The sequence below is a fragment of the Triticum aestivum genome, chromosome 6D, assembly GCF_018294505.1.
Source record: "Triticum aestivum cultivar Chinese Spring chromosome 6D, IWGSC CS RefSeq v2.1, whole genome shotgun sequence".
Classification (NCBI taxonomy): domain Eukaryota; kingdom Viridiplantae; phylum Streptophyta; class Magnoliopsida; order Poales; family Poaceae; genus Triticum; species Triticum aestivum.
This window is the reverse complement of record NC_057811.1, coordinates 13374019-13446107: the sequence shown is the minus strand read 5'-3', so window position 1 is coordinate 13446107 and position 72089 is coordinate 13374019. Positions and strand designations below refer to the sequence as shown.

The 72089-nt window shown below is 44.4% G+C and overlaps 1 protein-coding gene and 1 pseudogene across 3 annotated transcripts; one reads left to right on the top strand and one right to left on the bottom strand.

Annotated features, from left to right (window-relative positions):
• Nucleotides 1-42580: 42580 nt before the first annotated feature.
• Nucleotides 42581-50185, bottom strand: LOC123140764 (uncharacterized). 3 transcript variants are annotated; one of them, XR_006470061.1, is made up of 5 exons: nt 48956-50185; nt 46569-46640; nt 44425-44470; nt 43980-44130; nt 42581-43900 (listed from the first exon to the last, which is right to left on the bottom strand). XR_006470061.1 is itself a non-coding variant. In XM_044560050.1 (4 exons), the coding sequence occupies exons 1-4, from the start codon at nt 50154-50156 to the stop codon at nt 44085-44087; spliced, it is 1365 nt and encodes a 454-aa protein (XP_044415985.1). In that variant the 5' UTR covers nt 50157-50185; the 3' UTR covers nt 42581-44084. The 3 variants fall into 3 exon arrangements, 1 of the variants encoding a protein (XP_044415985.1); XR_006470062.1 differs by having other exon boundaries at nt 42581-43863; XM_044560050.1 differs by having other exon boundaries at nt 42581-44130.
• A 17296-nt stretch (nt 50186-67481) lies between these two features.
• Nucleotides 67482-71004, top strand: LOC123141671 (disease resistance protein RGA2-like; annotated as a pseudogene).
• The last annotated feature ends 1085 nt before the right edge of the window (nt 71005-72089 follow it).

The window sequence follows — 72089 nt, the reverse complement described above, 5'->3', positions numbered from 1 at the left end:
TACCGTCGCGGAGCTTAGGCGAAGCCCTGCGTCGGTGGAACATCATCATCGTCACCACACCGTCATGCTGACGAAACTCTCCCTCAACACTCGGCTGGATCGGAGTTCGAGGGACGTCATCGAGCTGAACGTGTGTAGAACTCGGATGTGCCGTACGTTCGGTACTTGATCGGTCGGATCGTGAAGATGTACGACTACATCAACCGCGTTGTGATAACGCTTCCGCTGTCGGTCTACGAGGGTACGTGGACAACACTCTCCCCTCTCGTTGCTATGCATCACCATGATCTTGCGTGTGCGTAGGAATTTTTTTGAAATTACTACGTTCCCCAACAGCAGGTTCATGCAAAGGTTCTTCGTCACGTGCATCACGTCGATTGAAGAGCGGACCTCTAGCTCTTTCCAGTAGGGTAGGTCCCAAAATATAGATTTCTTCTTCCACATGGGTGCGTGTCCCTCAGCGTCATTCGGAACAGCTAGTCCGCCGGGACCCTTTCCAAAGATTACGTGTAAATCATTGACCATAGCAAGTACGTGATCACCGGTACGCTTGGCGGGCTTCTTCCGGTGATCTGCCTCGCCTTTGAAATGCTTGCCTTTCTTTCGACATTGATGGTTGGTCGGAAGAAATTGACGATGGCCCAGGTACACATTCTTCCTGCATTTCTCCAGGTATATACTTTCAGTGTCATCTAAACAGTGCGTGCATGCGTGGTATCCCTTGTTTGTCTGTCCTGAAAGGTTACTGAGAGCGGGCCAATCGTTGATGGTTACAAACAGCAACGCGTGCAGGTTAAATTCCTCCTGTTTGTGCTCATCCCACGTACGTACACCGTTTCCATTCCACAGTTGTAAAAGTTCTTCAACTAATGGCCTTAGGTACACATCAATGTCGTTGCCAGGTTGCTTAGGGCCTTGGATGAGAACTGGCATCATAATGAACTTCCGCTTCATGCACATCCAAGGAGGAAGGTTATACATACATAGAGTCACGGGCCAGGTGCTGTGATTGCTGCTCTGCTCCCCGAAAGGATTAATGCCATCCGCGCTTAAACCAAACCATACGTTCCTTGGGTCAGCTGCAAACTCAGCCCAGTACTTTCTCTGGATTTTTCTCCACTGCGACCCGTCAGCGGGTGCTCTCAACTTCCCGTCTTTCTTACGGTCCTCACTGTGCCATCGCATCAACTTGGCATGCTCTTCGTTTCTGAACAGACGTTTCAACCGTGGTATTATAGGAGCATACCACATCACCTTCGCAGGAACCCTCTTCCTGGGGGGCTCGCCGTCAACATCACCAGGGTCATCTCGTCTGATCTTATACCGCAATGCACCGCATACCGGGCATGCGTTCAGATCCTTGTACGCACCGCGGTAGAGGATGCAGTCATTAGGGCATGCATGTATCTTCTGCACCTCCAATCCTAGAGGGCATACGACCTTCTTTGTTGCGTATGTACTGTCGGGCAATTCGTTATCCTTTGGAAGCTTCTTCTTCAATATTTTCAATTGCTTTTCAAATCCTTTGTCAGGCACAGCATTCTCTGCCTTCCACTGCAGCAATTCCAGTACGGTACCGAGCTTTGTGTTGCCATCTTCGCAATTGGGGTACAACCCTTTTTTGTGATCCTCTAACATGCGATCGAACTTCAGCTTCTCCTTTTGACTTTCGCATTGCGTCCTTGCATCGACAATGACCCGGCGGAGATCATCATCATCGGGCACTGGTTCCTCTTGATCTTCAGCAGCTTCCCCCCTTGCAGCATCATTGGGCACATCGTCTGGTTCCTCTTGATCTTCAGCAACTTCCCCCGTTGCAGCATCACCGTATTCAGGGGGCACATAGTTGTCATCGTCATCTTCTTCTTCGCCGTCTTCCATCATAACCCCTATTTCTCCGTGCCTCGTCCAAACATTATAGTGTGGCCTGAAACCCTTGTAAAGCAGGTGGGTGTGAAGGATTTTCCGGTCAGAGTAAGACTTCGTATTCCCACATATAGGGCATGGACAACACATAAAACCATTCTGCTTGTTTGCCTCAGCCACTTCAAGAAAATCATGCACGCCCTTAATGTACTCGGAGGTGTGTCTGTCACTGTACATCCATTGCCGGTTCATCTGCGTGCATTATATATAATTAAGTGTGTAAAAAACCATTACAGAACATCATGAATAGATAATTAAGTGACCAAATTAATAGAAGTTCATCATCACATTAAAACCAAAGTACATACATAGTTCTTATCTAACAACATATATATAGCTCTCCAGAGCATCTAATTAACTAAACCATACATTGAAACTATGTAAAACATTTCAATGCGCAAACAAATGCGATCATAATCGCAACCAAGGTAACAATTGATCCAACGGCATAACGATACCAACCCTCGGTATGAATGGCATATTTTCTAATCTTTCTAATCTTCAAGCGCATTGCATCCATCTTGATTTTGTGATCATCGACGACATCCGCAACATGCAACTCCAATATCATCTTCTCCTCCTCAATTTTTTTTATTTTTTCCTTCAAGTAATTGTTTTCTTCTTCAACTAAATTTAACCTCTCGACAATAGGGTCGGTTAGAATTTCCGGTTCAACCACCTCCTAGATAAATAAAATCTATGTCACGTTGGTCGGTATATTTGTCATAAACAATAAATGAACCAAATAGTTATAAAAAGATAATATATACCTGGTGTGAGCACTATGGAGTGCTCTGCTGTGGCGATGGGGTATATATAGGCAACTCATTGGTCCCGATTCGTGGCACCAACCGGGACTAAAGGCCTTTGGTCCCGGTTGGTGCCACGAACCGGGACCAATGCCCCCTTTAGTCCCGGTTGGTGGCACCAACCGGGACCAAAGGCCTTGTGATGCCCCGCGTCAAAAGTTTAGTCCCACCTCGCTAGTTGAGAGGGCTCGAGAGTGGTTTATAAGCTCTGCTGCGCACACCCTCTCGAGCTCCTCTCTACTACAGGCTTTCGGGCCTAACCGTTCTCTTTGCCTGTGGGGCCTACTGGGCCTTCTGCGGGCCTAAATCCTGGCCAATGGATGGGTTTCAAGTCGTATTCAGGCCGTGCTGGCCCAGTAGGTGGCATAATTTTTTTCTCTGTTTTTTGTTTTCTCTTTTGCTTTGTTTGTTTTGTTTTGTTTCTACTTACAACAAAAAACATATTTATGTTATTTCTAATTACTTATGTATTTTACTTTAATTATTTTACTTTATTTATTTTACTACTGCTATTTTTATTTAATTTATTAAGGTTTATTTATTTTAGTTACTATAGTTTATTTTATTTTATTTTATTAAGGTTTATTTATTTTTATTTATTTTATTAAGGTTTATTTATTTATTTACTATAAAAAATGAACATAGATGCGCCTATAGAGAAAATTCAACCTAAATTCATAATAAATTTCCATGAAATTCAAAGAAATTTACTGTGAATTTAGGTCAAATTCCTTGTATAAGGGCATCTATTTTCACTTTAAGAGGAGCTCAACAAGGCAGAGAGGGACGGGCTTATAAACTGGTGTGAGCGCCCTTCGGTTGGCGAGGTGGGACTAAACACTGGCCGCAACTAGGACCAGCCCTTTAGTCCCGGTTTGTGGTATGAACCGGGACTAAAGGGTGGTGGGCCAGGAGCGTGGCCCATTGGTCCCGGTTTGTCCCACCAACCGGGACCAAAGGGTCCGGACGAACCGGGACCAATGCCCCCACGAGGCCCGGCAGGCCCCTGGCCGCACGAACCGGGACCAATGCTCACATTAGTCCCGGTTCGTGACTGAACCGGGACTAATGTGAATATTGCCCTGTGACCAAAGCCCAGTTTTCTACTAGTGGCGTCTTCACCTTATTCCCCTTGAGCTAAGAACACACAGTCCTCGCCCAATCACTCTGGTAAGTCTTCAAGGTAGACTTCCAAACCTTCACCGACTTCGTTCACCGGCAATCCACAATGAGTCTTGGATGCTCAGAACACGACGCCTAACCGGCTGGAGGATTCACAGTCCTCAAGTGTAACAAGTCTTCAGATCACGCGGACAGAAAGACTTCAGTGATGCCTCACACTCTTTGGCTCTGGGTGTTTTGGGCTTTGTCCTCGCAAGGATCTCTCTCTCAAATCCTTCGAGGTGGGTTGCTCTCAAACGACAAAAGCCGTGCACTAACTCTGAGCACCCACCAATTTATGGTGTAGGGGGTGAGCTATTTATAGCCAGGAGGCAACCCGACCTGATTTGTCCGAAATGAGCCTGGGTCACTAAGGAACTGACACGTGACCAACGGTCAGATTTCAAACACACGCGCTAGCTTGACTTGGGCTACAAGTAAAGCTGACTCATCTAGCTCTGGATAAGATTTGCTCTCATTGTCTTCGCTCGAAGACATAGGATTTGGTTGAGCATCACATCAGTCACTCTGACTTTGTTCACTTGGGCCCCACTTAACAGTACGGTGGTTCCTCTGACTCAACAAACAAGAAAAGGAAACTAGGAAACAACTATGTCTTCGCACTCCATAGTCTTCACGTGAATGTCTTCTCATGTCATAATCTTCAATATGAATATCTTCACATACCACCATTGTCTTCAATGTCTTCACACATTTTTAGGGGTCATCTCTGGTAGGTAAACCGAATCAATATGGGACTACTACCTATGTTATCCTGCAATTCTCACAAACACATTAGTCCCTCAACTAAGTTTGTCGTCAATACTCCAAAACCAACTAAGGGTGGCACTAGATGCACTTACAATCTCCCCCTTTTTGGTGATTGATGACAAACTAGTTGAAGTTTTCAACGGGGATAAAAGTATGTGAAAGTTTAAGGATTAAGGCATTGTCTTCATAAGCAGCGAAAGGCTCCCCCTAAAGATGTTCATATAAGTAGTTTGCTTTTGAATGCAAATGCACATGGCAGGTTTTACTTTGTGGGGATCCTCTTCAACTCATGAAGACAATTCATCATGCATATACAAATATAATGAAGATAATGACATGCATAATGAAAAATGGGTGTCTGCGGAATGGCTTCATGCGGAATTTATCATCGCATCACAAAGTAGCAGAATAAGTAGCAGACGACCATCAAGGTTAAGTGTTCCAACTCAAAGAACCAAATGTATCAAAAGACGAGAGTTGTAAATACTTGGCAAAAATAATGCAACCACCCATAGGGACCCGCTTGAAGACTATCAACTCATATGCTTCTCCCCCTTTTGTCAGTAGTGACCAAAAAGGTTTGAAGACATAGAGCATCTACTCGTTCCCAGAAGGAGCAGATGATGGAGCAGGGTCGACGTTGGAGTTTGGCGGTGCAGAAGGGCCTGACGCAGTGTCGAGATGCAGTGCAGCCATGGTCAGTGAAGTGGCGTCGTCTTCTTCATCGACGACTCTAGCAACAACAGTTGCAGGCAAAGATGAACGCTCAGAATCTTCTACTGAGGGAGTGCGGCGCCAGCTTGCATTTTTTGGTGGCCTGGAATCAAACTTGAAGTCCTTAGTGAAGCCATCTTCACGAAGATCAGCTTCAGGACAGAGCAGTGTGAGACTCTTCCAGGACCGCCGACAGGCTTCATGGGCAACAAACGAGTTCTTGGTGGCCAAGTTTCTTATGTGATTGACGTCCACCAAGATACTCTGCATCTGATGCTTGAGCCAGTCATGATGCTTGTCCTGCTTCTGATGTAAGGCCACAAGAAGCTCTCGGTCATTCAGAACACGAGAACGCTTCCTAGGCCTTTAGGCAATAGTACTGTCAGTGGCTTCTGTGTTTGCACGATGGGGCACACGCATATTGCCAGCCAGAGGATAAGCGGGAGTAGCAGCATTGGGGACATGAATTCCTTCTATTGGTTGCGTGAAGCTTTGACGATCAACATTATGAAGATATAATGGCTCCTTGGCAGGCTCTGGGTAGATGGCTTCAACTGACAAATCAACCTCAGGCAGAAAGACAATATGGTTGCGCGCTGAGGGCTGATAGTCAATGGAAGAATGGAGTTTAATCAGGCGCATCACCCATGGAGCATAAAACTTCAAGCCAAACAGATCAACCCCAGATGCAGCAAGTTGTCTGATGAAGAAATCCTGGGTATTGAATCTGATGCCATTGACGATGTAAAAGACCAATGTCTTCATGGCTCCTTCAAGTTTGGCTTCAGAAGAGTGTCCCTTGATTGGCCATAGAGTACGTCTCAGAATATGATAAACTGTGCGGGGCAAGTACTCGAGGTCTTTCACAAAGAACTCTTTAGGATATTCAGCATCTTGGGGCAGTGGCTTCATCATACTAAGCATCTGACTCATATTAGGTTCAGGCCTCAGGAAATACTCTGCAGTTCATTTTTGTGATGCTGACAACCAGGCTCATACAACTCACCTGGAGTGGGCAGGGAAGTAAGCTCGATGATGTCTTGAGCTTTGGCTTCATGATGCACATCACCTGTCATTCACTCAAGGATCCATGTCTTCGGATCCCTGTTGTAGCCACGAATGTGAAGTGTGGCATAGAAATGCAGCAGAAGCTCCGCATTCCAATGCTCTTTGTCCGTAACAAATTGCAGAAGACCAACATCCCGAAAGCAGTCCAGCGCTTCTTCTAGATGGGGCAGTCCAGCAATAGCTTCATAATCCAGACGCATATGGGGAAAGTTCGCTCTTGATTGTACATAATGCAGGAGTAGTAGCTGCGTTGTTGATGGCTCGAGAATCGATCAGAAGAGATCTTTGGCTTCGAATAGGGATTCTTGGTGCTATCGGAGAAGGTGTTGTGGGCTCTGAAGCTGTGCACACTGAATGATCCTGGTGTAGTTGCAGCACCTGGAAGCCTTGGCAGCCGTGGCTTGGGCTTCGGAACTTGTGGCCTTTGCTCCACATGATAGTCATATTGTGGTCCAGGAGCTGTGGGAGGAACCATAATGGGCCACTTCACTGTGACAAGCTGGCCATGATCGTGTGCCTGTTCAATTGTGTAAGGCCTTGGAGGTGGAACAGTGGCTTCAGCATTCATAGTGGCTTCAGGTTGTACATGAGCTTCAGGCACCACATTAGCTTCGGGCTCCACATTGTCTTTAGCCATGACAACATCATTGGTGTCAGTAGCATTGTTTGTGGCAGCCTCAGTGTTTTCAACCTCCGTTTCTTCAATAGCAGGAGGGTCGGGCACGATCACATTCTCCTCGAGAATGACGGGATCAGCAGCAGGGGTGTGGCAACTATTTCTTCTTCTCTTTCTCCTTGATCTTCATCGGCTGATGTAGCAGGAATGTCTTCAGCAGCTTTAGCTTCAGACTCAGAGACATTCGTAGTAGGGGTGGCTTCAGGAAACACTTGACGTGCTACTGAGCTTTGGTGCACTTCCCCTTCCGGAATGCTCGACATGGTGACCTACGGCCTGGGGCCTTTGCGAAGCCGGCGAAATGCGGGCGACGCCTTTGGTGAGGGAGTGGTCTGCACCATGTAGTTGTCATCATCAAGTACCGGAGTGGTGACTTGAGGTGGTGGAGTTCTGGGTGTCTCATCATGAATGGGAGTGTCTTGCTATGAGCGCTCGGCCCATGAGTCATCTTGAGCGTGGCGTCAATGGACGACCAACGCTTATTAGTTCACTGCTCGTTGGAGTAGGCGATGATACCGATTGGGGCTTGAGCAGAGGAAGGACTACATCATCTTCAACATTTTCTTCATGACCAATGTCTTCAGCTGTGATGGGGTCAACAGCTGGAACTTCTTCATCTTCATGAGCCTCTGTGGAAGCAGGCTTGTGGATCACAATACGGCGCTCTTGGTTGTTTGAAGCTGGAAGTGCAACAGAAATGGGTTCCACAATGAGGGGCTCTGTGGCAGCAGCACGCTCTTTCTTTGAAGACTTTGTCTTCAGCTTCTTCTTTGATGGGGCATTACCAGAAGCATCCTTGTGCTTGCGTTTCCTAGCTTCAGCTTCAGCTGCCCTTGTGTTCTTCAGCTCTGAAGCTGCTGAGGTGACCTAGGCTTCGAGCCTGTCATACTGGCAGGGAAGACAATGCGAGGTTCTTCCTGCCTTGATGCTTCAGTTTGGGTCACAGCAGACTTCTTCTTCTGCTTGGCAGCCATTCTGGGGTCGATGCCAGGACGCCCAAGAGCTTTGCACTTTTTAGCTTCATTGTGAGCTTGGATGCATTTCTGTGCAAAGTACTTCATGCGCTCTCTTGAACCTTTAGTTTCATTGCGCTTCTTGTGGAACACTTCCTTGAGGTCATGCAACATCTTCTTGAAAATCTGAACATCTGCCACGCTGAGCTTGGCCATGTTCTTCTTGAAGTGAGCCTTCTCATAATCAATTTTGTTCTTGAGCTCGACTATTTTCTGAGCCAAGGCCAACTCATTAGCAATGGCTCCATGAAAGGTGACGCTGATGTCCACAGGCAGTTGAAGATCATCAATGCTGATGCTCTTGTCATCAAACCACTCGTCAATGAAATTGTTCAAGATGTCTACGTCAAATAGGGGTAGATCGCTGAAGATCCCCACCTCTTGTTTGCTCTTGATCAGCATCTCAAGGGCATCATCACCAAGATCTTCATAACTGGACAGATCAATGGTGTCCATCCTCATTTCGCAGAACGGCAGCAGGGGTCAGTTCATGCCCAGAGATCATCTTGGGCTTCTTGGTTTTCTTGGTCTTCTTGGTCTTTTTCGAGACACGAGATAGATCTTCAGACTGCACACTGGGTTCAGGAGGTGCAGTGGCCAATGGCTTCACAGTCGAAGCTTTTGGTGCAGCAGAGCGCTTCGAAGCTTTTGATTTCTTCTGAGCAGGAGGAGGAGGAGGAGCTGGCGCATCCTCAGAATCTGCGTCATCAGCTGATTGCTCCACAGTGGCCCTCTGAGCAGTTATGTGAGAGAGGAGGCCGTCGAAGTTGTTGAAGGGTCCGATGACATTTGGATTAGCATCGCGTGTGCCATCAGCCCTTGGAGCAGAAGGACCAGGGTTGAAGTTGAGTCCAAGATCTTTCTTGTTCTTTACAGCTGAATCTTTTGCAAACTGATAGTTGCGCTTGAAGAGATTGTCTTCGCGACACCATAACATAGATGATGCGTCGGCATTCTCTGGCTTCGGTCCTCTGACCATGCATGGGTAGAAGCCTTGAGCAATGGCTTCAGACTTGGACTTGGGCTGCAGATTTCTGTACAGAATATACCCCCATGGGCGCTTGATAGCATTCTTCTCTGCATATTCAGGGGTTACGAATCTGTACTTGAACCATTCCTCTGCCCAATATCTTCGAATCCATTGGATTCGGGTCTTGCGCTGGCCGTAGCTCTCCTCAGGATCTGATTTGTACATCTCAAACAGATCAGGAGGTAAATCCTTAGCAGTATCTCCACGGTGTTGCCTGCCACCTTTTCTAGCAGATTTCTCAGTTGCCATTATATTCAGGCTGAATAGATTCAGAACAGTGAATGGCTTCCTTTTGCTGGTCAGACACGAGTTGGCTTCAGGGGAGTGTATATGACGTTGTAAGAACTCTGCAAATGAATGCAGACTATGAGAACCAAGGGATTCTCCCACGGACATATACGTGTGACAGCATTAGAGATGCAAGGAAAGGGGAAGAGGTCATATTGAAGATTTTGAAGATAAATCAGTTTGAAGACATTAACCTCATAGTGCGAAGACATTCACTTATTTGAAGAGAGTTGGTTCCAGATTTTTACGAATCCATGAATAAGTACAAGTGAGGAATCTAACTAGTTATGAAGCATAAGTGAATATACTTAGCATAATATGAGATGCAGATAAAGATGGATCCAGATTCGGAAGTGAAGAAACCACTTTTGGTTGAAGTGGATGGATTTGACAGATCAAAAAGGCAGTAAAAGTTAATATTTAATTACCGCTTGACAAACTGCTAGACGAGGTAGAGAGAGAGGCTGAGCAATTCAATCTCCTGCGCCCTAACTCGGCGGCGGAAGACACCTACGGCGGCGGCGGAGAGGACGAGGTCCCCGGCCGGCGTGAGGATGGCGTTGAAGAAGTTGCAGCAACTAAGTGCTTCGTCTCCGGCGTCGTCGCGAGCTAGCGGAGGCGCTAGGGTTTGAGCGATGTGGTCGAGGTGGAAGAAGAGATAATGACTGCGGTGAGTGTGTATTTATAAGGAAAGGGACAGCACAGCGTAATTACGCACGTGCCCCTGGCGGTTCACATCTGAAGGACACATGGCATGCATGCAACTTATTGGAAGTTGTTCCATGTTCCCACACACGCCTGGATTGTCGGGTGGTCTTTCCGGCTTCTCCGGTATTCAGGCAATAACGATATAGCATTTAAAAACAGATTTAAACTTTTGTCTCTTTGTCTTCTGCTGACAAGGATTCAGAGAAGACAATCGACAGGTTTCAATAGAATGCATATGATTTGGATACATAGAATTTGAGGTAGAAGCATAGAAGGGGTTAGGGTCCAATCACATTCACTTAGTTCAAAAATCAGGCATGAAGACATAGCTATAAGTGAATGATGTAGAGGACAGAACACGAATATTTCTATATATCAGCATAAGACCAACTCAACATTGTGAAGATAAACATGAAGTCAAATCAATGTTAAAGACAAACCAAGGGCGAAGACTATGCAATTATGACGCCAAATGAAACACTTCAAAAAGATGTTGGTGGTGGCGTTACCCACCGTATAGGAAGTATTAGACCCAGACACGGCACACAATTATCGTGGCACTCCGAAGTCAAATTCCGCATTAATGTATTCACACTTAGAGTGTATGTTTTCATTGATTGAAGATAGATGTTACTTCATGTGTTGCACATCTAAGTCATCAACATGCATTAGGATGTGTGTCCAATTACAGGACATTTGAGGATTCTAAGATATTTAGCTCACACCGCAACTTGCAAAACCTTTTCTCATCCAAGGGATTTGTGAAGGTATCTGCCAATTGCTCTTCAGTGTTGATGTGAATGATATCAATATCTTCCTTCATGACATGATCTCTGAGAAAGTGATGACGGACCTGAATGTGCTTTGTCTTCGAGTGCTGAACTGGGTTGTTGCCAATCTTGATGGCGCTTTCATTGTCGCGGTAGAGTGGCACATGCTTCTGGTGGATGCCATAGTCCTTGAGAGTTTGCTTCATCCATAGAAGTTGAGCGCGGCAAGATCCAGCAGCAATGTATTCAGATTCAATAGTGGAGGGGGATACACAGTTCTGCTTCTTTGAAGACCAACACACAAGAGATCGTCCAAGAAAGTGACATGTGCCTGATGTGGACTTGCGATCACCTTGTCACCAGCATAATAAGAATCTGAGAATCCACCTAGATCAAACTCTGAGCCCTTTGGATACCATAATCCTAGTGTTGGGGTGTAAGCCAAATATCGAAGAATTCGCTTCACTGCTAAGTGATGCGATTCCTTTGGTGCCGCTTGGAATCGGGCACACATGCAAACGCTAAGCATTATATCTGGCCTAGATGCACATAAATCGAGTAAAGAACCAATCATGGAGCGGTATACCTTTTGATCGAACTATTTACCATTGTCATCGGGACCAAATTGAGCTTTGGTTGGCATTGGCGTCGTGAACCCTGTGCAGTCTTGCATTCCAAACTTCTTCAGGCAATCTTTGAGGTATTTCTCTTGTGATATGAAGATGTCGTTGCTCTGCTGGCGGATTTGAAGACCGAGGAAGAATTTCAGCTCACCCATCATGGACATCTGATATTGCTCTTGCATCATGTGTCCAAACTCATCACTGTATCTCTTGTCAGTGCAGCCGAAGATAATGTCATCCACATAGATCTGGCATACAAACAGTTCACCGTTGTATGTCTTCGTGAAGAGAGTGGGATCCAGGGAACCAGGTTTGAAGCCTTTGCTCTTCAGGAAGTCTTTGAGTGTGTCATGCCAAGCGCGAGGGGCTTGTTTGAGGCTATACAGTGCCTTGTTGAGCTTGTATACCATTTCAGGATGTTTTGGGTCTTCAAAGTCAGGTGGTTGTGCAACATACACTTCTTCAATTTTGCCATTGAGAAAGGCACTCTTCACATCCATTTGGTACAGAAGAATGTTGTGATGGTTGGCATAGGCTAGCAGTATGCGAATGGCTTAAAGCCTAGCGACGGGAGCAAATGTTTCATCGAAGTCAATCCCTTCTACTTGAGCAACTAGACGAGCCTTGTTTCTAACGACTTGACCATGCTCATCTTGTTTGTTGCGATATATCCATTTTGTGCCAATGATATTATGCTTGCGAGGATCAGGACGCTTAACCAATTCCCACACATTGTTCAGGTCGAACTGTTGAAGCTCTTCTTGCATAGCTTGAATCCATTCAGGTTCCATGAAGGCTTCAGCAACTTTCTTGAGTTCAGATATAGAGACAAATGCAAAGTGCCCACAGAAATTTGCTAGCTGTGTTGCTCTTGAACGAGTGAGTGGACCAGGTGCATTGATGCTATCAATTATCTTCACAATCTGTACTTCATTTGCAACACGAGGATGAACTGGACGAAGATTTTGCCCTTGCTGATCATTATCTTCAGCTTCATCATTGACTTCAGGCTGAGCATTGTCTTCGGGTTGGTTAGGTGCAGAAATGATGATTTCTTCTTCAGCCTGAGCCTCTGTTGGTATGATGTCTCCAGTTCCCATAAGCTTGATAGATTCACTCGGTGAGACTTCATCTAGCACATTTGGCAGCTGCTCTCATTGCGAGCCGTTAGTCTCATCGAACCGCACATCCACAGTTTCAACCACTTTATAGTGAAAGAGGTTGAAGACTCTGTAGGAGTGCGAATCCTTTCCGTAGCCAAGCATAAAACCTTCATGTGCTTTCGGTGCAAATTTTGAAGTGTGATGTGGATCCTAGATCCAGCACCTAGCACCAAATACTTTGAAGTAACTGACGTTTGGCTTCTTACCAGTTAGTAGCTCATATGATGTCTTCTTTAGAAGCTTGTGAAGATAAACACGGTTGATGACGTGACATGCATAGTCCGTGCCATATCAATGAGGGTTATGTTCTTGCGCTCCACGATGCCATTCTGCTGAGGGGTGTATGGAGCAGAGAACTCATGAGTGATGCCCAATGTATCAAGATAAGTGTTGAGGTCGGTGTTCTTGAATTTTGTGCCATTGTCGCTCCTTATGTGCTTGATCTTGATGCCATATATAGTTCGTCATGGCACGATTGGCGAATCTTATGAAGACATCCTTCACTTCATTCTTGTAGAGGATTATGTGCACCCATGTATATCTCGAGTAATCATCAACAATAACGAAGCCATGGAGGCAGGCTGTGGTAGTAAGAGTAGAGTAATGAGTAGGGACAAATAAGTCCATGTGTAGCAGCTCGAAGGGATGTGAAGTCGTCATGATTGTCTTCGAGGGATGCTTTGCCCTAGTCATCTTTCCAGCTTCGCAGGCACCACACAGATGATCCTTCTTGAACTTGATGCCCTCGATGCCTACGACATGCTTCTTCCTCGCGAGAATGTACAAGTTCCTCATGCCAGAATGCCCTAGCCTCCGATGCCAGAGCCAACACTCTGAAGATTTTGCTAGAAGACATACGGCCAACTGTGGTCCTGCTGAGAAATCTACCATGTACAGATCGTCTTTTCTGTACCCTTCAAATACTAGAGACTTGTCAGATTCCATAAGAACAAGGTATCACTTATGTTCAAGTCATAATCATTGAGACAGACATTAAGTTGAAACCAAGGGATTCAACAAGCATCACTTTATCCATGTGCTGGTCCTTTGAGATTGCAACTCTACCTAAACCCAATACCTTGCTTTTACCAGTGTCAGCAAATGTGATGTGACTTTTGTCAGATGGACGTAGGGTTGAATCCATCAGAAGACTTCGATCACCAGTCATGTGGTTAGTGCATCCACTGTCCATAATCCACTCAGAAGCCTTTGGTATCGTACCCTACAGTGCAGTTAGGGGGATAGGCTTCACCAAGGGAAATGTGAAGCATAAACATTTGACGAACAAGCATATTATCAAAGTTAAGATCCTGGTTAGGGCAGATAGGATGATTCTCAAGAAATCCAGGAACAAAATACATAGTAAGACCATTTGGGCATTTTATCTTGCGCCCCACAAGATGTTTTAGGTCCCCAGCATATGCATCAGACGCCTTTGATTTCCGGCTGGAGACCTTTCCTTGCAAAAGAGAGTTAATTTTTCTTAACCACCCACATCTTCAGGGGTGGCTTAGAAGCAATGAGTCTAAGTGCAGCATCTGAGAACTTCAGCTTTGGAGCCCTCGCAAATAGCCTTGCAGGAGGTGAATAATACTCATAAGAATAAGCAGAAAAGTTCTTGGTTTCATGAACATAGCGGTTTGACGAAACACTCTCATATTCATACACTAGTAGAAAAAGGGCCATTTGTCCCGGTTCATAAGGCCCATTTGTCCCGGTTCGGGAACCGAGACTAAAGGGTCGGTACTAAAGCCCAAAACCTTTAGTCCCAGTTCTTATACCAACCGGGACAGATGGGGCTCCACGTGGCCGCTGCGGCTTGCCCTGGCAGGGGGGCCTTTTGTCCCGGTTGGTAGCACCAATCGGGACCAATAAGCTACCACGCGTCAGCAGTTCAGGGGCTAGGGTTTTTGTTTTTTCTGAAAGGGGGGGTTTGGCGGTTTTGTAGGGTTAATTTAGGTGTTTCATATATTGTGTTAGCTAGCTAATTAATAGAGAGAAGTATCCTCTCTTATCTCCCTGCTTGGTCGACACTACGTACTATACGTATAGAGATGACTCGACATGCTAGCTAGTAAGCAAATTAAGGAAACCATTAAGTACAGAAGATCGTCATGAATATGCATACAGAGAGAAGTGATATCGACCTCTCCTTCTCCGAGAGATTGGTTGAACAACAAGTTTTCGTATATCTATCCGACGCTACTGGCTACATATATACAATATAAGATCTCTTACAATATAATCCCCTAATTATATATGAACTCAGGTTCCACGTGGCATTCTCCGTCTTTATTGATCACGTGGTCAAGAAAGAATCCTGCCAATTCCTCTTGAATTTCTCGCATGCGATCTTGTGCTAGGAGTTCATCCTGCATGTGAAACATCTAATTTGAAGAAGGGGGTCAATACATATATATGAATGAATGAAACTCAACACAAATGATGGTAATAAAATAAAATTGTGAATATTATTGCTTACGCACTTCATATTGTTTGTTAGAGTAGCCCCGCTCACAGGTCGTGTGGCGGATGGACTCGCAAACGTAGTATCCACAGTAATTATTCCCGGCTTCCTGCCACAACCACTTTACAAGAAATAGAGGTCAATCAAACTGATAAGCAAGCATGCTAAATGGTATTGATGAAACTAGCGCTTGAATCACTAGGAGATGCGCGGAACTAGCTAGTAGTACTTACTTTCGGGTGTGTAAATCGTAGCATCCCCGGCAGTCCCGGAGCTTTTGCGGTGAATTTTTTCCAAACCCTGCCAGACAAAGAAAACAATTACTTGATATCAGGAATTGAACAAAGTTGCCGATATGCATGGTGCAATAATGATCGATTTAACTTACTTCTTGAGCATTTCAGTCATGTCCGCATACTCCTAGGGATCTTTTCGTCTTGAGTCTAAGACGGTTACTAGTCCCTGCTCAAGCTTAATATCTAGGAGAATATAGTGGAAGCTGTGCACGCATGCATAACTCATCGATTACATTACTATAACCTTGACTAATAAGGGAAACCGAATATGCACAAGACAGTAACACTCACTTGAAGTTGTAAGGAAAGAGTATTATATCTTTGTTTTGATTTATTACCAACGATCGTAGCAAGTTGGCATCGGTATCTTTGGCATGAAATTTAACCGTATATTCATCTATGAGATTTGTGTTAATGAACCCAATATCACCGATTTGACTTTTCTTCAATTCGGCGATCTTCAATCTGCATAATATAGTGAGGATAATTATATATACATGCAATGAAAGAGCTGAGCTATATATAGAGACTTAATGACAGAAGTAGTACTTACAGACAGTAGCAAGTGACCGTTAATTTATCGAGGGCCTTTTGATTCAAAAACTAGAAGAACTCCTCAAATGGAAGAGTCAACAGTTCAATTCCAACGAGGTCATGCTCCTCTAACTCTCAGCGTCAAAGTATCCTTCCCCCCAGACTCTTTGCAGGTTTTCATGTACCAATCATGGAATCTTCGCATCATCGTTGTTAGAGATCTTTCATCTTTGACGAGAGGCTTCCCGTAATGGTATTTGTGTTCATCCACCTCCATTGTATCATAATGTACATCGTCGGGCAGGTAATCTCCAAGATTGGTACCGGGCAAAATCTCCGGATGATTAGCGACGATATCGCTAGACACCTTGAGCGGGGGGCACGATTGGTTCGCTTGTTCGCCGAGCTGGGCAATTTTTTTCCCAGCTCGTCGTTCTGCTAACCTTCAATCACTTATAGTACTTCCCGACCGCTCCGCTTCGATAAGTGGCCTTTCAATAATGTGATCATAGTGTGATTGCAGCAGAGAAGGTGGTGGTCGCTTCAAGGCATCGATAGTGCGCTTCGCTTTCACGGGATGTATCTTCTCCTCCGGAGGTGGATGTTTCCTTGCTTTCACCGCTTCAGAGAAGTCCCTCACCTCGGCTTTACAGATCTTCGCGTTTTCCTCGTCGGTCCTCTCGTATGGTAACTTCTCTAGAGGCTTGAGAGATGGACTGGATCTGTATTGCCTCCCGCCTCTGGCTGTACTGCTAGACGCCGGAGCAGATAGAGTGGTTGCGACTGTCTTCTTTCCTTGCTTACGAGGTGGAGGAGAAGGACTACAACGCTCCGGAGCAGCCGGAGCGGCGGCGGGTCTCTTCCGCCCTTGCTGACGAGGCGGAGAAGGAGGAGGCTGGCTGCTCGGGCGTGCCGGCGCAGGCGGAGAAGGAAGCAGAGTGCCGCCACGCGCCGGAGAAGGTGGCAGAGTGCCCTGATCACTCGTCGGAGGAGGAGGCGGAGTGCCCTGACTCGCCAGAGGAGGAGGAGGCGGAGGCGTCCAGTTCGGAAGGTTGATGAGCTCTTTCCGCCATAGGCATGGAGTCTTCAGAGCAGAACCCAGCCAAGTCTCCCCTTCATCGGTAGGGTGGTCAAGCTCGAGGTCCTCAAATCCCTCCATTATTTCGTCCACCGTCACCCTAGCATATCCTTCTGGAATCGGACGGCAGTGAAAAGTTGCGCCGGGTTCATGAGGTCGAACAGAGCCGACAGCCGCCTTGACTTTGAATTGCTGACATTGCGTCATAAGGTGGCAATGTTGAGACTCCGTGATAGCATCCACGGGGTAGCTAGCAGGAGCCGTCAAGATAGGCTCCTGAAGCAGCTCGGTGGAAGCCACGCTGCTTCTCCGCTGAGATGGCGGAGTAGCTTCGGGGGTAGCTTCGGCAGGTCGCTTGCTGCGAACTGCTTCTCGTTCCTCTAGCGCTTGTACACTTGCGTGCAGCTTCTGCTGTTGGGTCAGCTCCACTTTCTTCCTCCTCTCCTAGCATTTGTAACCGCCTGCGTCTGGAAACCCAGCCTTCCACGGAACGGAGCCTGGCGTGCCTCGTGTCCGTCCAGGGTGCTCAGGATTCCCGAGGACCATTGTGAACTCGTCGTTCTCTCTGTCGGGAACGGACGTCCCTTCCTGCGCTGCGGCGATATAGTCCTGAAGCCTCGTGACGGGTATTCGCAGTAGCTCGTTCGTCCAAACGCACTTCCCTGTTACAGGGTCCAAGGTTCCGCCAACCCTGAAGAACAAAGTCCTTGAACGGTCTGGCCAGTTCAATGTCTCTGGTTCGACCCCTTTATCAAGCAGGTCATTCTCAGCCTTGGCCCACAACGGCCGGGCTTTGAGGTAGCCACCTGACCCCGTGCGATGGTGATTCTCCTTCTTCACAGCATTTATCTTCTTTCTCGCTGACATCTTCTTACTCTTGTCCGATGTCTTGTGGGCCACAAATGCATCCCATTGATCTCTGATCTTCTCATACCGGCCGGTGAATTCTGGTGTCTTTTCTTTGTCGACAAATGTTGTTTTCAGCTCAGTCTTCCACCTCCTGAATAGATCTGCCATCTTCTTAAGAGCATGAGCCTTGACCAATGGCTCTATAACTGGTTTCTCTGGATCCTCCTCGGGCGGTAGGGTGAAATTTGCCTTCAGCTCGGTCCAAAGATCCTCTTTCTGCCTATCATTGACATAAGACACCTCAGGGTCTTCCTTCTTAGGCTTATACCATTAGTGGATGCTGATCGGGATGATATCCCTAACAAGAACCCCGCACTGAGCAGAAAATGCTTCCTTGGTCCGGATGGGTGCAATCGGTTGGCCATCGCGCGCGATTTCTGTGATAGTGAACTTCTCATCCGAGCGCAACTTTTTCTTCGGGCCTCGTCTCTTTACCGAAGTTGTGCTTGATCTGGAGGGCTAGAAAAAAGAAGAAATACGAGAGTTAATATGTGTACATACCAAAACAATGAATGCATCAATTAGCTAGTCAACACAAGCTTAATTAATATATATACCTGGCCGGACTCTGTTCGGTCACCAGAGATGTCATCACGGTGTCCTTCTTCCACCGGCATTCGGTCACCAGAGCCATCATAATCATGTCCCTCCTCCTCCATTGTTCGATCACCGTAGCCTGCTTCTTCACCCTATCCTTCCAGACCATTGCTGTCGTTGAGATACGACAAGACATCAGCTCCGGCTGCGATTATGTCCCCCAACACCTGTTCTGATTCCTCGTCTCGTCCATGCTCCATTGTTTCTGCAAATATTAGAACATGCCAATTATTATAGAAACATGACAGCATGTGGATATATTGGTGTTGGGGAACGTAGTAATTTCAAAAAAATTCCTACGCACACGCAAGATCATGGTGATGCATAGCAACGAGAGGGGGGAGTGTTGTCCACGTACCCTCGTAGACCGACAGCGGAAGCGTTATCACAACGCGGTTGATGTAGTCGTACGTCTTCACGATCCGACCGATCAAGTACCGAACGCACGGCACCTCCGAGTTCCACACACGTTCAGCTCGATGACATCCCTCGAACTCCGATCCAGCCGAGTGTTGAGGGAGAGTTTCGTCAGCACGACGGCGTGGTGACGATGATGATGTTCTACCGACGCAGGGCTTCGCCTAAGCTCCGCAATGATATTATCGAGGTGTAATTTGGTGGAGGGGGGCACCGCACACGGCTAAAAGATCATAAGGATCAATTGTTGTGTCTCTGGGGTGCCCCCCTGCCCCGTATATAAAGGAGCAAGGGAGGAGGAGGCCGGCCCTAGGAGGGGGCGCACCAAGTGTGGAGTCCTACTAGGACTCCCGAGTCCTACTAGGGTACCACCTCCCATATGGAATAGGAAAAGAGGAAGGGAAAAAGAGAAGGAAGGAAGGGGGCGCCCCCCTTCCCTAGTCCAATTCGGACCAGACCAAGGGGAGGGGTGCGGCCACCCTTGAGGCCCTTTTTCTTCTTTCCCGTATGGCCCAATAAGGCCCAATACGTATTCCCGTAACTCTCCGGTACTCCGAAAAATACCCGAATCACTCGGAACCTTTCCGAAGTCCGAATATAGTCGTCCAATATATCGATCTTAACGTCTCGACCATTTCGAGACTCCTCGTCATGTCCCCGATCTCATCCGGGACTCAGAACTCCTTCGGTACATCAACATACATAAACTCATAATAAAACTGTCATCGTAACTTTAAGCGTGCGGACCCTACGGGTCGAGAACTATGTAGACATGACCGAGACACGTCTCCGGTCAATAACCAATAGCGGGACCAGGATGCCCATATTGGCTCCCACATATTCTACGAAGATCTTTATCGGTCAGACCGCATAACAACATACGTTGTTCCCTTTGTCATCAGTATGTTACTTGCCCGAGATTCGATCGTCGGTATCTCGATACCTAGTTCAATCTCGTTACCGGCAAGTCTCTTTACTCGTTCCGTAACACATCATCCCGCAACTAACTTATTAGTCACAATGCTTGCAAGGCTTATAGTGATGTGCATTACCGAGTGGGCCCAGAGATACCTCTCCGACAATCGGAGTGACAAATCCTAATCTCGAAATACGCCAACCCAACAAGTACCTTTGGAGACACCTATAGAGCACCTTTATAATCACCCATTTACGTTGTGACGTTTGGTAGCACACAAAGTGTTCCTCCGGTAAACGGGAGTTGCATAATCTCATAGTCAGAGGAACATGTATAAGTCATGAAGAAAGCAATAGCAACATACTAAACGATCGGGTGCTAAGCTAACGGAATGGGTCAAGTCAATCACGTCATTCTCCTAATGAGGTGATCTCGTTAATCAAATGACAACTTATGTCTATGGCTAGGAAACATAACCATCTTTGATTAACGAGCTAGTCAAGTAGAGGCATACTAGTGACACTCTGTTTGTCTATGTATTCACACATGTATTATGTTTCCGGTTAATACAATTCTAGCATGAATAATAAACATTTATCATGATATAAGGAAATAAATAATAACTTTATTATTGCCTCTAGGGCATATTTCCTTCAGTCTCCCACTTGCACTAGAGTCAATAATCTAGTTCACATCGCCATGTGATTTAACATGAATAGTTCACATCACCATGTGATTAACACCCATGGTTCACATCGTCATGTGACCATCACCCAAAGGGTTTACTAGAGTCAGTAATCTAGTTCACATCGCTATGTGATTAACACCCAAAGAGTACTAAGGTGTGATCATGTTTTGCTTGTGAGATAATTTTAGTCAACGGGTCTGTCACATTCAGATCCGTAAGTATTTTGCAAATTTCTATGTCTACAATGCTCTGCATGGAGCTACTCTAGCTAATTGCTCCCACTTTCAATATGTATCTAGACCGAGACTTAGAGTCATCTAGATTAGTGTCAAAACTTGCATCGACGTAACCTTTTACGACGAACCTTTTGTCACTTCCATAATCGAGAAACATATCCTTATTCCAGTAAGGATAATTTTGACCGCTGTCCAGTGATCTACTCCTAGATCACTATTGTACTCCCTTGCCAAAATCAGTGTAGGGTATACAATAGATCTGGTACACAGCATGGCATACTTTATAGAACCTATGGCCAAGGCATAGGGAATGACTTTCATTCTCTTTCTATCTTTTGCCGTGGTCGGGCTTTGAGTCTTTACTCAATTTCACACCTTGTAACACAGGCAAGAACTCTTTCTTTGACTGTTCTATTTTGAACTACTTCAAAATCTTGTTAAGGTATGTACTCATTGAAAAACTTATCAAGCGTCTTCATCTATCTCTATAGATCTTGATGCTCAATATGTAAGCAGCTTCACCGAGGTCTATCTTTGAAAAACTCCTTTCAAACACTCCTTTATGCTTTGCAGAATAATTCTACATTATTTCCGATCAACAATATGTCATTCACATATACTTATCAGAAATGTTGTAGTGCTCCCACTCACTTTCTTGTAAATACAGGCTTCACCGCAAGTCTGTATACAACTATATGCTTTGATCAACTTATCAAAGCGTATATTCCAACTCCGAGATGCTTGCACCAGTCCATTGATGGATCGCTGGAGCTTGCATATTTTGTTAGCACCTTTAGGATTGACAAAACCTTCTGGTTGTATCATATACAACTCTTCTTTAATAAATCCATCAAGGAATGCAGTTTTGTTTATCCCTTTGCCAGATTTCATAAAATGCGGCAATTGCTAACATGATTCGGACAGACTTAAGCATAGATACGAGTGAGAAACTCTCATCGTAGTCAACATCTTGAACTTGTCGAAAACCTTTTTGCGACAATTCTAGCTTTGTAGATAGTGATACTACTATCAGCGTCCGTCTTCCTCTTGACAATCCATTTATTCTCAATTGCTTGCCGATCATCGGGCAAGTCAACCAAAGTCCACACTTTGTTCTCATACATGGATCTCATCTCAGATTTCATGGCCTCAAGCCATTTTGCGGAATCTGGGCTCACCATCGCTTCTTCATAGTTCGTAGGTTCGTCATGGTCTAGTAACATAACCTCCAGAACAGGATTACCGTACCACTCTGGTGCGGATCTTACTCTGGTTTACCTACGAGGTTTGGTAGTAACTTGATCTGAAGTTACATGATCATCATCATTAACTTCCTCACTAATTGGTGTAGAAGTCACAGGAACAGATTTCTGTGATTCCAATAAGGGAGCAGGTACAGTTACCTCATCAAGTTCTACTTTCCTCCCACTCACATCTTTCGAGAGAAACTCCTTCTCTAGAAAGGATCCATACTTAGCTACGAATGTCTTGCCTTCGGATCTGTGATAGAAGGTGTACCCAACTGCCTCCTTTGGGTATCCTATGAAGACACATTTCTCCGATTTGGGTTTGAGCTTATCAGGATGAAACTTTTTCACATAAGCATCGCAACCCCAAAATTTTAAGAAATGACAACTTTGGTTTCTTGCCAAACCACAGTTCATAAGGCGTCGTCTCAATGGATTTTGATGGTGCCCTATTTAACGTGAATGTAGCTGTCTCTAATGCATAACCCCAAAACGATAGTGGTAAATTGGTAAGAGACATCATAGATTGCACTATATCCAATAAAGTACGGTTATGACGTTCGGACACACCATTACACTGTGGTGTTCCAGGTGGCGTGAGTAGTGAAACTATTTCACATTGTTTTAACTGAAGGCCAAACTCGTAACTCAAATATTTTACCTCTGCGATCATATCGTAGAAACTTTTATTTTCTTGTTACGATGATTCTCCACTTCACTCTGAAATTCTTTGAACTTTTCAAATGTTTCAGACTTTGTGTTTCATCAAGTAGATATACCCATATCTGCTCAAATCATCTGTGAAGGTCAGAAAATAATGATACCTGCTACGAGCCTCAATATTCATCGGACCACATACATCTGTATGTATGATTTCCAACAAATCTGTTGCTCTCTCCATAGTTCCGGAGAACGGCGTTTTAGTCATCTTGCCCATGAGGCACGGTTCGCAAGCATCAAGTGATTCATAATCAAGTGATTCCAAAATCCCATCAGTATGGAGTTTCTTCATGCGCTTTACACCAATATGACCTAAACGGCAGTGCCACAAATAAGTTGCACTATCATTATTAACTTTGCATCTTTTGGCTTCAATATTATGAATATGTGTATCACTACGATCGAGATCCAACAAACCATTTTCGTTGGTGTGTATGACCATAGAAGGTTTTTATTCATGTAAACAGAACAACAATTGTTCTCTAACTTAAATGAATAACCGTATTGCAATAAACATGATCAAATCATATTCATGCTCAACGCAAACACCAAATAACACTTATTTAGTTTCAACACTAATCCCGAAAGTACAGGGAGTGTGCGATGATGATCATATCAATCTTGGAACTACTTCCAACACACATCGTCACCTCGCCTTTTACTAGTCTCTGTTTATTCTGCAACTCCCGTTTTCGAGTTACTACTCTTTAGCAACTGAACCAGTATCAATTACCGAGGGGTTGCTATAAACACTAGTAAAGTACACATCAATAATTTGTATATCCAATATACCTTTGTTCACTTTGCCATCCTTCTTATCCACCAAATAGTTGGGGTAGTTCCGCTTCCAGTGACCAGTCCCTTTGCAGTAGAAGCACTTAGTCTCAGGCTTAGGACCATACTTAGGTTTCTTCACTTGAGCAGCAACTTGCTTGCTGTTCTTTTTGAAGTTCCCCTTCTATCCCTTTGCCCTTTTCTTGAAACTAGTGGTCTAGTTAACCATCAACACTTGATGCTCTTTCTTGATTTCTACCTTCGTCGATTTCAGCATCGCGAAGAGCTCGGGAATTATTTTCGTCATCCCTTACATACTATAGTTCATCACGAAGTTCTACTAACTTGGTGATGGTGACTAGAGAATTCTGTCAATCACTATTTTATCTGGAAGATTAACTCCCACTTGATTCAAGTGATTGTAGTACCCAGACAATCTGAGCACATGCTCACTAGTTGAGCGATTCTCCTCCATCTTTTAGCTATAGAACTTGTTGGAGACTTCATATCTCTCAACTCGGGTATTTCCTTGAAATATTAACTTCAACTCCTGGAACATCTCATATGGTCCATGACGTTCAAAACGTCTTTGAAGTCCCGATTCTAAGCCGTTAAGCATGGTGCACTAAACTATCAAGTAGTCATCATATTGAGCTAGCCAAACGTTCATAACGTCTGCATCTGCTCCTGCAATAGGTCTGTCACCTAGCGGTGCATCAAGGACATAATTTTTCTGTGCAGCAATGAGGATAATCCTCAGATCACGGATCCAATCCGCATCTTTGCTACTAACATCTTTCAACATAATTTTTCTCTAGGAACATATCAAAATAAACACAGGGAAGCAACAACGCGAGCTATTGATCTACAACATAATTTGCAAAATACTATCAGGACTAAGTTCATGATAAATTTAAGTTCAATTAATCATATTACTTAAGAACTCCCACTTAGATAGACATCCCTCTAATCATCTAAGTGATTACGTGATCCAAAGCAACTAAACCATGTCCGATTAACACGTGAGATGGAGTAGTTTCAATGGTGAACATCACTATGTTGATCATATCTACTATATGATTCACGCTCGACCTTTCGGTCTCTGTGTTCCGAGGCCATATCTGTATATGCTAGGCTCGTCAAGTTTAACCTGAGTATTCCGCGTGTGCAACTGTTTTGCACCCGTTGTATTTGAACGTAGAGCCTATCACACCCGATTAACACGTGGTGTCTCAGCACGAAGAACTTTTGCAACGGTGCATACTCAGGGAGAACACTTTTATCTTGAAATTTTAGTGAGAGATCATCTTATAATGCTACCGTCAATCAAAGCAAGATAAGATGCATAAAGGATTAACATCACATGCAATCAATATAAGTGATATGATATGGCCATCATCATCTTGTGCTTGTGATCTCCATCTCCGAAGCACCGTGCTTGTGATCTCCATCTCCGAAGCACCGTCATGATCACCATCGTCACCGGCGCGACACCTTGATCTCCATCGTAGCATCGTTGTCGTCTCGCCAACTTATTGCTTTTACGACTATCGCTACCGCTTAGTGATAAAGTAAAACTATTACATGGCGATTGCATCTCATACAATAAAGCGACAACCATATGGCTCCTGCCAGTTGCCGATAACTCGGTTACAAAACATGATCATCTCATACAACACATTATATCACATCATGTCTTGACCATATCACATCACAACATGCCCTGCAAAAACAAGTTAGACGTCCTCTACTTTGTTGTTGCAAGTTTTACGTGGCTGCTACGGGCTTAGCAAGAACCGTTCTTACCTACGCATCAAAACCACAACGATAGTTTGTCAAGTTGGTGCTGTTTTAACCTTCGCAAGGACCGGGCGTAGCCACACTCGGTTCAACTAAAGTGAGAGAGACAGACACCCGCCAGTCACCTTTAAGCAACGAGTGCTCCGAACGGTGAAACCAGTCTCGCGTAAGCGTACGCGTAATGTCGGTCCGGGCCGCTTCATCTCACAATACCGCTGAACCAAAGTATGACATGCTGGTAAGCAGTATGACTTATATCGCCCACAACTCACTTGTGTTCTACTCGTGCATAGCATCAACGCATAAAACCAGGCTCGGATGCCACTGTTGGGGAACGTAGTAATTTCAAAAAATTTCCTACGCACACGCAAGATCATGGTGATGCATAGCAACGAGAGGGGAGAGTGTTGTCCACGTACCCTCGTAGACCGACAGCGGAAGCGTTATCACAACGCGGTTGATGTAGTCGTACATCTTCACGATCCGACCGATCAAGTACCGAACGTACGGCACCTCCGAGTTCTACACACGTTCAGCTCGATGACGTCCCTCGAACTCCGATCCAGCCGAGTGTTGAGGGAGAGTTTCGTCAGCACGACGGCATGGTGACGATGATGATGTTCCACCGACGCAGGGCTTCGCCTAAGCTCCGCGACGGTATTATCGAGGTGTAATATGGTGGAGGGGGCACCGCACACGGCTAAGAGATCTCAAGGATCAATTGTTGTGTCTCTGGGGTGCCCCCCTGCCCCCGTATATAAAGGAGCAAGGGGGAGGCAGCCGGCCAAGGGGAGAGGCGCGCCAAAGGGGGGAGTCCTACTCCCACCGGGAGTAGGACTACTCCTTTCCTTGTGGGAGTAGGAGAAGGGAAGGGGGAAGGAGAGAGAAGGAAGGGGGCGCCCCCCTTCCCTAGTCCAATTCGGACCAGATCATGGGGAGGGGCGCGGCCACCTTTTGAGGCCTTTCTCTCCTTTCCCGTATGGCCCATTAAGGCCCAATACGAATTCCCGTAACTCTCCTGTACTCCGAAAAATACCCGAATCACTCGGAACCTTTCCGAAGTCCGAATATAGTCGTCCAATATATCGATCTTTACGTCTCGACCATTTCGAGACTCCTCGTCATATCCCAGATCTCATCCGGGACTCCTAACTCCTTCGGTACATCAAAACTCAATAAAACTGTCATCGTAACGTTAAGCGTGCGGACCCTACGGGTTCGAGAACTATGTAGACATGACCGAGACACGTCACGTCTCCGGTCAATAACCAATAGCGGGACCTGGATGCCCATATTGGCTTCCACATATTCTACGAAGATCTTTATCGGTCAGACCGCATAACAACATACGTTGTTCCCTTTGTCACCGGTATCTTACTTGCCCGAGATTTGATCGTCGGTATCTCGATACCTAGTTCAATCTCGTTACCGGCAAGTCTCTTTACTCGTTCCGTAACACATCATCCCGCAACTAACTCATTAGTCACAATGCTTGCAAGGCTTATAGTGATGTGCATTACCGAGTGGGCCCAGAGATACCTCTCCGACAATTGGAGTGACAAATCCTAATCTCGAAATACGCCAACCCAACAAGTACCTTTGGAGACACCTGTAGAGCACCTTTATAATCACCCATTTACGTTGTGACGTTTGGTAGCACACAAAGTGTTCCTCCGGTAAACGGGAGTTGCATAATCTCATAGTCATAGGAACATGTATAAGTCATGAAGAAAGCAATAGCAACATACTAAACGATCGAGTGCTAAGCTAACGGAATGGGTCAAGTCAATCACGTCATTCTCCTAATGAGGTGATCTCGTTAATCAAATGACAACTTATGTCTATGGCTAGGAAACATAACCATCTTTGATTAACGAGCTAGTCAAGTAGAGGCATACTAGTGACACTCTGTTTGTCTATGTATTCACACATGTATTATGTTTCCGGTTAATACAATTCTAGCATGAATAATAAACATTTATCATGATATAAGGAAATAAATAATAACTTTATTATTGCCTCTAGGGCATATTTCCTTCAGTCTCCCACTTGCACTAGAGTCAATAATCTAGTTCACATCGCCATGTGATTTAACATGAATAGTTCACATCACCATGTGATTAACACCCATGGTTCACATCGTCATGTGACCATCACCCAAAGGGTTTACTAGAGTCAGTAATCTAGTTCACATCGCTATGTGATTAACACCCAAAGAGTACTAAGGTGTGATCATGTTTTGCTTGTGAGATAATTTTAGTCAACGGGTCTGTCACATTCAGATCCGTAAGTATTTTGCAAATTTCTATGTCTACAATGCTCTGCATGGAGCTACTCTAGCTAATTGCTCCCACTTTCAATATGTATCTAGACCGAGACTTAGAGTCATCTAGATTAGTGTCAAAACTTGCATCGACGTAACCTTTTACGACGAGCCTTTTGTCACTTCCATAATCGAGAAACATATCATTATTCCAGTAAGGATAATTTTGACCGTTGTCCAGTGATCTACTCCTAGATCACTATTGTACTCCCTTGCCAAAATCAGTGTAGGGTATACAATAGATCTGGTACACAGCATGGCATACTTTATAGAACCTATGGCCAAGGCATAGGGAATGACTTTCATTCTCTTTCTATCTTTTGCCGTGGTCGGGCTTTGAGTCTTTACTCAATTTCACACCTTGTAACACAGGCAAGAACTCTTTCTTTGACTGTTCTATTTTGAACTACTTCAAAATCTTGTTAAGGTATGTACTCATTGAAAAACTTATCAAGCGTCTTCATCTATCTCTATAGATCTTGATGCTCAATATGTAAGCAGCTTCACCGAGGTCTATCTTTGAAAAACTCCTTTCAAACACTCCTTTATGCTTTGCAGAATAATTCTACATTATTTCCGATCAACAATATGTCATTCACATATACTTATCAGAAATGTTGTAGTGCTCCCACTCACTTTCTTGTAAATACAGGCTTCACCGCAAGTCTGTATACAACTATATGCTTTGATCAACTTATCAAAGCGTATATTCCAACTCCGAGATGCTTGCACCAGTCCATTGATGGATCGCTGGAGCTTGCATATTTTGTTAGCACCTTTAGGATTGACAAAACCTTCTGGTTGTATCATATACAACTCTTCTTTAATAAATCCATCAAGGAATGCAGTTTTGTTTATCCCTTTGCCAGATTTCATAAAATGCGGCAATTGCTAACATGATTCGGACAGACTTAAGCATAGATACGAGTGAGAAACTCTCATCGTAGTCAACATCTTGAACTTGTCGAAAACCTTTTTGCGACAATTCTAGCTTTGTAGATAGTGATACTACTATCAGCGTCCGTCTTCCTCTTGACAATCCATTTATTCTCAATTGCTTGCCGATCATCGGGCAAGTCAACCAAAGTCCACACTTTGTTCTCATACATGGATCTCATCTCAGATTTCATGGCCTCAAGCCATTTTGCGGAATCTGGGCTCACCATCGCTTCTTCATAGTTCGTAGGTTCGCCATGGTCTAGTAACATAACCTCCAGAACAGGATTACCGTACCACTCTGGTGCGGATCTTACTCTGGTTTACCTACGAGGTTTGGTAGTAACTTGATCTGAAGTTACATGATCATCATCATTAACTTCCTCACTAATTGGTGTAGAAGTCACAGGAACAGATTTCTGTGATCCAATAAGGGAGCAGGTACAGTTACCTCATCAAGTTCTACTTTCCTCCCACTCACATCTTTCGAGAGAAACTCCTTCTCTAGAAAGGATCCATACTTAGCAACGAATGTCTTGCCTTCGGATCTGTGATAGAAGGTGTACCCAACTGTCTCCTTTGGGTATCCTATGAAGACACATTTCTCTGATTTGGGTTTGAGCTTATCAGGATGAAATTTTTTCACATAAGCATCGCAACCCCAAAATTTTAAGAAACGACAACTTTGGTTTCTTGCCAAACCACAGTTCATAAGGCGTCGTCTCAATGGATTTTGATGGTGCCCTATTTAACGTGAATGTAGCTGTCTCTAATGCATAACCCAAAACGATAGTGGTAAATTGGTAAGAGACATCATAGATTGCACTATATCCAATAAAGTACGGTTATGACGTTCGGACACACCATTACACTATGGTGTTCCAGGTGGCGTGAGTAGTGAAACTATTTCACATTGTTTTAACTGAAGGCCAAACTCGTAACTCAAATATTTTACCTCTGCGATCATATCGTAGAAACTTTTATTTTCTTGTTACGATGATTCTCCACTTCACTCTGAAATTCTTTGAACTTTTCAAATGTTTCAGACTTTGTGTTTCATCAAGTAGATATACCCATATCTGCTCAAATCATCTGTGAAGGTCAGAAAATAATGATACCTGCTACGAGCCTCAATATTCATCGGACCACATACATCTGTATGTATGATTTCCAACAAATCTGTTGCTCTCTCCATAGTTCCGGAGACGGCGTTTTAGTCATCTTGCCCATGAGGCACGGTTCGCAAGCATCAAGTGATTCCAAAATCCCATCAGTATGGAGTTTCTTCATGCGCTTTGCACCAATATGACCTAAACGGCAGTACCACAAATAAGTTGCACTATCATTGTTAACTTTGCATCTTTTGGCTTCAATATTATGAATATGTGTATCACTACGATCGAGATCCAACAAACCATTTTCGTTGGTGTGTATGACCATAAAGGTTTTATTCATGTAAACAGAACAACAATTGTTCTCTAACTTAAATGAATAACCGTATTGCAATAAACATGATCAGATCATATTCATGCTCAACGCAAACACCAAATAACACTTATTTAGTTTCAACACTAATCCCGAAAGTACAGGGAGTGTGCGATGATGATCATATCAATCTTGGAACTACTTCCAACACACATCGTCACCTCGCCTTTTACTAGTCTCTGTTTATTCTGCAACTCCCGTTTTCGAGTTACTACTCTTTAGCAACTGAACTAGTATCAATTACCGAGGGGTTGCTATAAACACTAGTAAAGTACACATCAATAATCTGTATATCAAATATACCTTTGTTCACTTTTACTAGTCTCTGTTTATTCTGCAACTCCCGTTTTGAGTTACTACTCTTAGCAACTGAACCAGTATCAATCTCGTTACCGGCAAGTCTCTTTACTCGTTCCGTAACACATCATCCCGCAACTAACTTATTAGTCACAATGCTTGCAAGGCTTATAGTGTTGTGCATTACCGAGTGGGCCCAGAGATACCTCTCCGACAATCGGAGTGACAAATCCTAATCTCGAAATACGCCAACCCAACAAGTACCTTTGGAGACACCTGTAGAGCACCTTTATAATCACCCATTTACATTGTGACGTTTGGTAGCACACAAAGTGTTCCTCCGGTAAACGGGAGTTGCATAATCTCATAGTCAGAGGAACATGTATAAGTCATGAAGAAAGCAATAGCAACATACTAAACGATCGGGTGCTAAACTAACGGAATGGGTCAAGTCAATCACGTCATTCTCCTAATGAGGTGATCTCATTAATCAAATGAAAACTTATGTCTATGGCTAGGAAACATAACCATCTTTGATTAACGAGCTAGTCAAGTAGAGGCATACTAGTGACACTCTGTTTGTCTATGTATTCACACATGTATTATGTTTCCGGTTAATACAATTCTAGCATGAATAATAAACATTTATCATGATATAAGGAAATAAATAATAACTTTATTATTGCCTCTAGGGCATATTTCCTTCAATTAGTGGCAAACGTAGACCTAGCTAGCTAATCACAACAAGGAATCATATTAGTGGCCTCGACGCTTCTCTAGGGTTTGGGGTGGCCTCGGCAACGCTTATAGGGTTCGGGGTGGCCTCGACGACAACGCTCTTTTAAGTTGGTAAATTTGGGTGGCCTCGGCAGCGCTTCTAGGGTTTGGGCCGGACCGCCTCTCTCATGATTGTCCGACGTCCAGAACGACATGGGATTTAACAAAATGGCACCATTCTGGATGTGCAGAAAATTGTCTAGTGTCAAAGGATTCAACAAAACCATGTCTTCATCATTAGGCAAAGTAACAGGCGCATGGTGGTACGAAGTTCTCCAAAGTTGTTCTGGAACGGGGTCCCAGATAGGATAATTCATACAAAAATACAAATTATCCTATCCGGGACCCTGTTCCAGAATAACTTTGGAGAGCTTCGTACCATCATGCCCCGGTTACTTCCGGCTAATGATGAAGCCATGGATTTCTTCAATACTTTGACACAAGGCAACTTGTCGACCCCACGGCGATCCTCGACCCTCGACCCTCGACCGCTGGCGATCCACGACCCTCTACCCTAGTTCCCGACCCTCGACCCCCTCATGTCACGTTTGTCTAGTGTCAAAGGATTCAACAAAACCATGTCTTCATCATTAGGCGAAAGTAACAGGCGCATGATGGTACGAAGCTCTTCAAAGTTGTTATGGAACGGAGTCCCAGATAGGATAATTCGCTTTTTGGTACAAAGTTCAGCAAGAGCCTTCCGAATATCGCTATTTGGAAGGCCTTTGCTGAAATTCGTACCAAAAGGCGGATTATCCTATCCGGGACTCTGTTCCAGAACAACTTTGCAGCACTTCGTACCAACATGCCCCGGTTTACTTTCGGCTAATGATGAAGGCATGGATTTCTTCAATACTTTGACACTAGGCAACCTCTCGACCCCTCGGCGATCCTCGACCCTCGACCCTCGGACCCTCGGCCCCTCGACGACCCTCGAACCCGCGGCCACCCTCGACCCTCGAACCCTCGGCGACCCTCGACCCTCTACCCTAGCTAGTTCCCGACCTCGCCCCCTCGACCCTTGAACCCTCGGCGACCCTCGACCCTCGACCCCTCGACCCCTTGAACCCTTGGCGACCCTCGACCCCTCGACCCTCAACCCTCGACCCTCGAACCCTCGAACCCTCAGCGACCCTCGACCCTCTACCCTAGCTAGTTCCCGACCCTCGCCCCCTCGAACCCTCGGCGACCCCCTCCTTCCCCCTCATGTCGAAGTTATCGGGGAGGGGGTATATCGACCACCCCTCATGTTGAAGTTATCGGGGAGGGGGTATATCGACAATGACATACCCGATAAACAAATATGAAGAGGAAGAAGAAGAAGAAAAAAGAGGAGAAGAAGAAAGGAACAGAGGAGAAGATCGAAGAAAAAAAAGAAGAAGAAAAAGAGGAGAAGAAGAAAGGAATAGAGGAGAAGAAGAAAAAATAGAATAATTCCTTTCTTCTTCTCCTCTTTTTTTTCTTCTTCTTTTCTCTTCTTATTTATTTCTCCTCTTCTTCCTCTCCTCTTCTTATTTTTTTCTCCTCTTTCCTCTTCCTTCTTCCTTAGCCTTCTTCTTCTCCTTTTTTTTCTTCTTCTTCCTCTTCTTATTTTCTTCTCCTCTTTCCTCTTCCTTCTTCCTTCTTCCTCTTTTCTTCTTTTTCTTTTTTCCTCTCAACTAGCCGAAAATGCACTAATAGTACAACTAACCTAAAAATGATCATCTATGAACAAAAAAATATCATATGATCATGTATGAACAAGAAAATATCATATGATTATCTATGAACAAAAAAATCATCATATATATGAACAATTTTTATTTTGAAAAATCAGGACATATCATCATATACACATACATATCAACATATACCCATACCTACATATCATATATGAACAAAAAATCATCATATATATGAAAAAATAAGAGAAGGAGGAGGACAGGGAGGAAAGGGGGCGTCGGCCAGACCGAACGGGGACGAGGGGCAGCGTCGACGGGGCAGGGGCACGGGGTAGGCGGCGAGGATGGCGACGGCGACGACGGGGCAGGGCGCGGGTTCGGGGGCAGGGGCGACGGTGACGACGGGGGAGGGGCAGGGGCGCGGCGCGGGCTCGGGGCAGGGGCGACGACGACGACGACGACGAGGGCGGGCCGGGGCAGGGGCGCGGGCGATGGCGGGGGCGGCGGACAGCGTCGGGGCAGCCTGGCGACGTCGATGTGCTCGGCGTCGTCGGGGGCAACTGGTGATGAACTCTGCAAAATTCCTAAGTTCTACTTATATACCCAGAGCATTGGTCCCGGTTCGTGCCACCAACCGGGACCAAAGGTCTCTTTTCAGCACCAAAGGGCGGGAAACAGAGACCTTTGGTCCCGGTTGGTGGCACGAACCGGGACCAAAGGGGGGTAGTCGTACCGGTTCGTCCCACCAACCGGGACCAAAGGTGGGTATTGGTCCCGGTTGGTCCAAACATTATAGTGTGGCATGCATGAAACCCTTATAAAGCAGGTGGGTGTGAAGGATTTTCCGGTCAGAGTAAGACTTCGTATTCCCACATATAGGGCATGGACAGCACATAAAACCATTCGGCTTGTTTGCCTCAGCCACTTCGAGAAAATTATGCACACCATTAACGTACTCGGAGGTGTGTCTGTCACCGTACATCCATTGCCGGTTCATCTGTGTGCCTTATATATATTTAAGTGTGTCAAAAACCATTACAGAACATCATGGATAGATAAGTGACCAAATTAATAGAAGTTCATCATCACATTAAAACCAAAGTACATACATAGTTCTCATTGAACAACATGTAGCTCTCCAGAGCATCTAACTAAACCATACATTGAAACTATGTAAAACATTTCAATGCAACAACAAATGCGATCATAATCGCAACCAAGGTAACAATTGATCCAACGGCATAATGATACCAAGCCTCGGTATGAATGGCATATTTTCTAATCTTTCTAATCTTCAAACGCATTGCGTCCACCTTGATCTTGTGATCATCAAGGACATCCGCAACATGCAACTCCAATATCATCTTCTCCTCCTCAATTTTTTTCCTTCAAGTAATTGTTTTCTTCTTCAACTAAATTTAACCTCTCGACTGTAGGGTCGGTTGGAATTTCCGGTTCACATACCTCCTAGATAAATAAAATCTATGTCACGTTGGTCGGCATAATTGTCATAAACAATAAATGAACCAAATGGTTATAAAAGATAATATATACCACATCCGAATCATAGACAGGACGAGGGCCGATGGGGGCTGACACCAAAACCATCGCACTATATAATAACAAGCAATAATAAAAGTAAGAAAATTAGACAAGTATCTATCTATTCATACAAGTAAGAATTTTTTTCCTTTCAGCAAGAAGATAAGAACAAGAGGCTCACCACGGTGGTGCCGGCAACGAGATCGGCGCGGGTGATCGTCGGCGGTGAAGACGGGGACGGGACGTGACGGACCGCTAAACCTAGACAAATCTTGAGGAAAATGGAGCTTGGAGGTCGAGTTTGGAGAGGAAAGCTTAACTAGTGTGGCTCGGGCATTTCATCGAACACCTCATGTGCATAGGAGGTGAGCTAGAGCACCAAAATGCCCTCCCCTTTCCGGCCAAAAAAACAGAGCAGTGGAGTGCTCTGCTCGCGGGCGAGGGGGTATATATAGGCACCTCATTGGTCCCGGTTCATGGCTGGAACCGGGACTAAAGGCCCCCCTTCTATCCCGGTTCCAGCCACGAACCGGGACCAATGGCTGTGGGCTAGGAGAGAGGCCCATTGGTCCCGGTTCGTGCCTGGAACCGAGACAAATGGGTCCATACGAACCGGGACCAATGCCCCACGAGGCCCGGCCGGCCCTCCGGGCTCATGAACCGGTACGTATGCCTCCATTGGTCCCGGTTCGTGACTGAACCGGGACTAATGGGCTGGCCAGGGCTGAACCAAAGCCCTGTTTTCTACTAGTGATAAGTCTGAGTATGGTTTCCCTGCAAAACATTGGCGTTAGGGTGACTCTGGTGAGTCCTCTATCTGTATGAAGCCTTTGGACCATATGAAGCCTTTGATCTGGGGTTTGTCTTCTTCCCACATATAGGGCATGGACAGCACATAAAACCATTCGGCTTGTTTGCCTCAGCCACTTCGAGAAAATTATGCACGCCATTAACGTACTCGGAGGTGTGTCTGTCACCGTACATCCATTGCCGGTTCATCTGCGTGCCTTATATATAATTAAGTGTGTCAAAAACCATTACAGAACATCATGGCCAGGGCTGAACCAAAGCCCTGTTTTCTACTAGTGATAAGTCTGAGTATGGTTTCCCTGCAAAACATTGGCGTTAGGGTGACTCTGGTGAGTCCTCTATCTGTATGAAGTCTTTGGACCATATGAAGCCTTTGATCTGGGGTTTGTCTTCTTCCCAGGTGGTGTCATGATGACATTCACAGGAAGATTCTCAAGACAACTCTTGGGTACCCAGATCTTCTTCAAAGGCGGTCCATTCCTGCAGTTAGTACCAATATACCTGGCAAACACTTTACCATTCTGATTCTTAAATAGTTTATAGTTTGCATCAAAGGATTCATCAATGATAATCGGGTTAGCACAAGTGGAGCCAGATAAGGTAGATGGATCCATTGAAGGTCCCTTTCCAGCAACCCATGTGGTTTTGAGGTACTGCTCAGGCTTCCAGTAAGAACCATCAACATTCATTTTCCTCTCAAACCCAACACCCTCTTTCCTAGGGTTTTGGTTCAGAATTTGTTTCTTGAGGACATCACATAGTGTCTGATGCCCTTTGAGACTTTTGTACATTCCTGTCTCAAGCAATGTCTTCAACCTGGCATTCTCATCAGCAATACTAGTGGTATCCTCAACAGAGGGGTTAGTTAAAACATCAGCCATTGAAGATATTGCAATAGTAGCAGCAGTAGAACATCCAGCAACAGAGACAACATTATCACACTCAAGACATTTTAGACATGGTGATTCAAATCCTTCCTGAGTGGAACTGATCTGTTGAGCGTGGAGTGACTCGTTCTCTTTTTGAAGATCTTCATGAGACGCTCTTAGGTTCTCAAGTTCTTGCTTCCTTTGAAGATAATCATAGGAAAGCTTCTCATGAGTAGCTGATAGAGTCTCATGACGACTTTCAAGTTCCTTGTACAAAACATGAAGATTTTTTATGTCTTCAATTAAGGACTGAGATCGGGTCATTTCCGCGTCCAACAGGTCATCACTTTTGTCTAGCGATCTTTGAATATGTTCCATATCATTCTGTTGTTCAGTTGCAATTTTAGCAAGTGTTTTGTAGCTAGGTTTAGATTCACATTTAGAGTCATCTTCACTTGATGTTTGAAAGCAAGCATCGCGTGAGTTTACCTTGGCACCGCGTGCCATGAAGCAGTAGGTGGGAGCAGAGTCATCCTCATCATTAGCATCAGCGTTGGTGACGGAGCCATTGTCTTCGGTGTTGAAGATGGACTTGGCGACATATGCTGAAGCTAGAGCCAGGCTTGACACGCCTGAATCAGATTCCTCTTCAGACTCCACCTTTGCCTCCTCAGATGCAGACTCCTCCTCTGAATCCATCTCCTTGCCACGCACGAGCCTTGCTGGATGAGCTCTTCTTGTGTGATGAAGATTTTGACGAAGACTTGGAAAAAGACTTTGAGGATTTCTTCTTCTTCTTGTCATCAGAATCATATTCATTGCTCTTCTTCTTCTTCTTGGTCTCATTGTCCCACTGTGGACATTCAGAGATGTAGTGACCAGGTTTCTTGCACTTGTGGCATGTTCTCTTCTTGTGATCACGAGTGGAAGCTTCATCATTTCTTGAGCTGGATCTTGAAGACTTTCCGAAGCCTTTCTTCTTGGTGAACTTCTGGAACTTCTTCACAAGCATAGCTAGCTCCTTTCCAATGTCTTCAGGATCCTCAGAACTGCAGTCAGATTCTTCTTCAGATGAGGAAACAACCTTTGCCTTCAAAGCGCAAGTTCGGCCATAGTTGGGACCATATATATATATCTCTTTTCTTAGATAGCTGGAACTCATGTGTGTTGAGCCTCTCAAGTATGTTAGATGGATCGAGACTCTTGAAGTCAGGGCGTTCTTGAATCATCAGGGCCAGGGTGTCAAATGAGCTATCAAGCGATCTCAGAAGCGTCTTGACGATTTCCTGCTTGGTGATCTTAGTGGCGCCGAGTGCGTGAAGCTCATTTGTGATATCAGTGAGGCGATCAAATGTGAGCTGGACATTCTCATTGTCATTTCTCTTGAAGCGGTTGAAGTGGTTGCAAAGAACACTGATCCTTGAGTCTCTCTGGGTTGAGACGCCTTCGTTGACCTTGGAGAGCCAGTCCCAAACTAGCTTCGCAGTTTCCAGAGCACTCACACGGCCATACTATCCTTTGGTCAGATGACCACAAATGATGTTCTTGGCAGTCGAGTCCAGTTGAATGAACCTCTTGACATCAGCAGCAGCGACACCTTCACCGACCTTGGGAACGCTGTTCTTGACGACATACCAGAGGTCGACATCAATGGCTTCAAGATGCATACGCATCTTATTCTTCTAGTAGGGGTAATCAATGCCATCGAAGACAGGGCACGCAGCGGAGACTTTGATTATCCCTGCAGTCGACACAGCTAAAACTCCAGGTGGTTAAACCTAATCACACAGAACAAGGGAGCACCTTGCTCTGATACCAATTGAAAGTGCTAGTTATCGACTAGAGGGGGGTGAATAGGCGATTTTTATGAAAGTCTTCAAAACATGGGGGCTTTGAAGACAAACAGTAGAAATAAGCCTATTGATATGCAGCGGAAGGTAGACTACACTAAACAAGCCATAGTCAAGTAAGCAATGAATTGAAAGCACGAAGACTATTGGCAGCTAGGTAGTATGGATCAGGATGGAAGATAGTATGAAGCCAAACAACAACAGTCTTTACACTGTGAAGACAATCAGATCATGCAAGCAGGCAATGACTTCACGAAGACAAACTGTAAGTAAAGAGAGGTAAAGAATAGAACCAGTTGTTTGGTGAGGACAAGAATTTGTTGGACCAGTTCCAGTTGCTGTGACAACTGTACGTCTGGTTAGAGAGGCTGAGATTTAACTTAGAAGACCGCGTCTTCACCTTATTCCCCTTGAGCTAAGAACACACAGTCCTCGCCAAATCACTCTGGTAAGTCTTCAAGGTAGACTTCCAAACCTTCACAGACTTCGTTCACCGGCAATCCACAATGACTCTTGGATGCTCAGAACGCGACGCCTAACCGGCTGAAGGATTCACAGTCCTCAAGTGTAACAAGTCTTCAGATCACGCGGACAGAAAGACTTCAGTGATGCTTAAAACTCTTTGGCTCTGGGTGTTTTGGGCTTTGTCCTCGCAAGGATCTCTCTCTCAAATGCTTCGAAGGTGGGTTGCTCTCAAACGACAAAAGCCGTGCACTAACTCTAAGCAGCCACCAATTTATGGTGTAGGGGTGGGCTATTTATAGCCAGGAGGTAACCCGACCTGATTTGTCCGAAATAACCCTGGGTCACTAAGGAACTGACACGTGTCCAACGGTAAGATTTCAAACACACGCGGCAGCTTGACTTGGGCTACAAGTATTGCTGACTCATCCAGCTCTGGATAAGATTTGCTCTCATTGTCTTCGCTCGAAGACATAGGATTTGGTTGAGCATCACATCAGTCACTCTGACTTTGTTCACTTGGACCCCACTTAACAGTACGGTGGTTCCTATGACTCAACAAAGAAGAAAAGGAAACTACGAAACAACTATGTCTTCGCACTCCATAGTCTTCACGTCAATGTCTTCTCGTGTCATAATCTTCAATGTGAATATCTTCACATACCACCATTGTCTTCAATGTCTTCACACATTTTTAGGGGTCATCTCTAGTAGTTAAACCGAATCAACATGGGACTACTACCTGTGTTATCCTGCAATTCTCACAAACACATTAGTCCCTCAACCAAGTTTGTCGTCAATACTCCAAAACCAACTAAGGGTGGCACTAGATGCACTTACAGGCAGTTTCTCTTTCTCTCTCTTGTGGAAGGTAAAAGGAGGAGAATGGATCCCCAACATCCACTGCCCTTGGGTTCTTGCCTCCTCTATATGACGCTTTGGGGGGTGGGGTGGGCGATAGAATATCCCGATGCTCGGCTCCGGCTTGTAGATATTAATTTCATCAATCAACCAAAGGGGGGAAACACAGCTATTAATTCCAATGATCAACCAAATGGGGAAAACATAACTAAGAAATCAGTAACCACTTCAAAGCACAGTAAAGGTATTCCAGCATGTATAAATGATAGTTAAAAAAAGTGGATTCAAGCAACTCATGTACTATAAAGATACAAGAAATTACCTTCGGTATAGAGTGAGCCCGCTGCCAAGCTTACATGTACAGGAAAAAGGAGGAAAGAGCATTGAGGCAAGAAATAAATGAGGGTGGTGGGCAATCTGGAGTAATATTGCAGCATCTGTGATCAGGCACCCCATGTCAAGAAGGAAGAAGTTGAGGGTGTGATGGGATATACTCCTCCGTCCCAAAATAAGTGACTCAACTTTATACTAGCTTCAGTACAAAGTTGAGTCACTTATTTTGGGATGGAGGGAGTACGATAGAGGGGCACCTTAGAAGGAGGAGAGGACAGTAGGGTGTTTGGGGGCGCATCTATGGCTAACGTTGGGAGTCACGTCCTAATTATGTTTTGCACAACATCAATTTCTTAATTAGTCTGTTGAGAAATATTTTAAGTCAGTAATCTTACCATTCATTCCAAGAAACGAAAATTAAGGGGTCACACATTTAAAAAAAATGGAACTTCAGTTGTCGAAATGTATAGCTGCACTTCAACGACTAAAAGAACACATGATGTTTCCGCAAAGGGTAATTACTTAACTGAACACGGAAACGTATTAACATAAATCTAAGTAACAAATAACAAAGTTGCTTTAGAAATAACAAATTGTTGTGTTTATAATAAATTCATGAATCTGAATACAACGGCTAGCTTCACAAGCAGCATCTCAAGGAATTTTTCCTATCCAAGTTGCTATTCACACAGTTGTTGCTGATTTATAAAGGAAAGAGATACATGACTGACTCCCACTAGTGTTGATAATGGACATTTCCTTGATTTCAGTTTACTTTTATCTGACAGCAAGACCTCTCATTCATAATCAAGTACAGTTACACAGTTATATAAAGGAAGAGTACTACAGTTATGATAGATATATAAATTAGCTAAAAAAATATTTGGCGCCCATAATCTCCGAAATTATAAATTATCGGCCACTCTTCTTCAATTTAAATCGTCCGTCCGTGGATGCCACTAGCAAGAGCCAGAAACAGAATTCAGTAATCGTTCTTTATTATTAACCTGATACCTTCAACCCTCTCAAGGAAAGAACCAGATAGCTCCAACCCTTTCATGGGATGCAACTCAACCTGAAGCAGGAGGGATTAGAAAGTAAAGTAACTTTCCATTCGTAAACCCACAAGATCGCTGATGGTTGTATCTTCATAAACCTATACATGGCAGATACGTACATTGATTAAGACATTCCAGAACGCAACTGATTAACTAGGGTTTGACAACTGCTTTCCTTATTTTTTCAATGGGCGCTCACCTTCATGAACCCACAGGATCTAAAATGCTGGGAGAACCTGTCACAACTAAGGATTCAACAGCAACCCTGCCGAGAAAAAAATCCAAAATCATAGACAGAGTTCTTGCTTCCATCACAAGATGCATGGTAAAAAAACAAATAGATACGAAGAAATGAGTTTGAAGGAAACAAGAAAATGAGTTGAGTTGGTTATATCCAAGAAAGAAATATACAAGTTAAAAAAATGGTATCCGAAAAACCTAATTATAGTCCTTCCTTGTCGAGGAAAGTCAAATGGAATGCTGTCCATTCAAGAGTTAAAACAAACAACAGAGGTCATACTTCACAAAAGGTAATATTGTGAAGTAGTGCAGCTAGTCAAATAAAGTTAATTCAGAGATAGCTTTTAAAACATCTGATTCAGAGGCTAATGCAGAAGAGGAATAGCTAAGTCAGCTAGCTTAGACAAGCAGAGGACACAATTCTGTTTTTTTTTCACATTCTTAGAGCAACTCAGCTGAAACTCTGAAAACATTCTACAGGCTAAACCATTAGAAATCTATACTCAAAACTTAGCCAACTAAATTAAATCTTCAAAAAATATTGAGGGCATGGACATTAGCGAGTGCATTCTTATTTGTGCTTTTCCTGATGGAAACAAAATAATAATAATCTGGACACCACAAACCTTTACAGTGAACGGATAAATTTTCCATAGCCCAGTGATTTTGGTCTACAAAAGCTATTCAACTAAACCAAAAGACACACTTGTGACTGTATACCTCTAAAATGAATAATAGCAACATAACCAAAGTTAAATGCATGATTGTGTGACAAAGCAAAAGGTCGAATCGAATTACTGCACCGCAGTGACTGGGTATTGTTCCTTGCCAACATCTGTGCAAACTGAAACTACAAATCGTGCGAGGAAGGCACCAGAAACAAGGATCCAAAACAAGAGGTAAAAGAATGAAAAGAACACCAGAGCAACCAGACTGGATATAGTCCCTCCGTTAACAAAAATAAGATGTTTTGGGTAATTCAATATGGGCCTACATACGGACTGAAGTGAGTGAACGCACTAAAATGTGTCTATATACATCCGAATCAGAAAAAAGTTACAACATCTTATAATAGTGAACGGAGGGAGTATCATATAAGCTTAAAATATAGTAAAAGTAATAATTATATAGCAAGGAAAAATGGATAAACATGATGCTCAATTATTGTAGTTTTATCAAACGGGTGTACATGAAGGGCCGATGCGGCAATAGCAGGTATCCTATAGGATAAAGGTAACAAAGAAAATGACAATGGACACTCCATGTAGGAAAAAATGGCATACCACAGACAACAAAGTCTACACAAATGTATGCCTAAAATGCACAGATAGCTAACGCTGTGCTTGGTTCAGCTTCAGCTGCCAACTTCTGGGTCCAAAAGCTAAAAGCTGGACCGAAGGGGGTTTCCAGCAAACCAAATTCTTAAGGGTGTGTTTGGTTTGGGGGAATGAAGTGGAATGTAATGGGTTGGACCTGAACCTGGGAGTGATTCTCGTGTTTGGTGGAAAAATGGGATGGAACACACTGGTTGTCGGGAGAGGGATATTCCTGCTACATGGCGAACCGGGTAGTTCCTCCAAATTGGCCAGACCACGCAGAACGCCTCGCTTGCCCATGACCTCTGCCCCTCTCTCTCCCTCGATGGCCACCCATCCCCCCCCCCCCCCCCCCCTCGCTCTCTCTTCCGGTGAGGCGGGCGTTCGTCGCCGGTGGAGGAGACCGCCACCAGTACATAGCAGACTCGGGCACCACATCCGCACTCCGTGCACCAGCTGTGTCGAGCCGGCGGAGGCCAAGGAAGATGATACGAGCAAGGCCGGGGAGGCCATGCTGTCGCCGTGCTCGCGCGACACGCCGGGAAGCACCAAGCCTCCACGCTTGCTGGAGCAGCCGCTCCAAGCGCCGGCTGTTGGCATCGCCTGAGCACACCCCGCCAGGACTGAAATCAGAAAAGAAGCACCTTTTTCTTGTAGCAATCAGATCCATACTTTGGTATTTGGGTGGCTTCTGTTCATCTTGTGCTTGAGTCCCAATCTTTTCCTTTTTGTTTTTCTCTGTGATTTATTTTTGGCAGAGCGTGCTCAAGCCTTCGGTTCATGAATCTATGCTAACACTCCTGTTCTGAAATCCAATTCAACGTTTATCTGCCTTTGTTGCATGATGGATGGATGACCACTTTATTCAGCGATTTTTGTTTGACTGAAAACGAATCTAACTCAAGATGAGATGAACGTATCCATTTTATTCCATCTCTAAAACCAAACACCAAAATGTAACCATTCCATTTTGAGTTGCCCCTACCAAACACAAGGACAGAACCGACCAATTCTAGTGGAATGGAACGACGACATTCCATTACAATTCGTTCCTGAACCAAACACACCCTAAGAAGATGCAACTTCTCCAGCTTTCCATTCTAGTGCAATTCTTGCAGCTAGCCGAGCCAAATTTTCCAACTTCTGGGTCCAAAAGCTAAATGGTGGCCTAAACTACTGATATGAGCTGGAGAACTAATCCATCGAGCAACGTATTGATGCACACAATGCAACTACCGAATCAAGGAAACTGCCGCAAATGGAAAGTACCAATTGTATAACATCCATAATTATAATACATATAGGAAAAATAACGAACTGGTTGATTGGTACAACCAGAGCATAAGATCTCACCTTGTAAAAAAATACCAATATGGGAGCACATACATATTTTGGAGAACACTATGCATCTGATATAGAAGCAAAGTTATGATTCAAAAAAAATTCAATGTATAGCTATGGCATGCTTTGGTTTTACTGATAATCTGTTACCACGTCAAAAACTGCTTCATAAACATTATTTTGCTTTTACTGATATGTATTGCTGCCGTACAAACAGGAAAATTAACTTTTTCGCTTAAAGCAAGGTACTACTAACTCACAAGTTCCATTCCTATCGGCCTATGCTCCTTTATTTTCTTCATTCTGTCAAATGATCATGACACCACTCATTTTTAGGAAGCTGCAAACAGATGGTAATAACAGTGAAAACTAACGAAAACTAAATTAGCATGTCCTTTTTCTTACTACGTAGTGCTTACCTGCCCACTGTTCTCCTATTCAAGTCATACAACCAAGTGCTGATTTTTCTCCCAACCGGGCCTTCACACCTTTCCATTAATTGCTCAACGGAATATAACCAGTTCTTACACCACATTACAGTCAGATACGAGAAGGGAAAACCACCAAATGCTGATAAGAGAACCAAATCCAAATGAAAATCACACATGAATTTTAGAAGCAGTGAGATAACTAGTTAGACGCAATTTGGAGCAGCTGGCCATGTGAATCAAATATACTGGGAGTATATTAGTTAGAAACTATTTACTATTCATTTTCTCTAGTCTTCATGTACGAGACAAATGTGAAAATCCTATAAAAACATTAACTATGACTCTGCAATTGATGAAGCTTTCATATGATTCATGGTGATACAAAGTATGCTCAGCTGAAACATACAAAGGAAGCAATTTAAAAATTGTATACCTGGTGCAGACGAAAATCCTACTGATCAACTGAATCATGCGACCACCTGCATCAAGCATAAAAAATAAATAAAGATTTGCAGTGGATCCAATTCTCATTTTCTACTCTAGTTCTAATGCAGAAAAATGTACGCAATCCTGATTTGTGCCACTAGCCGACAAACTAACAGAAGCCCTTTTCCCTAAAAGGTAGCTGTAACTGAAGTAGCAAGTTTTCTTCATTCTATGTCATCTACTCCCTCCATCCCATAATATAAGAGTGTAGTGTAAAAAACACTCCTATATTATGGGACAGAGGGAGTAACTAATAGCCAAACCAAGGTTTTCGAGTCGACGAGTCGATCTGAGGTAGCGACTCTTGAATAGTTGACCCTGTAGTTGCGACTAGCCGCGACTCGTCGACACGTTGTTGAGTCAACTTTTTTTACGACTCATCGACTAGTCGTGACTAGTGGTTCAACTCAAAAACAGTGAGCCAAACTATAGATGTGTGGAGCTCCTTTCCCTAAAATGTAGTTATAACTGAAGTAGCAAATCTTCTTCATTCTATACCATCTAACTGATAGCTAAACTATAGATGGGAGACGTTTAGTAACAAAATATTGCTGCACAAAACAGGAAAAAATTTAGATGGGTCCATGGGCTTGGTGCTTCACCATCGTCCATCATTGTGGATGTAAATGTAGTTGCCTTGATCCCCATGGAAGAGGCTGAGATCGACGGTTACACGCAGTGAGCCCCTTTCCATCCCACCACGACTACCATGGCAGTCACCCAATATGGGCACAGTAGCTTGACAAGGCGCCGGATACCATGGAGAAAGAGTGCACAGAGAGTTGGGTGGGGAGGGGCTGGATTATTATTCATCATGAGGTGTAGGCTTTGACTACTCGCTTGATCGGTTCTTACCATGGAAAGGAGCACGTGGCTCCTGGGCCCAAGAGGAACTAGGGCCCAGTGGAAAGCGCTAGGCAGATTAACCAACGAAGAGTAGGGTGAGAAAGGAAACTACGGAGCAGCTCTCAAGCAGGAAGACACACATCAAACGAGGATATGGCAGCTGTGCGGAAAAGCAAAGGCAAATAAGCTAACTTAAACATCGACACAAGCAAATAAGCTAACCTAAACATCGACACAACTTGGATGGATACTGAGGATATGACCTCTTGGATAATGACATCAGCATCTGCTCGGCCCTGCCACGTACATGAAGCGGCATTTCTACCAAACCAACTCTTTGCCTCATGGCAAATGTGGGACAATGGTCGAAAAGGATTTGTGAAAAGGAGAAAGGGATGTGGTGAAAACGAAGTCGAACCTCAAAACATGACGTGATGAAAATCGGCTGCTGCAGGAGGACGGAGGCCCCACTACGAGAGAAGCAGCGACCAAATTACCAAAGTCCATCAGCTTCGATGATAACAAACAGCCAGTACCGATAAAGAAAGAAACGACTACCAGATTGAGCAACCCACAATTGCCAATCTCTGGGTAGCTCTCCCACAATTACCATCTGATTTAATTAATGCATAAACCTGTTCAGATTTCAGAGTATACATCCCATTTTTACTGTAGCCATACTGTAGTTAATGATCTACCTAGGAAAAACTCTACTTTTGGTTCCCTGACTATTGCCTGGTTTAATTTACCCCCCAAAACTCAAAACCATCCAAAATTTGCACCCTCAGTTGTCAACTATCAAAACTATACTGGCAACACTAGAGGAAAAGAGTGCAGAGACACACGGGTTCAGAATTCCATTCAGAGCCCCAACACCCAGGAACCAACTTGTCTTATGATAGGGATAGCATAGGAAATGAGGTTCTATCTCTTACAAGCGACAACTAGTATCAACTAGCACATAGGTAGTTTCCCCACAAAAAAAGAAGAATACATAAGCCAGGCATACCACAGCATCATGATTGTTGTGACATTAGTGATAAGGTATTGTATGGAAGAACAAATGTCTGAGTTGAACTAGTAGTAAAATAAAGAGACTATTGACAAAGTCGCAAGGCTTTTTCTCTCTCACAGCTAAACACAAGGTGCCCACTTGGTATGAGTCATTCATCTCATTAAGAGAAATATGCAGATCATACGAAATTGCAAGGTTCACAAGATGTATGACAATATAGGATTATGTACCCTGCAGCTGTGGTGGCTCAATTGCTGGAACAATACTTTGCTGCTGTGTTGGCTCAATGGCTGGAACTGTACCTGTGCAGCAACCAATCTCATTAGTGATGACTACACAAGGCATAGCTCAAAAAGATTAGTAAAAAGTAACTTCACCATCACCGAATTAATGACTGAACTTTCTCGAGTAAAGAAAAGGTAAAATAGCTTGAGAAACCCAGTGTTTGAGCACCCAATTAAGGCTCAAGGCCACCCTAACATTGCTAAAATACGAAATTCTCAAAAAAGACGCAATATTCATTTCAAATAATGTTGCATTTTCTGGTTGTTCTCAAATCACCAGATTCCCAAGTATGATCAAGCATTAATAATTACGAGTTATCGAACATTTGGAAGCTGCTAACAATACTCTCAAGTGTTAAAGTAATGCAGCAGCAGAGGATTATCCTCACAGCCTTGTTTTTTTTGTAAACAATAATCATCTTGACATCTAGACAAAATTCTGTGAAACAGGTATTATGAATAGTCAACAATTTATTACTCAATTTGTTTTGGTGGGTGACTGTTGCAACAGAATGATCAGATTCTTCTGAGAAATTCCTTGCTCCAGGGCAAAAGGTAGAATAAAAGAGGATAAGAACACATGAGAATTTTGTCCTCTTCACATGGCCAAACGACAAATGAAATAAAATATACACAAAAAAGTCAAGATGACAGGACATAATAGCAATGGACATCTGAATTTAGGGGCATATGAGAGATTCTTTTGAGAAAACACGAAGGACCTTTGCGCTTCATTTCATTGAAAAGAGAGAGTTTTCGGTTACAGTCCCCCTAAGAGATAAGTTACAGGTAGGGAGCACGACTAACGCACGTCCCAGGTAGTGGGTAGCACAGTTCTAAGCCCGGTGGCACCTGTCCTAGCCCATAGGCTAGCCTCATCTTTGATTCCACGACCAATGTGTTAAAAGAAGGCCCTGGACGGTCAAAATGCAATCACATTTCGGTGCTTCCAAATCATCCAAGGCATGAGAAGCGTCGCGGAGGCGAGCCCTTTGCGCATCAGCTTTGGTGTGCCTTGCCTCGCAGCTTCAGTGATCACGTGATCCGCGGATAGTGAGATGGGAAGGATCGATCTTCGAGGGTGCGGCTGACAAAGGATCCCCATCTCGGTGGCGCGCTTGAACAAGCGGCCAAGAGTGTCAACGGCTAGGACGAACAACTGTGGTGACATGGGATCACCTTGGCATAGCTCCCCAATGATGCCAAATGGTAGGCTCGGTGTCCCCATTCAGCACGGTTGCCAGAACAAGAGCCAGAGGATGCCGCAACAGGGGGCGCTCCAGGGAGGGGTGGGGATGTTGTTGGGAGGGCCGCCGGCAAGGATTCATCGGCTAGGTCAGGCTAGGAAGGTAACGGAAGGAGCGTGAGCGATAGCAATATTTCCTGGGCATTGAGATGCCACCTATGTTGTTTACCATTGGCGATTGCACGTCAAAATGGTCATGTGTGATCGCCATATCAAACACAGAGAATCCAGTCCAAAAAATTATTAAACTAAAAAGAGGTGAGTAAAACCAAGACACGGGTTCCAGTAATTTAACAAATAACAATTGAGTATGAGCCGCACAGTTATAAATTTCTAACCTTTCAGTCAACATGTTAAATGTGTGTCTGCGTGTGTGTGTTGGGGGGGGGGGGGGGGGGGGTAGGATAAGCATTTATCAGCAGCACGATCATGAAACAGGCTAAGGTTTGTTTGACATATTTGTTCGTTATTTGTAGATGTCAGCAACTTAGCCATATGTGTTATTAATTAGTCGTAATACAACATCAAGAGCTGGGCATAAGAAACCTGCTACATAGAATGCTATGTTTACTAAGTTATATTGTTGACAGAGAATCCTCTGCTACAACGAAAAGTGTGCATGCCGAAGCAATGGAGTCCCCTTTAGAGTAAGGTATACTTAAATTTAAGGTGTACGCTTTGCATGAAAGGTGCCTTTGACTACACTCATCTTAATCAAATTGACCAATTATCACAATGTTTTTCTAAATGCTGCAAGAACCTGATGTTAGGACAGCAGACCAAACCCGGGGCGTGCGCGCACCCACTGATCAGACTAGGATGGTTCCTCACAATGAGGTTATATAGAATGTTTGCTAACCTTCGCAGAAATGATATGATAGAATAAATAGTGAAAATATTTTGCTACCTTTCAGGACAAATACAGTTCAATTATAGAAAAAAAAAACTATTAATTTTAACGATCAAGAGAAAAGGATAACTAAGTTCTTAGCAAACACTTCAAAGCACAGTAAAGACACTGCTACAACCATGTATGAACAATAAGCGGAGATTCAGCTACTCCTATGATGTAAAGGTAAGCAATTACCTGCAGTATAGAAATCTGCGAACAGATGGTAGGAATTCTCGAAAAATATTTGATTAAGTTTCCTGGACTGCATGGACTCAAGTTGAACAATGAAGGCATAGTATTGTAAATAGCCAGACACCGATATAAAAACCGCGTTAGCATCCTCGGAGTACCCCACTATAGCTCCCTTCCCTGTCTTGATCCGACGTGGCAGACCAATGATCTTGTGAATGTCAATAATCTTGTGCCGCACCCATGAGGCAACACCGTGACTACTGACCTTGCGTTTCCACATATTGAAGGTCGGATACAAAAATACAGCGAGGCCAACACTGCCATCCTCTAACCTGATGATCCGACTGTTGCCGCGGTTGATGCCCGCACTTGAAGGCCTCTCTATCAGAGCCAGTCTCTGGCTATCCAAATCAAACTCGAGTATGCCATTGTCTGACCCATGCAACAACCAGTAGAGGACATTGCCCACAAGCGTGCAGGGGAGACGGTTAACCATGCCGGGGAGATGGTAGACCAAACCGGCACATGGTTGCGTCGTCGAAACTTGATCTCCCCACATGCCGGTCTCTGAGGAGTAAACCCAGGCGACGGTGAGATCTTGTTTCTCTCTGGTGCCTACCAAGACAACCTTGAAGGGGCACGAGTGGCAGTCTCCGTGCACGTGGCCCTGGTCGTCGCCTGCAGCACAGAGCACGGCTCCGCTGAAGTCGCGCACACACTGTAAGAAATCTGACGGAATGTCCACGCTGCGGCAGTCACCGGAGACAGGATGAAACACGAGGAGCATAGGCCAAAACCGGATGACGATAAGGACCCAGCCGTGGCGGCACCCGAGCAGAACCCACGAATTGAACGGGCCACAGAAATCGTCGCCGTCGCCGCCGGGCCGCAGGGAGAAGCGCGCGCGAGGGATGCGGTCGGGAGGGTCGAGGATGGGTGTGAAGACCAGCTCCCCGTCGCCCTTCTCGAAGAAGCCGAGGACGGGGGGCCTCCGGTGGTGGGCGACGAAGCGGCGGCGGAAGGAGGGGGCGGCGGCGACGGCTCCCCATAGCTTGGAGACGAGGGAGGCGCGGGGGAGCAAGGAGGGCATCGGGGGGACGCGGAGGAGGATCTCCCCGAGGAGGTCCTCGTCTTCCAGCGGCGCGGCCGTCGGCGGGTGGCGGCGACGGAGGGCCATCTCGTCGCCGCCGGCCTCGTGGCTCATCTGGAAGTGGATGTGGGGTAGGGTTTGTTTGAAACGGAAATGGGGGGAGCGGAGACCTACTAGACCGCAGGGAGACGTACTCGTATGGGCTGGCCGCTGGCCTCACTAGAAAGCTCACTGACCCATGGATTCCGGCCCAACAAACATATAGTAGAAGATAGTACTACCTAATTACCCTATGTTTATCGCTCAAAAAAAACCTAATTACCTATGCTTTTAACCCAAAAAAAAGTGCCTATGCTTTTTTTTGCGGGTGAAAAGAAAGACGCCTATACTGATTCATAATGTTAGGGTTTCTCTAAAAAAAATGTTATGATTGTCAAAAAAATGTTAGGGTTTCTCAGAAACAACGAATGTTACAGTTTTCTCTCTCACTAGTAATCGGGCACGTATTTTGCAAAAAAAAAAACTTAGTTTGTTATGTGACGAGCTTTCGAAGCAAACATTCCACTGAACTGGAATATTTAATAGTTAATCTAACACGGGTAGAAAAAAGGCCTTTAGTCCCGGTTCGCAAAGGCCTTTAGTGCCGGCTGTGCAACCGGGACTAAATATGCGCGACTAAAGACCCCCCCTTTAGTCGCGCCTCTTACGAACCGCGACTAAAGGCTTTAGTCCCGGTTCTCGTGGCTAACCGGGACTAAAGGCCCGTCCACGTGGGCGCCAGGGGTCCGTCGGGGCGGAGGACCTTTAGTCCCGGTTCTCGTGGCTAACCGGGACTAAAGGCCTCCTCCACAGGTTTAGGGTTTTAGCCCCCCTAAACCTGTTTTCTTTTTAATTTGTAGTGTTTTATTTCTTTTATATTTTATTTTATGTTTTATTTTAATTTTGATGAAGTTATACATGCATATGAAATTTCAAACAAGAAGAATTCAAGAGGAATATATAATATATATTCAATCTCGGGTGACCATATACAACTTCGAACAAGTTTCCATACACAATTAGGATGGATGACCATATACAACTTCGAACAAGTTTCAATCTCGGGTATGCATATAAATTTCTTCGTCCTCGGTATAGTGTTCTCCTTTAGGATTGATGACTTCCCTCATGAAAAATCCTGCTAATTCATCTTGAATTGGTCGGAAGCGAGCTTCTGGACTAAGCCTCCTCCGCAAGTTATCCGTCGCCTTGCGCACGCTATCCGATGCCTTCCGCTCAGAGGTGTGTCTCCGGATGTTCTCACAAACATAGTATCCATATAGATTGGTCCCCGGTGGCTGCTTATCCACATTAACTAACCTTCTAAAATCTAGCTCATGTTTGAATTCACCGACAATTTCTTCTGAGAACCGTCTCCAAACCCTACAGGGCAAAGAAAATTAAATGAACAAGGGAGTTATTAGTTACTTGATATTAGGAAATGAACGAAAGAGACCGATCGATATAGAGCTCAAATGATTGAAAATAATTACTTTTGCAGCATTTTTCTCATGTCGGCCCAACGCTTTGGATCCGAATCCATAGAGTCCATGATTAGAACTCTGGAGGTGTGAAGTTCAATATTTAGCAGAATCCAGTGGAACCTGCGGACACGTTACATGCACAGTCATGCATAACTCATCGATTAGACATACCATGCATGGAGTAAACAAAAGAGAATGGGCACAAAAGAGAAACACTCACCCAAAATGGTAAGGAAATAGAATATGACTTTTGAGTTGATGCTTTCTAAGAAACTTGTACAAGTCTTTCTCCACGTCTTCGGGGTGATTTTGTAACACATGTCCATTAACGATATGTGGGTCAATGAACCCAACATCATGGATGTTTCTTATTTTGCATTCCCAAATCTTCAATCTGCATAATAGCGTACGCAACAATATAGTTAGGACAATATATATATATATATATATATATATATATATATATATATATATATATATATATATATATAGTGCAGGCAATGAAGAACGAGACGAGGTAGAAATAAATCACTTACAGAACGTAGCAACTCAGCATAGATTTGTCGAGGTCGCGCAGATTGAACAGCTGGAACAATTCACTCATATGAACTTGTACAGAGTACCGTTTGGTGTGATGCTCCTCTGTAACATCCGCATAAACATATTCTTTGTCGGCCCATGTTATGAATTGCTTGTACCAACGTAGCAGATTTCGCATTTGTGGTGGTAGACTCTTTTCCCGCGCAGGCTCGACGAGAGGCCCATTCCGCACATATTGTAATGGTATCTCACATACTGGCGCATCCTCAAGGCCTAAGAAGGCACGAAGAGTCAAACCCATCTCGGACGCTTGTTTCATGGCACTCGCTACAGTCAATCCAAGTGCTGCCGCAGCTGCTATGATCTCGGGGTCCTCTTCCGGACCGGCTTTCATTATGAGCGGGGGGATGTTTCTTCTGCATCCCGAGCTGGTCAACTTGTTTCCCGCTTTTTTTACTTTCTTCTTTCTCCTCCTTCAATTTTTTTGCTTGCCTACGAAGTTCATGTCCATAGTCGTCAGGCATATTCAGCTCGGCTTGGGACGGTGTCATCAAAAAATCCTTAGCCCACTTCTTTTGCTTCTCAGTGAATACTTGCTTGGGCTCAGGCTCTTTTATCGCCTTCATATCCGCCTTCCATTTCTCATAATCAGCAGACGCGGCCAATTTGGTTTCAGCTTCACTAAGTTCCCAAGGCCTTGGGAGGAGAGGCTTCAGTGATGGCTTCGGTACCCTTGTGGTCTTAGGTACATAAGGGTCCGGGTTAATAGTCCAGGAGCGGGTTTCCTTGTTGTCCGCCTGCTTCTGCTTCTTCGCCGGAGGTGGATTGGGGGGCGTCGTACCCGCCGGAGGAGGATTGGGGGGCGTCGTACCCGCCGGAGGTTGTGGATCGGGGGACGGCGTCGAATGGCGTGAAGGAGGTGTAGGTGAACCACCACGACCACCACCACCGCCACCACCGCCACCACCACCACCACCACCATCGGAGGGGGGGTGGACTTGCTAGCCTTGGCGCCTCGCCTGGAAACACTATGTACTTCTTTTTTCATAGAATGATCTGGCGCTTGACATCTCCAAGTCTTCTCTCCCCTTCGGGTGTAGCTTTGTCAATCTCCAGGTCCTCAAACCCTTGGACTATGTCTTCCACCGTGACACGAGCATAGCCATATGCAATGGGGTTGTTGTGGTGGAGTGCTCCAGGTGTACAGGGTAAAGCACTGCCGCTAGCTACCTTCGTGGAAACGTTCCCCACGGGATAATGCAGATCACATTCTTTCATCTCCTTTACATCATCCACGGGGTAGTGAGGCTCCGGTGCACGAATCTCGATCATCGGTGCACTAGCACCAGGCGGGGCATCCGTGGAAGCCACGCTGCTTCTCCGCTGCTGGCTTCCGCGATCCGCTTCATGATCTTCATGCGGCCCTGCAGCCGATTTTTCTTTTACTAGTTCATGCACGGTCTGCTTCAACTCATGGAGTTCCGATGCAAACTTCGCCATAATATCTGCATCCCGGTCCGTCTTTCTCTTACGGCTTCTGTAACAGTACGGGTCATTGTCCTGGGAAAACCCTACTTTCCACGGAACTTTGCCTTTGCCTCGTACACGTCCTCCGTGTTCATCATTCCCGAGGGCTGTTGTCAGTGTGTCTTTCTCTCTGTTGAACTTGATCAAGCCCTCTTGAGCTTGGGTCATTGCGTCAATAAGGGCTTGGGTGGGAGCAAACTTTTTCTTCCGGTGAACACACACCCCTGTCTCCGGGTCTAGCGATCCCCCATGCCCGTACCACCAGCTTTTGGCCCTTGGGTCCCATCCCTCTGTACCTAGAGGGATTCCTCGCACCCTCAGGTCCTCCTCCATCTTCTGCCACCTAGGCTCCGAAAGGCGGTATCCTCCTGGCCCCATAATATGATGGAACTTTTTCTTACTCGCATTATCCTTATTTTTTTTTTTTGATATTTCCTTGAAATGCTCCGATTGCTTTTGCCTCACAAATTCTGGCCAATCATCTTTCAGTTTCTCATGTTGTCCATTGAAATCCGGAGTCTTGCCCTTGTTGACATAGTCACGGGTTAAATTTTTCTTGAAGTTCCGGAATGCTTCGCCCATCTTCTGAAGAGCGAACTCTTTAACTAGCCTCCTCCTCTCACGTCCACCCGGAACCTCGTTACCGAATTCATCGACTTTGTTGTATTCCGGAGGTAAAATGAAATGTTCCATAAGCTTTCTCCAGCAATCCTTTTTGTTCTCTTGTCGACAAAACTGAAACCAAGACGTGCCTTCTTTGGCTCCTTCCATTCCTGGACGGTGATCGGGACGTTGTCTCTAACAACGACTCCGCATTGGTTGATAAACTTTGAGGTGTGCTGTAGGGGCTTGTCGGTTTCACTAACAAACTCAATGGTATATGTTTCTCCTGTTTTCATCGCCTTGGATTTGCCACGCTTTGTCGTACTCGATCCGGCCGAGGGCTAAAAAAAGAAAGAGAGTCGCGCGCGTTAATACATATGTATTCACATTTCAGTAAGTTTGTATCACGAGAGGCTCAATGTATATATATACCTCGCCGGAGGTGGTTGCTACTTGCAATTCGAGATCGTCGTTTGTTGACGGTTGACCTCCGTCGACAATGTCCGTTCCTTCACCTTCTTGATCATCGACAATGTCTGTTCCACCGTCAAGGTTCAGAAAAGAAGAGACTATATCCTCTTCTTGCTCATATTCTGAGCCCGACACATAAGGAATCTCGTTGTTGATGATGCCCATTAAATAACGTTCAGCCTCCGGATCCCTAAGCGGCTCGGCTCTATCGTCCGCCATATGTCACTCCTGCATGTAGTAAAAATTCTTTAAGTATAAAGGAATTAAAAAATAAGATTAAGGGGACATAGAGGAGGAGGAATTAAAAAATAAGATTATTGAGCACTGCCAAGTATTTTGTTTTTCCTTTTCTTTTTCCTTTTCTTCTTCCTTTTCTTCTTCCTTTTCTTTTTTTGTTTTTCCTTTTCTTCTTCCTTTTCTTTTTCCTTTTCTTCTTCCTTTTCTTCTTCCTTTTCTTCTTCCTTTTCTTCTTCATTTTCTTCTTCCTTTTCTTCTTCCTTTTCTTCTTCCTTTTCGTTTTCCTTTTCTTCTCCTTTCTTCTTCCTTTTCTTTTCCTTTCTTCTTCCTTTTCTTCTTCCTTTTCTTATTTTGTTTTTCCTTTTCTTATTTTGTTTTTCCTTTTCTTCTTCCTTCTTCCTTTTTTTGAAACACATTTAACATTTTTTTGGTTTTTCTTTTTGGTTTCTTTCTTTGTTTTTCTTTTTGTTTTGTTTTGTTTTCTTTGTTTTCTTTTGGTTTTCATTTGGTTTCTTTCTTCTTCCTTTTTTGAAACACATTTAACATTTAACATTTTCATTTGGTTTCTTCCTTTTTCTTTTTGGTTTCTTTCTTCTTCTTCCTTTTCCTTTTTGGTTTCTTTCTTCTTCTTCCTTTTTCTTTTTGGTTTTCATTTTGTTTTCTTTGTTTTTCTTTTTGGTTTTCATTTGGTTTCTTTCTTCTTCCTTTTTCTTTCTTCTTCTTCCTTTTTCTTTTTGGTTTCTTTTTCTTTCTTCTTCCTTTTTCTTTCTTCTTCTTCCTTTTTCTTTCTTCTTCCTTTTTCTTTCTTCTTCTTCCTTTTTCTTTTGGTTCTTTCTTCTTCTTCCTTTTTATTTTTGGTTTTCATTTTGTTTTCTTTGTTTTTCTTTTTGGTTTTCATTTGGTTTCTTTCTTCTTCCTTTTTTTGAAACACATTTAACATTTTCATTTGGTTTCTTTCTTTCTTCTTCCTTTTTCTTTCTTCTTCTTCCTTTTTCTTTTTGGTTTCTTTCTTCTTCTTCCTTTTCAGGGGCGGCGGGCAGGGGCAGCGGGCGGCGGGCAGGGGAAGGGCCAGGGCGGCGGGCAGGGGCAGGGCCAGGGGCGGCGGGCGGCGGGCAGGGGCAGGGCAGGGGCAGCGGCGGCGCTCACTGGGGCGGGGGCGGCGGCGCGCAGGGCAGGGGAAGTGGGGGCGGCGGAGCTCACTGGGGCAGGGCGTCGGCGTCGGGGCAGGGCGTCGGCGTCGATCGGCGTCGGGGCAGCAGCCTGGCGGCGTCGGCGTCGATCGGCGTCAGGGCAGGGCTTCGGCGTCGAGAGGAGAATGAGAGGACAATGGGAGGTGGCGCGCTAAGTGCTGTATATATAGACAGAGCTTTAGTCCCGGTTGGGGAGGCGGACCGCGACTAAAGGTACCTTTAGTCGCGGTCTGCCTCCCCAACCGGGACTAAAGGTTTTTGGCGCCGCTTTCGTTCCCGCGTAGAAAGAGCCTTTAGTCGCGGTTCGTGTCACGAACCGCGACTAAAGGTCGTTTTTCATATAAAATAAAACTAATTCATTTTAAAATCTTAAAAATACAATTATATATCAAAAAAATCAGAAAAATAAAACTAATTCATTTTAAAATCTTAAAAATACAATTATATATCAAAAAAATCAGAAAAATAAAACTAATTCATTTTAAAAATCTTAAAAATACAATTATATATCAAAAAAATCAGAAAAATAAAACTAATTCATTTTAAAATCTTAAAAATACAATTATATATCAAAAAAATTAGAAAAAAGAAACTAATTCATTTTAAAATCTTAAAAATACAATTATATATCAAAAAAATCAGAAAAATAAAACTAATTCATTTTAAAATCTTAAAAATACAATTATATATCAAAAAAATCAGAAAAATAAAACTAATTCATTTTAAAATCTTAAAAATATAATTATATATCAAAAAAATCAGAAAAATAAAACTAATTCATTTTAAAATCTTAAAAATACAATTATATATCAAAAAATCAGAAAAATAAAACTAATTCATTTTAAAATCTTAAAAATACAATTATATATCAAAAAAATCAAAAAAATAAAACTAATTCATTTTAAAATCTTAAAAATACAATTATATATCAAAAAAATCAGAAAAATAAAACTAATTCATTTTAAAATCTTAAAAATACAATTATATACCAAATACAAATCATCCGGATTCGCCATCGTACGTTTTAATTCACATGATCCATTCAACAAAGTTTGGTACAATAAATTATTACACATCAATTATTCCCTTGTGTCTCTGCTTGCTTACGATTGTGCCGTATCCATGGAGCATCCTCATCATTTAACTTAATGCTTGGGTCAGTGTTCACTTTGAAGGGCGGAATTTCACTAAACATATTATAATCTTCTGACATGTCTGTCTTGTCCTCCACTCTCACGATGTTTCTTTTCCCTGAAAGAACAATGTGGCGATTTGGATCATCGCATGATGTACTGATCGTTTTCTTATCTTTCCGTTTCCTCGGTTTGCTACTCATGTCCTTCAAATAAAAAACCTGAGCGACATCTTTGGCAAGGACGAATGGTTCGTCAAGGTAACCAAGATTGTTGAAATCCACCATTGTCATTCCGTATTGCTCGTCCACCTTTACCCCACCTCCTGTTAGCTTGAACCATTTGCACCGGAACAAAGGGACCTTAAAGGAGGGTCCATAGTCAAGTTCCCATATCTCCTCTATGTAACCATAATATGTGACCTTTTGCCCATTCTCGGTTGCTGCATCAAAGCGGACACCACTGTTTTGGTTGGTGCTCTTTTTATCTTGGGCGATGGTGTAAAATGTATTCCCATTTATCTCGTACCCTTGGAAAATCGTTATAGTCGAAGATGGTTTCTTGGCCAACATGTACAGCTGATCTCCAACATCATTGTCATTCATTAAATGTTTTCGCAACCAACTGCCGAAAGTCTCCATGTGGGCCTTTCTAATCCAGGATTCAGGCTTCCCCGGGTTGTCCGAGCGTAAAATATTCTTGTGTTGCTCGAAGAACGGAGCCACCAAGCTGGAATTTTGCAGAACTGTGTGGTGTGCTTCAGTCATAGAATGACCGTCCATACATATCGTTGATTTCCTTCCGATCGTGCCTTTTCCACTTAGTCTCCCCTCGTGCCGCGATTGAGGAATACCAATCGGCTTAAGGTCAGGAACATAGTCAATACAGAACTCAATTACCTCCTCATTTCCATAGCCCTTGACGATGCTTCCTTCTGGCCTAGCACGGTTACGAACATATTTCTTTAATACTCCCATGAACCTCTCAAAGGGGAACATATTGTGTAGAAATACAGGACCGAGAATGGAAATCTCTTCGACTAGGTGGAGCAGGAGGTGCGTCATAATATCGAAGAAGGATGGTGGGAACACCAACTCGAAACTGACAAGGCATTGGACCACATCGTTCTGTAACCGTGGTAGATCTTCTGGATTGATTACCTTCTGAGAGATTGCATTGAGGAATGCACATAGCTTCACAATGGCTACTCGAACATTTTCCGGTAGGAGCCCCCTCAAAGCAATCGGAAGCAATTGCGTCATAATCACGTGGCAGTCGTGAGACTTCAGGTTTTGGAACTTTTTCTCCGCCATGTTTATTATTCCCTTTATATTCGACGAGAAGCCAGACGGGACCTTCATACTGCTCAGGCATTCAAAAAAAATGACCTTCTCTTCTTTGGTAAGAGCGTAGCTGGCACGACCTTGAAACCATTCCGGATGCCGGTCATCTGGGTCTTTCAAAAGTTGCTGGTCCTGCCGTGCTTCCTTTGTATCATTTGTCTTCCCATACACGCCCAAGAAGCTTAGCAGGTTCACGCAAATATTCTTCGTAACATGCATCACGTCGATTGCAGAGCGGACATCTAGGACTTTCCAATATTCTAGCTCCCAAAATATAGATTTCTTCTTCCACATGGGTGCGTGCCCGTCAACTCCCCGCGGAACTGATTGTCCGCCAGGACCCTTTCCAAAGATGACTTTCAAATCCTTGACCATATCAAATATCTCAGCACCAGTACGTTCCGCAGGCTTCGGCCGGTGATCTGCCTTGCCGTTGAAATGCTTGCCTTTCTTTCTTACGTTATGATTTCGGGGAAGAAATCGACGATGACCCAGGTACACGTTCTTCTTACAATTAACCAAACGTACACTTTCAGTCTCATGTAAGCAGTGCGTGCATGCATTGTATCCCTTATTTGTCTGTCCCGAAAGGTTACTGAGAGCAGGCCAATCGTTGATGGTTACAAAAAGCAACGCTCGTAGGTCAAATTCCTCTCCTTTGTGCTCATCCCAGACACGTACACCAGGTCTGGCCCACAACTGTAAAAGTTCATCAACTAATGGCCTTAGGTACACATCGATGTCGTTCCCGGGTTGCTTTGGACCTTGGATGAGCACTGGCATCATAATGAACTTCCGCTTCATGCACAACCAAGGAGGAAGGTTGTAGATGCATAGAGTCACGGGCCAGGTGCTATGGCTGGAGCTCTGCTCGCCAAAAGGATTCATGCCATCAGTACTTAGACCAAATCTTATGTTCCTTGCGTCAGCTGCAAAATCTTTGAACACTCTGTCGATCTTTCTCCATTGCGTTCCATCAGCGGTGTGTCTCAACTCCCCGTCGGACTTACGGTCCTCTTTGTGCCATCGCAACGACTTGGCATGCTTTTTGTTCCTGAACAGACGTTTCAACCGTGGTATTATAGGAGCATACCACATCACCTTGGCGGGAACCCTCTTCCTGGGTTTCTCGCCCTCAACATCGTCACCAGGGTCATCGCCTCTGATCTTATAACGCAATGCAGTGCATACAGGGCATTCATTCAAATTCTCGTATTCACCGCGGTAGAGGATGCAGTCGTTAATGCATGCATGTATCTTCAGAACCTCTAAACCTAGAGGGCAGACAACCTTCTTTGCTTCGTACGTACTGGCGGGCAACTCGTTATTCTTCGGAAACATATTCTTCAACATTTTCAGCAAATTTTCAAATGATGAGTCACCTACACCTTCCTGTGCCTTCCATTTTAGCAAATCCAGTGTGCAGCCCAGCTTTTTCAGACTATTATCGCATCCTGGATACAACGACTTTTTGTGATCCTCTAACATGCGATCCAAATTCTCCCTATCCTTGTCAGTTTCGCAGCGTCTCCGTGCATCAGCAATGGTCCGACCAAGATCATCAGCGGGCTCATCATGTGCCTCTTCTTCACCTTCACCTAACCCTTCCCCACCTTCAGCATCATCCTCCATGAAAGTATCACCGAAATGATCATGATAGTTGTCATCGATATCATCCCCTTCTTCATCTTCTTCCATTCTAACCCCTCTTTCTCCATGCTTGGTCCAACAATTATAGCTTCGCATGAAACCGTGCCGAAGCAGGTGCATGTGAACGTCTCTTGAGGAGGAGTAACCCTTCTGATTCTTACAGACAGCACATGGACAGATAATAAAACCTTGCTGCTTGTTCGCATTTGCCACTACGAGGAAATCTTTCAAACCCGTAGTGAACTCGCCGGAGAGTCGGGGACCGTACATCCATTGCCGATTCATCTGCATTATTATTATATAAAGTATATAATTAACCATCATGCATTTGTTAAACTAACTAGCTAGAAATAATACAAATTAAACAATGAACTACACACATGCATATTTTATCAATGACACATGAAAGGTTCAAGTTGCTAACCGCGATCGCAGAGGAAAAATAAATGAGAAAGCTCAAGTGTGGCTCGGACACTTCATATCATGTTTGTTTCAGGCTCTCGGGCATTTCATCGAACACCTTGTGTGCATAGGAGGAACCAAAAGCAAACCCACCACCCCCTTCTGAATATTGTGAAGTGAGCTGAGTGAAGTGAAGTGAGCTGAGTCCTATATATAGGGATGGGCCTTTAGTCCCGGTTGGCCTGGCCAACCGCGACTAGGATGGGCCTTTAGTCCCGGTTGGCCAGGCCAACCGGGACTAAAGGCCCTCCCGTCTGCCAGCTGTCGACCGAGCGCGCTGGGCCCAGATAGTTGGTCGCGGGTCTCCTCCCGAACCGCGACTAAAAACCCCTTTTGTCGCGGTTCGATTATTTTGGGGACTAATGGGGGCGTATGGAAGCCTCTTTTTTACTAGTGTAAGGACGCAATTCTTTCAGGTAATAGTGAGCGTTATAGTGTCTCTCGTAAAAGAAGTGAAGTCTCATAGTTGCATTCACGTTTCCTTAAAAAAATTAGTACATTTTTTTTAGGACTTGGTCAATTTCGTAGTCGACCACCTACAAACACATAACATCTTGCTCTCGAGCTCCAAGCTTGCGTCACTTAACATGAAGAAGATAAAACTATGAAGATAAAACTAATTTCATCTAGATCATTTTTATGAAACCATCTTCAGAACAAGAGCATGCATATTGTTATGGTAATTTAAAACTGCAGAAAGTTCATCAATAAGTGCAGAATTTGACAAACAAATATTGCACTGATTATGTACATGATCCAGCACTGAATATGTAGGTGATCTGGACTAATATATCAGTATGTGAATCATCAACTAATTGCATTGAATATGTACAGTATCTAGCACAAGCTCAAGTCTCTAGATTCTAGCATTGGACTAATAAAATATTAAAACTGCAGAAAATGTCTTGGGAACGAATTAAGATGGAAGATCCACCGGATCGTCCAGATCTAAAGATTAGCAAAAAAAATTGGTGCCTCTGCTGCAGTGGCGAGCGCTGGGGTAGAACACCCATTGTTCGTAGAACCAATGTTGAGAGAAGGGAAATGTGAGCCATCACTCTTTAACGCAAACAGGGGAGCATTTTAGCTTTCTTTAGAGCCTGAAAATCCAGTTCCAACTAGCCCCATGAAAGCATTTTGGCCAGTAAGAGCTGTCGGCAATGATGACTACCCTTTGTTATCAGATTTTTTTTTTTAGAAAAGGAGGATGACCCCCGGCCTCTGCATCTGGGAGATGCATACGGTCACTTTATTGATTATTCTCGAGGACCGTACAAAGTATTACAACAATGTGCCTGAATCCACCATCTTGGCAACATATGCTGCTACTCCTATCCAATATGATGAAGGGGTGCTAGCTGGGCCACTACCCAGACCACTCACCTAAGCCTAACATCAAAAGCCGGAAGCCGAAACTCATTCGGACGCCCCAGCCGAGCCACATACCGGGTCTAGGGCACAATCCGGTCAGACGCACTCGTGTGTCGTCGCCGCCATCTTCCACAGGTCTTCAGATCATATTGAGGCTTCTACCCTGTCTGGCCACTCTGCCATCGACGTCACCATGACGCCAGATAGCAACCTCCTCCTGCGTGAGCCCATCTCCGCGCATCGGACGTCGAGTCTCCACAGCGCCATGCCATCGATCTCCGCCGCCATCAATGTGTGAGATGAAGCACCGCTCCACCATCCCTCCAGCTAGCACTTGCTCCAAAACGATGCCCCCAGAAGGGAAAGCGATAAAACGCCATCATCATCCGATCCGGAAGACCCAGATCTGAGGTTTCCCCCTGAGCAGCCCGAGCCTGATGGCGCAGACTGCCGATGATGCCTCGACCATCGGCAGTAGCTCCACCAGACGAGCGTCGCCTACGTCGCCGCAGCCTCCAGGATGAAGCTGACCAGAATGCATGTGTCGACGCCGAACCGCCACCACTTCCACCGCCGCTTGAGCAGCCCCAGAGCAACGCCTTCAGGAAGGAGCACGCCACCGTGGTGTCGTCGTTGCTTGGAACAGGGGGGTCTGAGATTTTCACCTGAGCTCCTGGGAGGGGTAGAAGAAAGGAGGTCCTCTCCGAAGCCTCCAACGAGGAAAGCAACACCCAAAGGCACTGCCATCGGAGTGGCCGCCACGCCGGCCAAGAGATTCCCCCGGAACCCTTCCAGCCACCGGATCTGCAAGGCCAGCACCCATGAACGGTGGCCGAAGCCACCAAGGGCCAGATCCGATACAGATCGGAGTAGATCGGGGTCGAGGACGAACATCACCATGGCCACCAACATCCAGCGAAGAACCGTCGCCACAGCCGAAGCCCACCACCGCCCCGCCATCCACATGGCCAGGGAAGTGGCCCACCTGCCCACGCCGGCGCCGCCCGCCGAAGCTACGCCGCGTACCACCAGCCAGGGCCGCCGCCATGGATCCGAGGCTCCCCACGAGGGGCGCGCCCGACCAGCGCGAGCGCCAGTCCCGCCGCCGCCGCCGACGAACGCCGACGACGAGCGCCAGATCCCGCCGACGGGCGCCGCCAGCACGCAGCCCGCCTCGTGCAGCCCTCCACGCCAGCCACCGTGGCAGCCCAGCGTCGCCGCGTCCCGCACAACGCCGCGTTCCGGCCAGGGTAAATCGCCCCACGGCGATCCCGCCTCGCGAGAAGGAGAGAAAGCCCCGCCGCCGCCCATGCCGGAAGCCCGCCGGCACGCCCTGGCGGAGGCGAGGGGAGGGATGGGGAGAGGGTCGCGGTTCGGCGGCGGCTAGGGTTTCCTCCCCTGCCGCCCGTGGGAGCGCCAGAGGAGGGTCGTGGAAGAAGATGGAATATGACCCTTTGTTATCAGATGATCCATCCTTGGCCCCTGATTCAGCTTCATCTTTATTCTCATCATCATCGTTGCCGGTTTTACCTTCACCTCTAGCTTCATCTACTGCCTTCTCTATAGCATCTCCATCTTCTGTTTTGCCCTCGATTCCAGATGTCTCGCTATTATCTTCGTTGTGTTCTTCAGACGGTGCTTCAGTTACGGCACTGGACTTGTTTTTTGCATCCGACTTTTTCCCACTGCCATTGCTAACATCACAAGGTGGAGACTCTGAGACTGCCATACTTGCTTGAACAGTGGAATCACTTGGCTTGAATATAATTGCAGAGAAAAGATTTGAAGAAGGAGCTATTGACGGCTGCTGATTCTGAACCTTTACAATCTCTCGGGTTGCCATCACTTCCTCACTAGCTTTCTTAAATGTTCCTGTCTCTTGTTACGATGAGTTGTCATTATGCTCAGGGTGATCCTTGTTGATTTGTTTGTCTGCAACCCTCTTGCTAGAAGTTTGAGCAGGTTTCTTGTCCGCCATGCTTACTAGTTTTGTCTACATGAAAAAAAAACTAAAGAGAACATATTGCTAAATTTCTATACAAAATAATGAGAAACATTTAATCAAAGTAAAAAAAACAAATATACTGATCTACAGGATAACTCCTAATGGCAGCCAAGCTGCAGTGTGGACAGACATGTTTCTTCATTTTTGTGGGATGGCAAGAAGTTATGAAAATTAAGCACGTACATATTGCTAAATTATGTAAAATGGCAAACTTATGTGAATAGAATACACTAAGCTAAATTTCTCTAAATTGGTTTTCTGTTCTGGATAATTGGCATAACAAACAAAAGTATAATACAAGCCATTTGCAAGTCATGCAAGTAGGTTGCAATGACAAACTACGGTACATATTATTGATATATAAGGGAAAACAACAAAGCTGAAGCTCAATATAGCGACGTGGAGAGGCTTGGGGACACACGGAGGGGCTCGGGGGCGGCTTGGCCGACAAGCCGTGGAGGGGGATGCCGGCCATCTCAGGGACGCGGCTGCCGTGGCGTGAGGAAGAAGAAAGAGGAGGGGACGAGGGCTGAGGAGTGAGTGCGTGGCCAAGGCGAAGCTCCTGGACATGCTCCGGTGGCGAGAGCGCGATGAATGAGCAGTGGACGAGGGGGCCAACTCCAGAGCGCGCGTTTGGGCATGCGGGCTGCGTGGTCACCGCGTGGCAATGGCATTGTCGCGCGTTCTAGGCGCGCCGAGTGTGTCTGGCAGGTTGTCACTCCCCCAAGAGATGCTAAGTTCAAGGAGACAACCACAGTGGCTCAAGAGGTGGCTGGCCTAGGCTCATACACTAATCAGCAGTGAAGTGTTTGATCAGTGGTGTGGGAAAAACGCCGGTTCAATGGGCCTGAGTTTTGGCTGAGGATTATCATCCACTAAGGAGACCCACTTGGCAAAAGATCAGCTCAAATGGACAAGCCTAGGTGGCACTTGCTTTGCAAAGTACCACACTGGACCGAAATATGATTGTTGATGTTGTGCTCACATAGATGATTGGATGGATCTGAAGTTTGGTGGAAGATGATCATTTCGTCGTATGAAGGCACTGTAAAAATTTCAAACCATTTAGATAAATATAAATGGTACATCCTTCACAGTGGTCCTCTTTGGACAGAAACTTAGGAAAATTCTAGATTATATGGGTTGTAAAATATCCTGGTAAAATTTCAGAAATATAGTTGCTTCACAAACTGAAAGAATGACCAGAAACAAAGATTGTGGAGGAGGGTTGGCTATATGAAATGATCCCAAATTTTGTGGAGGAGGATTATATAGGTAGTAAAATATCCTGGTAAAATTTCAGAAATTATGTAGCAATATAAAATATAGTTGCTTCACAAACTGAAAAGGATGACCAGAAACAAAGATGGGATGGTGTGCTCGACATGAGTAAGGAATCTTGAATATTTTTACATATCCAAGGTCCATATGGTCCAAAGTAATTTTGAAAATTTTGTGGGAATTTTGTGAAAGATGGGAATATAGGTTGCTTTACAACCTAGGGCATAAAGGATTATTCTTTTATTAGAAAAAGGAATATTTCCAAGAAATAAGTATTGGGATTGGGCTAAGATGAAAATGACATGATCTTGAGATGGGTTTGAGGGTGACAAGCCACTTGGGAGAGAAAAATAGAGATGATCTTCCCAGGTTTCCAGACCACACAGCCACAGAAAAAGAAATCCAAAGCAACATTCAAAGAAATCCAAAGAAAAAAGAAAGGGCCGAAAATAAGGGTGTCACAAATTTAAAACTCTGTAGCATGTCCAATCCTCAACATATGACTGCAATTGATAAAGTTTCATATGATTCATGGTGATGCATATTACGCTTGGCTTAAACATACGAAGGAAACAATTTGAAAAGTATATACCTGGTTGCTGAAGAAAACCTATCGATCAACTGAATCATGTGATCACCTGCATCAAGCAGAAAGAAAATAAAGATTTGTACTGAACCCAATTCTATTTTCTATTTTCATTCCGCAAAATGTACCCAATTTTGATCTGTGCCGCTAACCGACAAACTAACAAGGACTTCAGATTTCTAGCTGCGTGAGTAAAACATCTCTCCTAAATTGAATAAGAAAAAAAACATTCTCTCGCACATCTTTTACAATAAAATTCCATTTGTGTAATCGATATGAATGTCTAAAAGGGGATTCAGTCCATTTTCTATTCTAAGACCGCTTGGTCGGCGAGGAGACCTCCGCTTCCGCTTGAATCCTGGCGCTTTCACGACGCTTGACCTGAAGATTCTGAACCTAAGTTGAACACAAGTGTTGGTCGAGGGTTGCCCATCGAGGGTGAGCCGTGTTGGTTGTAAACTGTGTCGCGTCCCACGCGTGCACCAGATTTGACCTGGTTTTTCTCGGGCTCGCCTCATATATCCTGGCCAGTTTTTTTATTCTTTTGTTTGTCCTAGACAAGACAGCTCCGATGTCTCTTGGTTTATTCGCGAGAGGTAGGAAGGTCCCAGGTGAGTAGGCCGCCGTAGTGACATAGGTAACTCCGTCCTCCGGCATAGCCTTGTACGCCCACGCATCCAACGATGGAGCAACGTCTGTCTGCCCATCAGCTGCTTCGCCACACGTCGTATCGTAACATAGTTAACTCCGACCTCTGACATAGGAATGTACGCCCACGCATCCAGCGATCGCCCCTTCTCCTTCAAATGGAGCTACGTCCGCCCATCAGCTTCAGCTGCTTCGCTCCACTGGGACAGGAACAGAAGAGCTCTGTGAGCCCGACGGACGGCTAAAAGGTACGTCGTCCATCTCCATCTCTGAGTCTGCACTGGTACTGTACACCGTGGAAGTTGATTGATTGAAGGTTACTGAAAATCATGTTTGCTGGTTAGATTTATCTCATCGGCGTGACTTCCTAGTAATCACGTTACAAATTTCAGTGTAGAGAGAAAGCAAAATTGCACTGGACATTTTCGACCATTTTACAACTTTCTGCTACTTTTGTTTATCTGCGGCCATTCAATTAAATTTAAAATTTAACTTTGTATTTTTAAAGTCTTATGGTTAACGTCAAATTCTTTTCACTAGGGTGCTACATGCGCTCTTTCTAGTTTCAGACCCCACAAATCTTCCTTCAACCAACAGGTCATTGCAGGAGGCATGTCAGACAAGTAGCACGGCTGTGTCGTTGACTTTGTCTCGGAGGAGTGAAATCATTGGGTATCCATTTCATTCAAATAAAGAATAGCTAGTACAACTGTACAAGTCCACATTCAACAACAGAGTGAAGGTAAAATCCTTTCATGTTGCATCTCTCCACAAATGAGATGATTGCTACTTTTGTATGTTGGACTCTTCAAACCCTTCACGGTTTCGTTTCTATTCATCACAGAAGTGCTTAGGGTTGTTTTATGGCCATGGCCTGGGAAACATTCAAGGAAGTTGCTGGTGTATTTGCAGACATCACTGCATGTCGAGAATTTTTTGGCTGGGTCACGCCAAGCATCCTAGCAGCCCGACATCAGCTGCTGGGTGAAATCAGCACAACTGTGCAACACCAAATTCAGGTGGAAAGAGAGCAGTTTCGTCATTTGGAGAATGACATTTGGAAGCTCGAGACAACTATGCCCAAGATGCTTGACCTTATTGAACGTGTTGAGTGGCAGAGCCATAAGGAACCAGCAGCCAAACTTCTCCCACACATCAAGGATGCAGTTTATGATGCTGAGGACTTTTTTGATGAGTTCAAATATTATGCACTCAAGTTGAAGCTTGAGGAGAGCAAGAGTTCAGGTGAAAACCACATGCATGCTGCCTTTCGAGAGTTCTTCGAAAGTGTCCATCATTGTGACCACTTTAACAAAGTGAAGGAAATCCAAGGTAATCTAGATCACATCTATCACCAGTCGAAGGATTTAAGATTGCATAAAGAACCATTGAAGTTTGACAAATCATTTAGGCCAGACACAAGTGCTTTTTCCATGGTGCCACAAATATTTGGGCGTGAAGAAGAACTAAAGCACTTGGTCCAAATGCTAGGAGTACATACAAGCAAGAGAGGGAGGACTAACCGTGAAGCAAGCTCAACTGTGTTGCGCGTGCTTCCCATATTTGGTATGGGGGGTGTCGGAAAAACAACTATAGCACAACAAATCTGCAATGATGCAAAAGTGAAGGAGCACTTTGACTGCATTATTTGGGTGTGTGTTTCTGATGATTTTAAAATAATGAGGTTAACTAAAGAGATTCTGGAGCATATGGAACAAGATACAACATCTGATAATTTGAATTATCTAATGAGTAAACTGGCTAGTTGTGTGGAATCGAAAAGGTTCTTACTTGTCCTTGATGACATGTGGGGTGATACCATTAGAGATGGTGGGGAGGAGTGGGAGAAATTTTGCATGCCTTTGAGAAAGGCTCTTCAAGGAAGTATGATTTTGGTCACCACAAGATTTTTTAAGGTTGCTAATCTAGTCAGCACTGGCATGAAGAGCTTTGAGTTGGAGGGCTTGCAAGATGCTGTTTTTTGGGAGTTCTTCAAATTATGTGCATTTGGATCCAATAGGAGTTGCAACGACCTAGAGTTGGAGTGCATTGGAAAAGACATACTTCCTAAGTTGAAGGGTTCTCCCTTGGCTGCCAAAACTCTTGGACGCTTGTTGCAAAGGGACCTAAGCACAACACATTGGGAATCTATATTGACAAGTGAGTTGTGGCAATTAGAACAAGATGTGGCTGACATTCTGCCAGCCCTTAGATTGAGTTATATGTACCTACCACCATTATTGAAGAAGTGCTTCTCACTTTGTGCAATGTATCCCAAAGATCACCAATTTGATAAAATGTTTTTAACCGATATTTGGATAGCACAAGGATATGTGGAACCTCAAGAGGCATCCTTGTGTTTTGATGAGCTTGTAAAAGGATCATTCTTTCAGAGAGCAGCTGAACAAAATAAAAAGTACACACGGAGAGGAACTCAAGAGAGTGATAAGTATGTTATTCATGATTTGATGCATGATACGGCACAGCTGGTCTCAATGTATGAATGCTTCATCATAAAACACGCAAGCGATCTTGATAAAATCCCTTCAAATGTTCGTCATCTGTCAGTATTCACTAATGAAAATGTTGGCTGTTCGGAATTGAAGAGGTTATGCAACAAGAAAAAATTGCGATCCCTGGTGTGCAATGAATTGTACAAAAGTGCAAACGATTTTTATCCCGTGATTGACTGTTGGTTCAGGAATCTCCCTAAAGTCCGTGTACTGAGTTTTAGGCTGTCCAGAGTAAGGCAGTTACCTGAGAGCATGGGCAACTTGAAGCATCTACGGTACCTTTGTTTACTCGGAAGTCCTACTTTCAGCACCCTTCCTTCATCGGTTTGTCATCTACACCTTCTCAAGGCTATAGAAGCTAAGGATTGTGTGTTTCAGAGTTTCCCTGAAGGCTTCAGTGATGCCATCAGCTTACAAAAAATAAAATCAAAGCGCTTTAGTTATAACAAGGATCACTCTAACACACTCTGCATAGAATGGACTGGTGATCAGCCAATACAAATGATGGAGAAGCAGATTGAAGTGTTGCCTCACTGGAATCTCCAAGAATTGAGAATACGGCGTTATGGAGGTGAATCTTGTCCTAGTTGGCTTCGTCCTAACCTCCTGCCGGGGTTAAGTTTCCTGGACTTTCATGAATGCATGAATATTCAGAGTGTATCATTTTTTGGCCCGTACATATGTGATCCAGACCAGGCAGACAATCTTCACCGGCTTGAAATTTTGAAGATCACAGATTGTCCTAAAATCAATTGGCAAAGTTTTGTGGCCTTCCCCACTTCTCTTAGACAGATTTTATTTCATAACTTTGGGTATTTCACGGATCACTTTGTGAGATCCTTTCAGAACCTCAGCTTCCTCGCCCACTTGGAAATACGGAGCGAATGGTTAACATATATTCCCTTGCAAGTCTGGAGTAGCAATTTACCATCCCTTAAGTATCTACAAATGAACCGATGCGCCTCTCTTGTATCAGTTGGGGTCTCTGAAGCAAGCAGCAGCAACAACATTGGAGCATTCTCATCCCTTGATGTTCTATATATTACAGACTGCACGAAATTGTTGAGCCTTGATGAATTCCTGACGCCTGCTTATCTACCTGTTGTGAAGGAAATTTGGATTATGAATGGTAGGGAATTGATGTCCCTGCCAGGTGATAGGTTCCATGGGTTTTCTTGTTTGCAGAAGCTGACTATTGAACATTGTCCTATGTTAAATACACAGACGGTACTAACATTACCATCCTCCCTTAAGAAGTTCCGGTTGGAAGCATGTCAAAGCATAGAGTCCATCGACATTCGCCAGCTGGGGGGTACTCCAGCGCTGGAGGAATTGAAAATAGTACACTGTTCAACCCTCAGATCCATTGGTGGTTCAGTAGCAGTTGCTCATGTAGAGTCCGTGTTTATTCTTGATTGCCCAGAGCTGACAGAAGTAAGACAACCTCTTCGACGAGGAGACTGGTAAGTATTATGTCACCAGAGTATATGGTTGCGTTATGTATTAGCATTTTTTTCACACATTATATTATACACGTGGCCGTTACGTTGATATCTTTACATCTTTCTTCGCAAATCAAAGCTCTGTGTATCCTAACTTGAAGTTTGAGGCAAATTAACTCTTTTTGGTAGGCCTCACAGTCTTTCTTGTTTGCTGGAGCTATGCATTGAATAGTGTTCTATGTTAAGTCGTTATTGCCATTGCCGCAGGAAATGTTTAAACAGTGTTATGACTCACGAACATATTGTAGCAGATCAATATTCATTGTCGAGAATATAATTGTTATGAAGACAACATTTATTAAAAACCAATAATACCTTTTCATAAAAGATTTTTATTGCATATTTTTAGGTACAACTATTTATTTGATGAAATATGATACATTTGATTCAATAATAATATTGCTCCATTACTATAGCTCATCCAACCAACAATATTTTTCATATATACTTTGTCGATTGCTCACATCTTCCTTGCGCTAAAAGATCTTGAGGATAGTAAAGCTTTCATGACTTTTTTGATTAATTTTAGTCTATAGGCAAGTTTTTAAGAAAAAGAAACATGCTCTATCGATTTTGTATGAAAGATGTGTACAAGTACGGAATTGAAAGGTGAATCCATTTTTAGAAGATGGTCCTCATGCATATAGATTTTGGTACATTGCCCCAAGTTGCCAATAATTTTTTTCGCACGTTCCACATTTGCCAACATTTGAAAATAGATCTATTGATTGTTTGGTCCATATTGCTAATCAAACATTGTAGTAATTCCAAAACTTTGCAAGGTGCCAATCTTATGGAAGCAAGCCAATGTAGAGGCCATTTGTTTTGGCTTGACAAATAGTGGATTGCCATTGTTTGGCAGTGACCCAAAGCATGCCCTTATATATTACAATGCAATAAAAATATTTTCTACTGTTAGGACATAAGTACTAATAAATTAAAGATGTTAGATAACAAATGAGTAAAGTTAGAAAATCAGATAAATTAATGATATCCACGAAGAAGGGCCCTGATTTTTGGGACAAGCAGTGGCTTAATCAATAGTTGGATCCTGAAGATCATCGGCCTTGTGTGCAAATTATGAAAGATATTTATGTCCTATAATAAAATATTACATTAATTACCCATCAAAGTACTATCATTGTATTAAAACTAAACATCAAAGAGTGACATCATCCATGATGGCTGCCTCGTCAATGTCGATGCTCATCCCCGCACCATCATTCATCGGTTGCAGTGGGTCAGGCGATACCGCTAATGAATAGTTACCAAAGGCAAAAATCTATTTTTTATAGAAAGATTTCCTTAGCAATTTGGCGTTAAGTTTGATCTGATGATTTGTATCATGGAGATGATTAATGTGGCTGCTGCATTATCAGTAAACACTAGTGCAGAACCGGGCTTTAGCACCGGTTCGTAAGACCCTTTAGTGCCGGTTATGCAACCGGCACTAAAGTGTGGG

Coding starts and splice junctions, on each gene's coding strand:
- LOC123140764 (XM_044560050.1), bottom strand. CDS start 50,156: ATGAGCCACGAGGCCGGCGGCGACGAGATGGCCCTCCGTCGCCGCCAC. Junction 46,641..48,955: donor CGCAGATTTCTATACTGCAG/GTAATTGCTTAC, acceptor GTTGCTGCACAG/GTACAGTTCCAGCCATTGAG. Junction 44,471..46,568: donor TGAGCCACCACAGCTGCAGG/GTACATAATCCT, acceptor TGCTTGATGCAG/GTGGTCGCATGATTCAGTTG.